The following is a 72,089-nucleotide window of genomic DNA, read 5'->3' as shown; positions in this document are numbered from 1 at the left end:
AATCATTAAAAATTTTATCAAAAGTGTATCAAGCACAGCAGAGGGCTTTAAAAGAGCATCTATAAAAATAACATTCAATAGATGAAAATATGGTTGTCTTACATAACTAGGGATTTTCTCCAAAGTTCACATAAATCAGTTGAAGGATAACATTTTCTGATTTATATAGTAACGTTATCTGAAAGTTACTAAACATTGTTGGCTGGTTTTAAATGATAGAAAATAAATTACTCTCAAGTTTCACTGAACGGTTTATCTTTTTCTCTTTTCATAGCTCAGATTATGAATCATGATTACCACTGAGATACTGGCCATCATAGAAGAAAAACTTTCCAAAATAGAGCTGAACATACCTTTAAGACAAATCAAAGGCCAGGTGTGGTTGCACACTCCTTTAATCTCAGCACTTGGGAAGGAGAGGCAGGCAGATCTCTGGGAGTTCAAGGCCAGGAGGGCTATATGAAAAGTTCCAGGACAACCAGGGCTGCACAGTGAGAATCAAACACAAACAAGAAAAAGAAAAAAAAAAAAAACGAAAAGAAAGAAAGAAAGAAAGAAAGAAAGAAAGAAAGAAAGAAAGAAAGAAAGAAAGACTGAATGCATCATTCTTTTCAGAATCTGTTTACTTGGTGTGACTATGTCAACCTTCAATTCAAAGGTTTTTTTTTTGTAATAATATTTGTTAATTGTCACAAAATTGTAATCAGGGGAATGCGATTACTTAATTTTTCTAACAGTTTGATTCACTTTAAGTTATATTTTAAATAATTTTAAGTCATTTAAAAATGTTGTTTTATTCAGAACTAACATATAATCCAAGTTGTTATTAAAGCGTGAGGGCTATTTTTGTTGGTTTCTGTGACACAAAATAATGTTACCTTATAATTAGCATATCTATTTGTATGATTTTCTAGCATAAAACTCTTTATCTAATATTTTAGGAAAAGGGAATCCACAGAGGAGAATTTTCTACAACTTTAAGCTCATTACTCTAAACCTACATTGGCGTTAAACATTTTTTAAAACTTTTGAAAATATACATTCCCCTGCTTTCTTAGAGAGTCAACAAAATATGTCCACTTGTTGCTGATTGACCGGGGCATGCGTTTCTGCACTCACTACTACTCTGCTCCGTCTGCGTTCCACCCCAGCGGCCCCAGTGAGCTCCAGTGGAACGCACTCAGGGCTGCTGCCTTCTGTGTTGAGGAGAATGCGTTCTAAGTGGCTGTGCTTGTGGGGGTTGTTCCTGAGGTACAGGAGAGAGAAAGTAAGCCTGGGTGTCAGGCAGACTTGGAATCCAACTCCAGAAGCACTGTTACTAACTGTGATACATGGAAAGTTAGTCAACTCTCCAACAACTGTCGCAGGCACGGACCCCAAGCCTTCACCCCCTTCCAGGCATGCTGCCCCTGGGTTTTGCTATTCTCCCCTAGAAGTGGGGGCTCTGGCAAACATTTATGTTTGAATTCAGACCCTCCCACCTTTCATTGTGTGACCGTGGACAAATTATTCACTCTCTCTGTCTCAGTTTTCTTGCATATAAAATGAAGTGAACAGTATTGCCTACCTCAGAAATTTATGTTACTAATTAATTCATGTAATCAGCCTCATAGGTAGCCAACGCACACTGTTAGGATCTATGGAGCTTAGGAATGCATCTCTGTTGCTTCTAGTCTTCTTTGATCTGGGGCTGATAGAACATATGTACCTAAGTAAGTTGAAAATTAAAACTGTCTACTAGGAAATTTTGTGAGCTTTAGTCATATTACTGTTGCTGCTGCTGTATCTCCTCCTTTCCCTCCTCCTCTTTCCCTTCCTCTTCCTCCTCCCTTTTCTTTTCTTATTTATTATTAACAGCTTCAGTTTGCTCTGGCTTGTGGGATCCTGTTTGACCACTGGTCTCTATAGAACTGGATGTAACCTATCCTTTCCGATTTGCCTTTCTTATGTGATTTGGCTCTGTTTTCTCTGTTCCATTTGCAAAAATAGATTTAAAGGTTTTTCTCTAAGCCAACCAGTTTTCCAGCATTATCACCTACAAACGTTTGCCTTTTACTCACAAGGGGCCAATATGCCAACAGCCAAGTCTAAAAACTCACCCTGTTATCAGTAGATAACATGTTTGTAGAGCTTAACACCTTGCTCATTTCAGACGTGGATAATATTGTACAGTATCTGCACTGTGCATTCCATTTCTCTGTGTCCAAATATCATCTGTTTGTCTTTAGCCATTAGCACAAATCTAATCCTCCAACTGAATAACTTATTGGAATTTAGAAATGGAGAGGGAAAAATGAGAGTGAATAGTTATGGCTGAAAGAATGAGTCTCAACAAATTGTCGGAGACAGTGAAATAATCTCATTAAGTGGGATGCATTTGTGGCTGTATTGAACAATTAAATCCAGAAATTGCATCAACAAAGGTTTGGCTGAGCTTCGAGTTATGAAAGGGCTTATTTTATGTCGTATCAGTGCCATTGCTCAATAGCCACAGAACAAGGTTCTTACTGTGCTGGGCTTCTACTTATTTACCAAGACCTACTATGCCTATTGACTCTCACATTAACAGAATCCTAACAGTAATTTCTGTGTCACATATAAAAATAGGCACACATATCACCACTTCTAATTATCTCCTTCCCTCGGGCATTTTCCCTGTAAACTACCTGCGAGGCTGTTTGAGGCACAGACACTTGTTAGGGTGGGGTGGCTAGGATTTAGGTGTGGCCCGATAGAGACTTGAAATTCAAAAGCTTTCCCACAGAGCAGATAAGAGCTCAGGGAAGAGGGTATTCTTGGCAAGATCAGAACATCCCAGAAGGCATTTGGCTTTTTCTCAGTGATTGCAACACAGCAGACATGGTTTTCTGGAGGCGAGAGGCGACAATGACTGCCAGCTAAGGGTCATTCCAAGTCTCAGATCTGACCCTAAATTTACCACTACACAGGCACTCACCCAGCCCTTTGTTACCTTTTGAAGCCATACGCGGGACCTGTCTTCAGGGCAACTCGACACGTTCTGGCTTGACTTTTAGGTGCCACCTACTTGTCCCTAACTCCTGGCCCTCCTGGAATCTGGAACCGAAGAGTACAAAAGTGAGAAGGTAGCTACGGTTGAGACCTGAAGAGCAACAAACTGCTTGCACTTGGTAGAAAATAGTCTCAAAAGCTGTGCATAGCTCAATTCGGACAATGAGATGCAGAAACTGTATAAATGGTAGTTCTGAAATTATGTGTTTTTATTTTACAGCAATCCCACTACTTTAAATAGAACAAGGTTTTTGTTGAATTCCCTTTTATTCTTATTGATTAGTAAAACTATCTGTGATTGGCAGGGCTTTCTTGGATTTCATTTTCTGTGAGGTAGGGATAGCTTCTCACAATATTCTTAAATATTATTAAATATGGCATATTTAGGTGTCTCAGTTAGATAAGTAGCTTTCTTTAGGAGAATATGCTTTTCAGCACCTCTCTCATCTCTTTATCATTAGCTTTTTCACTGTCTCTATATGGTCTTTGGAATTCTCACATAGAGAAAAACAGGCAAGCAAGCAAGCAAAACCACACAGTGAGTACAAAGATCTCCGTAAGAACAGGATATTTGAGAGTATTAGGAAATTACTTGGCTTTTTAAAAATTTTAGATATGATATTATACTTTAAAAAGGCTGCTTCCTTTTAAAGGGTGGAATACACAGATATAAAAGAAATTACACAGCATCTGGAGTTTGTTTTTAAATAACCAGTGGGTGTGGTCAAGGTAGAAACAGAGCTAAACTGACCACTCTTTGGAACTGTTGAAGGTGAGTGAGGGATTCTTAGGTCATTGGTCTATGCTTATACTGTATATGCTAACTTTTTTAATAATGAAAAGGTTTCAAAAGAACACTTTGTGGTATTTTTGTTTTGTTTTGTTTTGTTTTTTATAAGAAATCTCCCACCCGTTGTTAAAGCTCAGGTTGGCTACATCTAGCAAATGGAACTGCCTGTGTGCTAATCTGAGATACTGATTTTATCAGCCTAGGACAGGAGTCCTGGCTGCTAACAGCAGAAGGGGGCGTGTGGTGACTCAGGTTGGTAGGGAGGCTGCGAGCTTTCTACGTGGCACAGTGGGTGGAGTTGTGCAGCAACTTATCTCAGAGGTGACTGTGGAGGCGGCACTAGTAAAGAGAGGCCAGTGAGTGAGGCAGGAAGTGAAACTGCAAGGGAGTCTCCCTGGAGGAAACAGCAGTGCTGGAGATCCAGAAAGCTGGGACGCAGAAGCCAGAGAGGCGTCCAACCTGCAGGAGCTGCCCCTCAGGCCAATGCAGACAGTAAGAAGAAATAAACTAAAGCATTAAAGGAATAGCTTACTAGTTGAATTGCCAAAGGTACAGAACTAGCTGGAGGGATGAAACAGAATCAAATGAAGTGCCACGAATTTATATTCTCTTAACTCATCAAATTTAAGTAAGGTAGTGCCCTAAACTCCCTCCCATCTAGTATTCCTGTCTTAGGTTCCTGCTTTGATGAAACACCTTGAACAAAAACAAGTTAGGCAGGAAAGGGTCTATTCGGTTTATACATCCACAGCTTAGTACACTGTGGAAGGAAGTCAGGACAGGAACTCAAACAGGCGGGACCCTGGAGGCAGGAGTCGATACGGAGCCCGTGGAGGAATGCTGCTTCCTGGCTTGCTCCCTGGACTTGCTCAGTCTGCTCTCTTACAGAACCCAGGACCTCTAGGCCAGGGGGGGCCCCACCCACAACTAGCTGCTCCACACTCCCACCAGTCACTAATTGAGAAAATGCTCTACAGGCTTGCCTACAGCCCAGTCTTAGGGAGACATTTTCTCAGTTGGGATTTCCTCACCTCAAGTGATTCTATCCTGTATCCAGCTGGGATAAAATTAGCCACCACAATTCCCCCTCAGTGTACTAAATATCCCTAGTTTTACTCCAAAGGTGCTAATACATGGCAGAACATACATTTCTCTTTTGCCCAAGCATTATGAAACAGCACTTTCCAAAGTCAGGCATATATTTTGAAGTGTTAGTAAAACATTTTGTAAGAATAAAATAGAAAGATGTAGCAAATTGTTTTACACAGTTTTAAAAAATGAATTACAAATAGTCTTTTCCTTCGGCTAGGGTGTAACACATCATTTCTCAGGAGCTGGGTCCAAGCCCCAGTACCTAGGGGAAAGAGGATCCTGCACCATGACAGTCAGAGCAAACTAAGCTGATATAGACACGCAGAACTATGGTGCAAGTGACAACAGTACGAGCGACATGGAGAAGACACTTCCCAGGGCAAGTTTCTTCTTCTGGCTTCTCCGGGAAGCCAGCGACCTGCAAGAAAGGGTTTGGGGCGGGGACCCGGCTTCTGATGATCCTACGGGGAAAGAAGATGGCCCCTTGCACCTGCAGTTTGGAATCTGTGCTAAATCCTTACAAATAGCTGTGCATTCAGCAAAAGGAGATGGAAAAGAGTCAACTATCAGGTGGGACCAGTAGTGAATAATTTGTTTTCTGTCCTGAATTGTGGGTAGAAAAAAATTCCCCAAGAGCCCTAAACCCAAAGTTCCATAACCACTGAGTATAGGGTCTACATTTACACTACCTTTGTGGCAAGAGAAAATTAGACTAGAGTAAAATATGTATCAATGCATACAGTCACACACACACACACAATTAGGTACGTATCCAGAATATTTAAAGAACTCTCATCATTATAAAAATAAAAATGACAAAACAGACAAAATTTTAACTTAGACCCTTCCTTCAAAGGAAGGATTTCCGAATGGCTAATATTCTTTCCAAAGCTGTCTGGTTTCTTTAATCACATAAATGTGTAAATAAAAATGTTAATATAATTATGATTTTAATAAGTAAAATTATAATAGGAAGATGCATATTCCCTGGAGTAGGACAATGAGAGCGATGTGAAATGATGCAGGCTGTGTTTGTACTGTACTGTCTCACCTGTACTGTTGCGTATATAGAGATCTGCGACTTTTGAGACCAGGGTTCTCAGTGCAGTCCTCTGACTGTCCTGGAACTCACACTGCAGACCAGGCTGGCCTCGAGCTCAGGGAGATCTGCCTGCCTCTGCCTCTGAGTGCTGGGAATAAAGATGTGCGCCACCACAAGCAGCTTCTGTTTCATATTCTTATGCTAGTCACTATACTCAAACACAAGTTTGGACTCCCTCCTCTGCCGGAAATCATTCAACAGATCCTATTGCCAAACTTCTGGGAATGAGATGAGATGCAAAGACTTCTGTGCTCCTAGATTTTTCGGTGTCACCATTCACCTCTAAATGGCCCAGCTCTTTCACCCTTCTGAGCTTCTAATAGCCGGAGTCATGCTAAATCTTGGTATTAGTCACGTATTTGGTCGCACCTGCTTGCTCCCTGGGGTCTGGCAGGGCTGTTACCTTCTCTCTGACATTTTTGCTGCATTCTCAGGTAAAATTGTTTTGTTCTTCGCATTCTTGCTAGTCCCTATTTCTTTAAAGGTGCCCATAAAACATTTTACTTTATTTACCTGATTAAAAGGGTTTGGGGGAGATGAGAATGAACCAGTTTCTATATCCATAGTCTGTAACCATAGTTTATGCAATTAAGAGAGAACGAACAATATGTACATGTATGTATATGTAGGCGAAGGGACATCCCTCCCTCAGTAGTTGTCTGGTTTGCTTATTGTTAATGTACTGAGTGAGCTCCTTTGTTCGTCACAGGAGGAAATGACATTTGTGTTTAAATAAAAAACAGATGTGGAGGTAATGAATGCTTTTACTTGGGAAGAGGAAGCAGGAGGATCAGAGTTCAATAGGAGAGCACTAGGAGAGCCTGGGTTGCATGAGACACTTTCTCAAATAAACAGACAAAAGATTAGTCCATTGGCAAAAAAAAAAAAAAAAAGGTCAACTTTAAGAATGGAAAACCATGTCTTTTCATTATGAGTTTGCCACTTTTCTCATTTCATGGTTTGGTTTGGTGTGTTTCTTGAGGTAGGGTCTAACTACACAGTTTAGCTCTCTGATCCACAACCTTCTTGCCTTTGCCTCCCAAGCACTGGGATTGTGAGTGTGTACCATCAGGCCTGCTACCTTTTGATGCTCTAGAACAACCCCTCATCTACATGTTATTTTCTCTAACGCTGAGACTATCCAGGCTGTATTCCTTTTTGAACAAGAATTTCCTTTTAAAACGTTAAAATCTTAACAAGATTGTCTTTGACATTTTCCAAATATATCTAAAATGTCATAGCCAGTATTTGGGGCCTACAAATCTTTTGAGTGAAAGCCCAAGCCTTCAAATTGTGTGCCATTCACAGGTTTAAAATAGGAGCATGCTCCATGCTGACTGTGTGCTATTTGGAGATTCTGTGGATATTAGGAGAGAACAGTCTTATTTTGGGAAGCAATGTTGGAAGGTTGGAGCGCTGAAAGATAAACTGCTTGTAATTTGAACATCAAAATGAACACAGGCAAAATTATCACTCAGAAGTTCAAGTTCAACAGAATGTAATATATGGTCTAGATCTTCCTGGCCCCAAAAAGAGGAAGTCCCCTTGGAATTCTTTTAAATTGTAAACTTGAGAAGATAGATATGTTCATTTGGAGCAGATGAAAAATAGCCATGAAAGAAGAAAATAAGTTCACAATTATTTCCTCAAGTTGTGAGAAGATTGGTATGCTCAGTTAACCCTGGATTACTTATCAGAAAGTTCTATCCAGTGAGTGTTGTTGTAGAGTGGATGTTTTTTCAGTGTCTCCTCAGGGCCCATGTGGCAAATGCTTGCTCCCCAGAGCGGTGCTGTGGGTGGCAGTGTGACTTTAGGAGGAGGTGCAGCAGCGCTTTCCAGGCTTCACATGGTGATTTGTTGTGCACCACTCTGTGATGCTTCATACAGGCCAAGAAGCAACAGGACACTGAAACCACCAAAACCATGAGCCCAAACGAACCTTTTCTCTTTTCAGATGTCTATCCCGGGCACGTGTTGTCCTTAGAGGAAAGCTGAGTGGCACTGTGTCCACATTAGAAAACTTCTGTTCATATCCTAAACATTGTGTGTTTGTTTGAGAACAGAGCAGAGACAGAGCTTCATTTGAGTCTTACGTAGTCAGATGGCAGAGCAAAAAGCAGAGCAAAAAGGACACATAGACATGAAATTACATTTGGAGACTGAATGGATAAGATTTGGAAGTGCACTTGTTTTCCATGACATAACTGTTATTATTATTATTATTATTATTATTGAGACAGGGTTCCTCTTTGTAGCCCTGACTGTCCTGGAACTCACTTTGTAGACCAGGCTAGCCTTGAATTCACAAAGAGCCACCTACTTCTGCCTCCCAAGTGTTGGGATCAAAGGTCTGCACCACCATGTCCAGCTTAAGGCTTGCCAGTACTGGAGAACTGAAGAGCTGTCTAGAACTATACTGTGAAGTTAAAGACGGAGTTTCAAAAAGGGCTTCAAAGCTCTCCATACATGACACAGGTGATACGGACATCACCTTCATTTCTACACCCATGTTTACCGTACAGCAATTATATAAATTAGGTTGTATCTACTTTATTATTGTGGCTCAGACCAAAGTATTATAGAGTGCTTACTACTTACTGTCTCTATAGCCTAAGGACTATACCAAGCATTTGTGTGTGTTTGATCATTCAGGAAAACTGGATGTGGGCCTGGTGACAGATGCTTACAATCCCAGCATTCAGGAGGCAGAGGCAAGAGGGTAGCAAGTTTGAGACTAGCCTAGGACACACAGACACACTGTGTCTGAACAAAACAAAAACATTACAAAGGAGCCAGAGGAACGCCTCAGCAAGGAAAGGAGCCACCTCTGAAAGCCTGGCGGCTTTGAGTGTGATTTCCAGGACCCGTGTGAAGGTAGAATAAGAGGATCAATTTTACAAAGTTGCCCTTTGGTATCCATGCCTATGCACACACAGAATAATAATAAGGAAGAAAGAAGAGGAAAAAACATACAGGAATAGAGATGATTATCTAAAAGATGAACTTATCACTAAATACATGCACCTTGGAGCGAGGATGAAGTTGCAATGCATGGGCACACCTGAATCCGAGAACATGTTTTATTTCATCAAACTGCTGTTGGCTCATGGCTGCTGCGCAGAGATTGAGCTGTGAAGAACCGGGACCACCTTTAAGCAGGAGAGAGACTTGTCTTCCTCTGAATCTTAAATCAGAGTTCAGAACAGGCTTGGCAGCTCCATGATCATTAAGGACATAGCTTCTGTGTTTCTCCATCCAGGGTTTGCTTGTTTTATGATTAACTTTCATTTTATCTTCACTATCGTGTATTCATACTTGTTTTTCTTCTGACAGCTATTCTGCTTTTCAGAATATGCTCTTCTTCTTACCACAATTCAATCTAAACAATGATTCTGTTCCCTCCTTCAATCCTTGAAGTTATTTACTGCAAAACATTTTACTTCTGTGCAAGTTATAGTCTTATCATTCCGTGTTGTTGTTTCTGCTTCAATTTATCTTAAACTAGTTTCAGTGGAGGGAGATCTTACATGTTCACAATTTTTGGCACTCAGGCTGTTAGTCTAGGGAGCAAGCTGAAATACCCCACTGAGCCATCTCACACATCCTGTGACGGGTTTTGTATATGTGTGCATTTACCCTGGATAGGGTTCATTAAGCTTCTCAAATATGTGGGTTTATAATTTTCACCAAATATTAAAGATTTTCAGATATGTTACTTCAAATAACTTTTATGTCACACTGATGGCCCATCTCTTACCAGGAGCTGCAAATCATACAAATATTAGAATATTTGTTATTATTTCACAAACCACACTCTATTTGAGGGACTTTTTCCTTTAGTATTTGGAGGCTTTTTCTTTGGTGTGTGTATGTGTGCATTTAATGTGCTTTATTTTGGAAAGAGTCTGTCTTCAGGCGTACTATTTTTATTTTCCTTTGACTGCCTTAATTCTCTCAGTGGCTAATCGTCCCTGAGTTCTAGTCCTATCCAACAAACTTTTATTTTAGAAGTTGTAATTTTAGTCTCTAGGTTCTATTTTTTTCTATCTCAAATTTCTCTTTCAGTATATGAAAGATGCTGATCATAGTCGCTTCACTGTTGACTGCTAGTCCTATCATGCAGGTCTTTGCCAGTACTGACGTCACACCTGGTGATAGATTTGATTTTCCTGGCCACCCTCTCCATATATCCCAGTTCTCTTGTTACTTTCCTAGGAATCCCCTCTCTTGATCTGGCTGTCTATGTCTTCAGTGTAGTGTTCTCCAAGGTTCTGTTACTGATTCCTCCTTTTATGCTACACACACCATCGCAGGGAGTTTTCACCCATCACCACAACCTCAGCAGCCAATGATGACGGTTGTTCTACTGTGCCTTCTATGGCCCCAATCTTTTCCAGAGTCATATTCCTAACTCCTCAACGTACCCTCCATCTACGCGTTCCAGAGTCATCTCAAACTCAGTTTATCCAAAGGACACTACACAAACCACTCTCAAAAGCAACTGACTACCTTTTTAAGGAATGGCATCACTAGCCTGTAAAGTTGAAAGCTGGAAATCTGGGAGCTATCCTTGGCTTCTTCCTTTAGTAGATATTGTGATGTCCTTCTCAGCCTCCATGCTGCTTATTTTGGTCAATTAGCACAATTTTATCGAGATAACTTCCTCATCATGGCCTACTCTTGCTCTAGCAGTGAGCATGTGTCTTCATCTGGAGATTACCTCGTGCAATCTACTGGCCACCATTTTTAATTTATGCATGGGCAACAAAATCAATGGCTTGAGGCTCCAGGGAAAGAGTTTTTAGTCCTTTCTAAAAAGAGCTTCCAAAAGAAACTTTCTTCTTATATTTTCCTAGACACAGATGGTAAGACAGCAGTTGTTGGCAACTGTCACTTGACCAGAAAACTAATACTCAGGAAAGAAAAGCAACACAAATAAGAAAGAAGGAGGTCTTTAATGACCTCAGTGAGTTGTTGATTCAATCATTCCTGTAGCCATCTCTTAACTGGATGTTTTTTGTTTGTTTGTTTGTTTGTTTTTTGTTTTGCTTTTTAGCTAGGTGGGTCAAAATCTCTTTTTTATTGCTTAAATCAGTTGAAGCTTGGTTTCTGCTGCTTGCAACCAAAAGCACCACCACTCATAACTTCCTGTCACCCTTTACCTCACAAACACAGGCAATCAAACATCAGAGAATTCTGGTCTCTAAGTAGGGCCTAATTATACTCAGTTTTGTCTCCCTGTACTGCCCATGCCTCACTTCGGTCTCTATCCATCCCTCAATAATACTATAATAGACTCCTGTGGTGGTTTGAATGAAAATGGCTCCTACAGACTCATAAGGAATGGCACTCTAGGAGGTGTGGCCTTGTTAGCGTGGATGTGACTTTGCTGGAGCAAACATGTCACTTAGGGTGAGCTTTGCGGTCCACCAAAAGCTCCAGCTGGACCCAGTGTCTCTCTCTTTTCTTGCTGTTGCTGATGTAGATGGAGAACTCTTGGTTCCTTCTCCAATACCATGCCTGCCTATGTACCACCATGTTCCTCAACATGACTATAAGGGACTAAAGCGCTGAGCCTATAAGCCAGCCCCAATCAAATGTTTTCCTTTAGAAGAGTTGCCCTGGTCCCTTTATACACACTATGTCTGACAGACTGATTTTTCTAAAGCATGTATCTTATCAAAATTTCATCTGTTTGTTATCTACTCTTCCAGGAAAAAAATGACATATTTTAGTATATTATCCAAAATCTTCATGGGCTTAGCTTTCTCATTTAGTTTTTTGAAGTTTCCTTTTGCCTCTGCCCAGTGCTATTCTACCTCTGCTGGCAAAAATGCTCATTAGCCTATGTGTCTTTGCATTTTATCCTCTCCTTCACTTCTGTCTTTCCCCATTGCTACTAAAATACACATACATAAAAATTGTGAGTCATCCCCACATTCAAATGATCTTTGAAGCATTTCCTAACCCTGCCCAAGTCTGAGGTACTATGAATTTTCCTATGACAGCATAGATCACACTGAGTCCATTTATCTGTCTCTTCCTTGGCAGGGAAAGGACTTTGAATACAAAGCGTGCTTCTTTTCTCTTTTTATAGCTCTGTCTTTTTAGTTCCAATAAAGTGCCTGGCACATAGTTAACATGCTTACTTGCTCTTTAGCATTTTACTTAAATACAGACATTAAATATTTCAAATGTAGGTGTTTTGCCTGCATATACGTCTGTGTAACAATGAGGCTAGAAGACGGTGCTCAGTTCCCTGGAACTGAAGTTACAGATGGTTGTAAATCTCCTTGTGGGTGCTGGGAATTGAACCTGGCTCCTTTGGAAGAGCAGCCAGTGCTCTTAACTGCTGACCACTCTCCTGGCTCTGTGCACATGTTTCTTGAATGAGCAAATAATTCTGTGGCCTGTGGGCACCCACACTTTCTGATCCTGAGATTTTTGAAAATCCTTAGTTTTCCTTTTTGAAATATATGTCTGATTCCCTGGCATGAATTTTTGTCTTCCAGAGTGTAGGGTTCTAGGTAGTCTATTGAGAGAAATGGAGGCAGGTTACCTCCAAGACTGAGTCCTGGCTTTCTCCACACTTCTCACTACCTATGCTTACCTGGGTACCTACAATGGGTGTAGACTTAGCTGAGAAGCTCAACAGCATATCCATACCTTGGCTCAGGTTTCTCATTACCAAATTAAAATTGGCTAATATATACCCTGAACAGTTCTGAACTCTCCACTTCCTTTTGAACTGATATTGATAGAATTTGGCTGTCTGAAGAATTATAGGCTTTCAGATGGACAAATTGCTGTACATTGATTCAACAATGCTATTAATACTGAACTTTTGCTTGTACTGAAGTTAAACGTAACTAATCGAGCAAAGAAAGTATGGGATTCTGCCAATGGTAATGCTCCTAACAGTTTTATAAACTAACTGTTAAAATACTAAGAACAACCAGATGTTTAGAACCTTGGAGGCAAAGGAAGGAAGTATTTATGATTTGCAGAAGAAATCTAAGCAGCCAGGGAGAGTGCCAGTCGGGAGGAAGTGAGATTTCACTGGGCACTTTAAAGTTGTTGGGGGTGGGGTGAAGCAGGAGAGACTGACTATGGGCCGGAACCCAGTGGCACCAAAGACACAAGACCAGCCTTGTTTAGTCAACTGCAGTCCTGAATCTTCAGGCTTAGTGAATCTGTGACCATGGCAACAGTCCCCGCCCCAACCCCCTCGCGCAAGCACAACGCGGAGTGAGCAGTAGGCTCCTCCACAACAGAGACTTTTTTTTTCTCAGTCAGAGAACTACAGTTCCCAAGAGTCCCCTCGGCACCGCCTCCCGATGTGGCCCAGCCCAGAACCCCTCAGGCCCCGCCCTCCCGCTAGTCCCTTCTCCTCCCTCCCAGTGTGTGTCAGTGACCCAAAGGCGGTTCGAGGCGGAGGGACCGTCGGGGGCGCCGCCGCCTCTCCAGCGCCAGCAGCAGCAGCAGCAGCGGGAGCAGCGGGAGCAGCAGCAGCAGCAGCGGCCGCGCGGCGCCACCGGATCTGCCCGCAGCCCGCGGAGCTCCCCACGAAGCGGGCCCGCGCCTCCCTCGCCCGCGCTCGGCTCCGCGATCCCCTCGGCCTCGCAGGGCTCGGCGGCCGGCGGGAAGGCGGCGGAGCCCGCCGCTGCCTGCGTTGCCCCGGCGTCCGCGCCCGGCCTCGCGCCGGGCCGAGCCGGCGTTCCGGCCCCCCGCGGTCGTCCGGTGAGTGCGGCGCGGGGCGGGGGGCGCGGGGCGGCCGCGCGGAACTTCCTCCGGGGCCGCGTGCGCGCCCGCCCGGCCGGCCGCCCGCGGGGAGGCGGCGGGAGGCGGCGGGAGGCGGCGGGGGCCGGGCTCGCGGCGCCGCGTCCCGCGCGGCGGGAGGAAGCGCCTTTGTGAGGAGCTGCCCCGAGCGCCCTCCCCCACGGCGGAGCGGGCGCGGGCCGCCGGGCTCGCGGGCCGGCCGGGCGGAAGGGGAACAAAGGGGCGGTGGGCTTTCCTTTTGTCTGCGTGAATCCGAGAACTTCGCCGCCGCCTTACATAACGCAGACTTCCCTGTTAGTCATTCTTTTTACTGTTGGGGCTGTTGTCATCCTCTCTGCGTGCCTCTCACGTCTCCTTTCATCTTTGGATCTCAGGGCTTTTTAAAAACACTAATTAATTTCACCTCCCGGCCCTGGCCCAGCCCGTTTCCGTAAGTGGGTAAACTGAGGTCCAGAAAGCCCTCAAATTGATGGATACGCTTGATGTACCGCGCCTGCTGTCTGAGGCTCCGAAAGCGTTTATGAGTAATAACTCGTTCACCAAATGCCCTGTGGAAAAGTTAAAGATGCTCATACTACACACAGGTTAAGGGAAGTCTGGGTAATTGCTAGGTACTTGAAACAATACTTTTTTAAAAAATAGTGTTTGAATCTTAAAACCTCGAAGGACTTTCCGAAAAGTGTCCTAGTGGGTAGGCTACTGTAAGCCATAAACCCAGTTTGCCATATATTATATTTTTATATTTTGAGTCTTAACGAAGTCAGAAGGATGAAGGAAGGGGCTAGTTTCTGCTTAGCCTGCATTTAACGCATTTATTCACTACACACAATATGCATTGTGGGTTGAGCCCCAATATTCTTGCCCTCAACAAATACTCTCGAGGGTCTCATCCCTAGGACTCTTGGTTATACAAGAGTTGAAGCTTTTGTGTGTCAAAGGTTTTGATTCAAAGGCTCTTTAAAAGGCTACTTTGTCTTCTTAGCAGGTGATCTTTTGTGTCAGAACACTGTCTTATGCACATTGACTGAGTTTGCCTAGTTGTATGAATTTAAAGTTTTTGAATTATGGAAAGGGTGCAGTTCCTCAGTTTCTTCTGTTTCGGTTTATGATACGTTTTCACAGATGAAAGCCTGTTTTCTCAGAGTACCGAGACACAAGTACTTGAAACATTCCCCTCGTTGTCTATATGCAATTAAATTAGATGTGTAAATACAGATTCTTAGGACTTTCTTCACAGTTAACATAGTAGTAAATACTTCGAGAGCCGTTAATCTCGATACTTTAAAAAGAAATTTAGTACCAAGTGGAAGGTGTGAAAAGTTTAAATCAGTTGTTATTTCTACAAGTTCTTTTCCTGAGTTGTCTGAGATTCAGAACGGGAATAGTAGCATTTTCACTTCCACACTTAATTTAATTTTGTAATGTATAGCTGCCCCCAGAGTTTACATCTAGTGGGTGTGTCAGAAATGAAGGTGAGAGTAGGTATTTTACCCTGCCCCCAGCCTATCTCCTTTCCGAAGTTTGTTAACAGGTTGCACGTTTAACAGTTTGAAAACAGAACAGTTTAAGTGTGTGGAAGATTGCATGGTATCCTTAGAGTGCCGCATGTGATAAATGTAAGGCTTTTTAGGGAAACCGACGACCTAGGTATTAGTGTAGTAGAACTGAAGCACTGTTTATTTGCTCGAAAAACTGGAAATCTGCATTAGTTGCAGATCGGGGGTTATTTATGTGCTCCTTAAAATTGGCATTTAAATAACCTCATGTTGACCTTTTCCAAAGTACTCATCAACCAGATTTTCCAGGGCCATTTGTACTTTTAAGGAAACCACTAACAGTGCCTCTCCTTAGTGGGATCCCGGGAACCCAGAGGCAGAAGTTAGTGACTCTGGGTTTGCAGCTTTTCTGAGTGCAGAAAAATACTGGGCAGGAAATGGTGCTACTGAGGCGAGTTTCAGGGGGAAGCCTCAGAATGTTTCCGTTTGCCTTAGTTTCAACTTCCTTTTCACTTGTCAAAATGTCGATGTCAGTTGTATTTTGAGTCCCTTGCGCAGTAGGTAGGTGTAAAGGGCTATAAAGTTCTGTTTTGTGGACAGTTTTTTAGATTCAGGCTTCTGTAGGTGGTAGAGGTTTTAAGCCAAGACTTAGAATTGGAAACTGTCCACCATGTATTATACATTTTCCCATGTAAGAGTAAACTAGGCCTGCCACTTCAGTCACACTCACAGAGCGCTCTGTCTCTGTCTCTCTGTCACACACACAGTTAAAATGTTAAAATGGCTAATATATGATGACACTTGAAGTGGTTTGGGGAGTCATTTTGGAAAAAAAAATTCCAGCTAAGAATTTTAATTGAGAAATGTAAAGCAGATTTAAAAACCCATTGAAAGAACAAACATTAATAGATAAGGAAACTGACAAAGATTTTAGGAAATGCAATATTCAGTATTCTTGGACACATTTACAAATAAGGAACAAAATTCTAGTTGAAGTCCCAGACAGTGAACTCCACTAGCGCTTTCAGTTGATAGATTTGTAGCCATCTTTCTCAGAGCCCCTCTACATATATTATGGAAAAGTAAGTAAAAGATGCTTTTTCAAATGACTTCAGGTTGTTCTAGAGTTTCTTATTATACTTTGTGGTAGAGTGTTTACTTTTTTTTTTTTTTTTGTTAAAGTCTGACCTCTGCTAGAGAAAGTTTCCCTACACTAATGTATGGGACCTTAAAACAAGAAATACAGGTTACTCAAAGATCTGGATATGATTTCAAGTTATCTATTAGCTTTTTCTATGTTGTTTTAAGTAGATCAGTGGTTGAAAATACTGGCCACCATGTTATACTTAGTAAATTCTAAGTTGTTTTTTGTTTTTTGTTTTTTTTTTGTTTTTGTTTTTGTTTTTGTTCTGATGAAATGAGTTTATGGTAAAGAAAACCATGAAATTTCTTGGGGGAATTTACAGGTTTTGTTTTGTTCAAGAGTTTTTTGTTTTTGTTTTATTTTTTGTTTTCAGGTCAGATTTTGCCATGTAGTATTTCTCACTTTAGCTTTGAACTGAAAATACTTCTTCCTTAGCCTCCCCAGGGATGTACCATACCTGAAGATTTGAATATTTCGATGAAATAGGTAGCTAATTTCAGAGTAGGTTTAGAGAGAAAGAACTCCATTAGATGATTTAGGAGAAATGAATTTCACATGATTCCCAGAACATTTTCACCCCAGAACGTTAAACAGGATATTTTTGATGATGGTGGTGATGATGGTGGTGATGGTGATTTTGCCACAGTAAACTTCACTTGAGACAAACAGGGTTTTGCATTTTACTTATTTTTGTGTGTGAGTAAAGGGCATGTTCGTTATTCACTTACAGAAGCTTTTCTTACACGTAGGTGCCAGTTGTGGAGTTGGTTCTCTTCCGCGGTGTGGGTCCAGAGGTTGACCTAAGATCATCAGGCTTGGCTGAGCCTCATGTACTTTTTACTCTTGTATCCTGTAATATCACACCTCAATATACCACTTACAGAAAAACAGTTACTGATGCTTATAAATGAGAAAATCCTGACATCTGCCAGTTAATCTTGACTATTCATATAGTTAACAATTCAGCACTCACAGAATTTACTTCTTTTCAGAGCATTTGTTGTTTTTATTTTATAGTGAACCTCTTGGGATGTGACTAACTGTAAAAATATGTACGATCCCTAGTTTTCCTAATTCTCTGCTTTCTCTTTTTGGAGGGCGGTGGGTGTGGGTACAGTTTGCTCTCCTTTGCCCCAGCTAGCTAGAAGAGGCAAAGACACACCTTAACACAGTTAAACCTTTAAGTTATTAGACTAACCTGCAGCAGAATCTCCACACACAAAACTCTGCTCAGCTGCATTTCGGAAGTGGAAGTATACTTCTGAGGACACTAAAGCGAGCAGTAGCAAATAAATACCATGTTGTGTGCTAAATTCTGGCTGCATAGTAGTGGCTGCTTGATGTACTGTGATTGGAAAGCCAGGGTTCTAGGTTGCACTTACTACTGCTAGACTTCAGCGTAAATGCCACATCATCCATCTAATTGTTGACATTACACGAAATGCTTCCTGCCATTTTACATTCTAATCACAATATTTTACTGTTTGGCTACACAATAAAATGAATGAGCACACTGAGGGTGTTGCTTAGTAGTTGCTAGCATCAATGAGGCCGTGGGTTCAAACCCCAGCAGCACCAAAATTAAAAATTTTTAAATATTTTACATTTCAAGAGAGAATGACCAGGGTTCTTTCAAACATATATAGCAAAAAGTAAGAGAGGAAGAAGAAACTGTAAGATTTAAAATCGTCTTAGGAAGGAAAATTGAATAGTACTTTGAAAAACAAGTTAACAATAAAAGGATATAGTGACAGTTGAGACTCTGGATAGTTAATGAAGAGGAACTGTCAGTTTGTCTTTTAAGGTATGATAATATAAATCTTTACTTTGTAGAGATAGTTAATAAAATATAATCTCTAGTCATAGGCATAGAATGCTTCTTGCAAAAATGTGAGAACCTGAGTTTGATCCCTGCATTCGTATAAAAAGCTTGGCATGGTGTCACATATCTGTAATTCCAGCACTGGGTAGGTATAAACAGGATGATTCCTGGGGTTTGCTAGCCAGCCAGTCTAGCTGAATCAAAGAGCCTATCTAAAAAGATTAGGTGGAACCAAAAAACAAAACAAACACAAACAAGAAAGTTGAGGTGGAGAGCCTTTGAGGAAGGCACCCAATGTAAGTCAGCCTCTGGCCTTCTAGCATAGGTCAACACGCAAATAAGATGTCTGGAATTTTTCTGGTTTTAAATGATTTGAAAAGGAGAAAACATTGATGGTATGTAATTGACCTAGATTTAAAATGGTTTGGGATAGATGTCATACAGAAACTTCATATATTCTTTTACTTTTGTGTAATACTTACAAAAAATTTGCACACAAACGGAAATATATCAGAGAAGTAGTAAAGGGACTCTGAGAGGAAGATAAAGGGTCTTCAGGAAAGACTTCATTTAGGGAGGTATCCTGCATTGGTAAGTAATGCTCCTTCCAGAAGGAGCATTATTCAATAAAAATTCCAGTTCCAGCTGTAGGATGCCCCCTTATGAGTTACTTAGGAGGTCCTGAAGGCCACAAACAGTACAGGCTGTAGTGAGTTGCTCTTGGTTGCCCACCAGCACTGGATAAAACTGTATTAACTGAAATCATTACACACCGTGGTTGCAGGACATGCAGAGGTAATGCTGGAACTGAGCTCAGAACTTTCACCCCTGCTGACCAGGTTTCACAGTCCTAGAAGTTGCTGTGTATGCTTCTGGTAAAGAAAAGTCATCAGTGATCTTAAAGCAACTGTGAACCGTATGATCTGCAATTTCCAACTGCCAGGCAGGATGTGCCTGCTGATAAAATAGTGGCATGGTTGCAGTGGTAACCAGCCACTTTCAGGTTGTGTGATTAAGCCTATTAACAGAGGAATAGTTCAGGTACTCTTAACCTGGTCCAAAGCCCTGGATAAGGAGGCTGTAGGCCCTAGGGGAGGATGTACTTTATTGTTAAATGGCCACACTGTCAAATTGCCTTCTAAATTCTTTATACCCATAGATTACTACAGCAGTCAGCCTAGGCCAGAGAAGCATTTGCAGTGGGCTAGTTAATGTAATAAAACTGGTTAAAGTGCATCAAAATAAGTGATTTTAAGTGCTCAGCCCTAAATAGGACATCTGTATCACTCCCTGTAAGGTTGGGGAACATAATTAAACGGTGCAGAGGATGTGAGTGCTGGGAGATGGAGAGCAGCACTCTTAGAAGCTGTCTTCTGGACATGGCTGCACCATGAACTCAGCGTCAGTGGCTCTCCACACCAGGTTGGGCCACTCAGCGTTCTGTCAGGGTTGGGATGACACGCAGAAGCCCCTCCTCGAGCTGTGCAGACAGTTCAGGCTTGCTGGGAGAGGGAGGAATCAGTTCTTGATGCTGTAGCCATGAAAGGTTGGTTTAGTAAATAATTACCCCACACCCATGTTTACTCTAAGTAATTTAATTAAATATAGTACACCCCCCAAAAAAAAACCCAAAGACATGAAAGTAGAAGAGGTTTTTCTTGAGCAAAAGGGATTAATGGGAGGGGAGAATGGGGAATCTGATCAAAGTTTATACACATGCAACACACACAGAATTATGAAAGAATAAGTAATGTTAAAGATTATTGATAAGATGATTATTGATACATATTTGAGTGAAGGCCTGAGGGAGGTAAGAGAGCAAGCCTGGTAGTAAATTTTAGAGCAGTAGATACAGTAACAGGTGTAGTGGCCCTAGAATACAAGGAAAACAGCTTGCATGCATCTGAATATGAGAGTAAGCCTGCAGTGGGCTCAGTGGTTTTGGTGCTTACTTTGCAAATACGAAGCCTGGAGTTAAGCTCTCTAGCACCCATGTCATTGCGAGCCAAACATGTTGGCCTGTCTTTAATCTTAGCATTTGCGAGGCAGAGACTGGATCTCCAGAGCAAGCTGGTTAGTTAGACTGGTTGAGTCAACAAGCTCTGGGTTCGAGTAGAAGACTCCTCCCTTAGTGTATAAGGTGGGAGAGAGTAATAGAGGGAGACACCTGATGTCAGTCTCTGGCTTCCACATATACCTGCACGTATGTGAATATGAATATGTGCCCGCACACGTGCGCGCGCACACACACACACACTATCAGGAGATAATGTCAGAATGGTAAAGAGGGTATTGAATAAATAGGACTCACTGTCCATCCTTGTTTTAATATCATCCTTGTTTTAATTCATATATATGTGTGTGTATATACGTATAAAATGTCTTTAAAGTAGCCATTATGAAAACCATGTATTCCCCCCCCAACAGCTGATATTTTATTCAGATAGCAAGCGGTCTCATTACACATGGTCCAAGAACATTCAAGTAACAACTCAAATAAAATCAGATCTTAAAGACTGGTCTTCCAGCATTATAGTCGATGATGCCACATTTGTCTATGATCTCTCCAATATAAAACCACATCCACATCTCAGAGGCCACCAAGCCATTCAGTACAGCTTTCTTAACTGTAAGCTGTTTGAAGCTACCAGATTTAGCAGTTGGAATTTTTTCAACACTCTGAAATAGCTATAGGGATTTCAGCAGGGTTGGGGGACCAGCTCAATCTTGGCATACTGCCAAAGCATGGCCAATCGAAGCTTCAAGTAAGTTATGGTCAGTCACCAGCTCTGGAGCCTTCTCCATGAAGTTAAGGATGAACTTGACCATGGTCTAAGGTGGAAGGTCCATCTCCCCAAACCTCTGGCTGAATGTCTCCCCTGGAAGGACCCACAGCAAGAACCTCAAAACCATATATTTTTCAACATTGAGATTGATAAAATAGTTTTAGGTTTTTTTTAATTGCCTTAAAGGCCAGTCTAACAGCCACACGTGAAAATAGATCATTACTTTGTATTTATTCTTTGTGATGTCTTGTTTTTAAGGAAAAAAGCTATTAGATACAGGTTAGTTTATCCTATTTTTTAGGTATGAATTTTTATAGGAGAAAAATAGGAAATCACCTGAGGCTATTTCTAAAAGTATCCACTCTGAGAAGGCAGTTACTATTTCTAAAAATTAGATCCACCATGATCCGAGAAGGAGTTTTAATAATGTTCTAGACAGTTACAGTATTTGGAATGAGGAATGAATGTGACTGTGTGAGAAGTAATAAACTTGTTTGGATATTTAATTTCTAAATATCAAAAGAGGTGTATGTGACCACGTGCATTTCTTAAGTTTCATTATATATATAATGTATTTAGGGCTAACGTAGTACTTTAATGGTGACCAGTTAGTAGAACTTTATTATTGATGCAGCATATATTTGGGGAACTGGAACACTAACAAGTGAAACGTCAAGAGTCTGGGGCTTGGGAGATGGCTCAGTCAGATGTAAGCATGTACAGCTGAGTGTGGCTTGCTGGCACTCATGTAACAAGAGCAGAGCTTGGTGGCATGTACCTGTAATCCCAGCAATGCAGAGTTGAGAAAGGGAGGATCTCTATAGCTCACTGGCTAGCTGGCTTTGCTGAAATGCTGAGCTCCAGGTTCTTGAAGAGATTGTGTCTCAGAAATAAGGAGAGCAATTGAGGAAGGCATCTCCATTAGTCTCTGTCCTGCACACATGATGAGTCTGACTTACAAATTGTATATCCATGCTTAATTTCTCATATCAGTAGTTAGTAAAGTTAAGTCTTCATTATTAGAACTATAGAAAGTTAGATCCTTTAATGTTTTTATTAATTGCTTGAGAATTTTCATACAGTGTGTTTTGGTCATTATCCACTCTCACTTCTCCCATATCTACCTCACCCCATTTCCAACTTGTCTTAAGAAATAATAATAACTCATCCAGTCCAACTTGTGCTGCCCATATCTTCCCAAGTGTGGGGTCATTCACTGGAGCCTTGGTGACCCACCAGGGTCCACACTCTTAAAGAGAACTTTCTCTCCTAGAAGCCATCAACTGTCAATAGCCCCTCAGGTCTAGGGTTTTATGAGTCTCTATTCCCTCCCTGTTAGAATGTTGGCTGGCTTGCTCTTGAGAAGACAGCTGTAGCTGCTGTGAGTTCATGAATGCATCTGTCAAGTCTAGAAGGTAGTTTCACTCCAGTCCTTTCTGACTTCTGGCTCTTACAGTCTTTCTGCCCCTCTTCCACAATGATCCTTGGAGCCTATAGAAAATGTATGACATAGATGCCATATTTGTGTTGAGCAAATTTATTCTGTATATTTATTCTATATATTATCAGTAATATAAGTATTACTGATATTTATTCTTTGCACTTTGACAAGTTGTGAGTTTCTGCACTAACGGCCATATACTGTACAAAGAAGCTTCTCTGATGAGGTCTGAGAGCTGCTCTAATCTGTGGGTATAGAGACAAGAATTTAGACTACTATGTTCAGCACTGTGCCATCTTAGCAGAATAATAGTAGTGGGTTCACCCTGGACCCTAGGAGCTCCCTAACCATGGGTTGGAGAAAAGAAAGAATCTTATCCAAATGTTAAAACACCCAGCAACGCTTCGTTAGAGAGATTTTAAAGTTTGTTCATGGGACAGTGTGTTTGTGGCACTACTAATTTTGGAAAGCTAGTGCTACTTCGCACTTTTCCACAGCTAACGTTTCCAACCAGAGAAACGAAACTTAGATGCTTTTTAAAAGGTCACACTTTTCTAGTTATGTGTAATAAGGGGGAAATACAACTTTTTCATCTTCATTTTTAGAGTTTAATGGCAGTAATCCGAATTCGTGAACTTCATATGATAAATTATGTAGTAGTCATTTATAGTCTTAAAGACTATAATGCATATCTGTATTAAGAATACTGATGGGTTCAAGGAGACGAACCTTAGACCAGGTCCCTTCATAGGAGAAGGTCCTGGTGCTGGTGAACGCTGCCATGACTGGCCATCGATTGCCCTTCCATACCCCCCAACCCCTGCTGAATTCCCACCAACTATTTTGAAAGTGAAAGAAATAATTCAAAGTGCTGAAACTGGTAGTTTCACACTGCTTACAGTTAAGGAAGCTGTACTGAATGCTTTGGTGGCCACTGAGGTGTGGATGCGGTTTTATATCAGAAAGATCATAGGCAAATGAGGTGTTGTTGGCTATGATGTTTGAAGACCAGTCTTCAACATCCGATTTTTTTTTTTTTGAGTTCTTATTTGCTTGTTCTTGGACCACACACAATGAGACTGTTATCTGAATAAAATACTGTCAGATTAAAAAAAAAATACCTAATTGGTTTTTTGTTCATATGTTGGTTGGTTGGTTGGTTGAGACAGGGTCTCCCCATATAGCCCTGGCTGTTCTAGAACTCAATATATAGAGCAGACTGGCTTTGAACTCACAGAGATCTGCCTGTCTCTTCCCTTGCCTCTAGAATGCTTGGATTAAAGGCATGCATCACCATGCCCAGGTATATTAAGAATACTTTAGCAAAACTCTGTCTTAAAATATTTTCTGTAAATTATTAGAAATGTAGTTATATATGTATATGTGTGCGTTTGTGTGTAAGTACTCAGGCTTAGTCCTTATGTAAACACAATGAGGTACTAAACTGGATTACTTAATATATTTGAAACACTATTTTGGTAGCATGAACTATAGACCAGTCTATGCTTAATTTTTAGGCTGCTTGTTAATTCTGAAAGTTTTAAAAGCTGTATTTGATTCACCTGTAAAAACAAACAAACAACAAAACAGCAGTTTTTTAAAAGTCTACGATAACCAAACACGTTTTAGGAATCCCTCTTTTGAAGAGAGAAAGAGTGTGTTGGCTATTGATTTGGTGACAGGATTAGAAATCTTCATTCTCCTTTTTGTGGAATAAATAATGTACACAAGAAGTAGAATGAATGGCTATAGAGCAAAAGAAGCAAAACAGAAAAAGAGACAACATGGCCAGGAAAAGCTCTTGTACCTTGGTGCTGTTTTAGGTGCCCATGACCTAGAGAACTAAGGTATAAATTTATAAACTAAGTAAAAAATACAAAAAACATAGTTTCTATTCAAAGAAAACCATTGCTGTGAAAAAAAAAAAAGAAAGAAAGAAAAACAGAACCATGTGGGTTCTGTTTTGTTTGTTTGTTTTTGTTTTTTTCTTAAGTGATATATATATATATATATATATCACTTTAACACTCTATCCATAGTAGAACCTGTACTTAATTTTGGAAATAATGTAGTAATTAAGAACGTTTAAAAATTAAATATAGAGATGCCTGGATGGCACAGCTGGTAAAAATGCCTGCTGTGGACGCCTGGAGACTGAATTTGGCCGTTGAAACCTACATAAAGGTGAAAGAAGAGAACTGACTTCACAGAGCTGGCCTCCACACATGCACCCTTCCCCAGGGCACCACGCACATGCATAAACCCAGTAATGATGCAGTTCTTGAAATTCAGTCTATTACTGAAGCTGTGTAAAGTGCCACAGCAACAGATTCTAGAGTGTTAGTCTCGGCTTGTGTGTTGCAGGTACTTCTAATTTCACATTTCTACCTTTCATTTTTCTCTTCCCATTACTTGGCCACTGGCATTCTTTCCTTTTTCTTAAGATTTATTTATGTATATGTTTTGACTGTACGTATGTGTGTGTACCCTGTGAGTGCCTGGTACTCACGAAAACCAGAAGAGTGGGCCAATCCTCTGGACTTGTAGACAGTCGTGAGCCACCCTGTAAATGCTGGGAACTGAACACAGGTCCTCTGCAGGAGCAGCAACTGCTCTTACGCCCTAGACTGTCTCCCAGCTTACTTGCTTTATCTGTGCTCCTTCGCCAGCTTCAGTTATGCCTGTTGCTGTTGCATAGATCTTCAACCCAGTCTACCGCTGGTGTTTGATAAAATGAACTTGAGATTAGTGAAGGACCTAAGAAATAAAGGATAATGCATGTAGCAATTTCCTGTTTCTGCTTACCTGCTTTTTATTTTTAACTTTGTTTATTTAATGTGTATTTTGTGATGGTGTATCCTGTCAGTTAGACTCAAAGATACAACTATCTGATGTGGGATATATATTTTTAGATTAATGTAAGAAGCAGAAATAGGCATTAAAACTACAATCATGTGGAACTATATGTAGTTAGAGCAATATTTGATACCTGAATTAATAGCTGAGTGAAATTTCAAAGGGTATTTTCAACTCTTGGTACTTGTTGTCTTTTCCAAAAATGTGAAAAAATTGGAGGCTTACTAGGCACTATAATAATGTAATTGAATATGACCTTAGGGGGGAAATGACTGGGTTTCCGTTGAGCTTTTTTTCCATATTCAAGCAGAAGAGAGAAGAAGATGGGTATTGTGATGACAAGTTTATACCTTCCTTCCACAAGAACGAAATACAAAGTGATTGCCTTGATTTTTCCTAGTTGCTTGTTGTAGTTTTCAGCATATCAATGGGATTAATTTTTTGAAGGCTTGGTCAAGTTCAATTTTATTTTTTAACTGTAAGTGGAACATTAGGAGGTGTTTTGTTGGTTCTTCAAAGCTTCAATGCTGTATCCTGATTCCTAGCAGGTCCTGCCCTTAGTACTTCAGTCCATGTGGGCTTGTGCCAGATACTGTGAGTACGGGAAGTTGTTCTCCTTCATTTCAGGCTGTGGTTAACATGACAGGTTTTCTTCAGACTGTTGTTACCATTCTGTACATTTACCATAAAAGGACAAGAACATCCAAATTACAAACCTAATTAAGTTTCGTATTCCTGAGAAAATGTGTTAGGATCTGTGTCTTTGTAAGGTAGTAGCTGTTTTTAGTTGGGAACCACAGTCTTGTCTACATGTAGAATGAATGCATCAGAACACTCTACATGTACTTACTGCTTTACTGTAATTTTCACATAAGGTAGGATGATTCAGTCTCTGAACTAGTTCTCACAGTTTACCCAAGAGCTATGACAGATGTTGAGGAGGCTCTTAAATTGTTGAACATAGGGCATACACTGATTTCAGTGATACCAAAATAAAAAAAATATATATCACTGACATTCTAAAAGAAAGTTTCTGCTGAAGTTTCCTAGTTGTGTGTCTTTAAATAAATAAGAGGTTGATTTTCTTGTACGTAGATTACCTCTTAACAGACCAGTTTTTAAATAAAGGTTTCACCAGAATTTGCCTCCTAAAGCTGCCTTGAAAATGGTTTCCAAAAAGGGTTTGCTGGGTTTCATAACTGTGTGGGCTGTTAATGAATCAGTAGGCCCACTCATTCTCCTCCTACCCCTTATATTGAAAGCTCCTTCATAGCATTGAGGTGCCCTGAGTCATAATGGCTAAACTCTAAAGAAGAATTGTCATATGGAAAAATTCACCATGAAGTGAAATTGTCAGAAAACAGTTTGAGTCAGAGATCTATTGATCACAATGATAGAACCTAAAGGTTGTAGGCTTCATTTAAATCTTTGAATGTATTTACATGAACATGTCTTCATTATAGGATTGAAAACCCTGTAATAACCTAATAAAACCTTGAAAGGTGTGTATTCCTTCCCTGTTAAATTTTAATTGGTTTGGTTTTTATTATCTGTTACCTAAAAAGAATGTTTTATTGTATAAATACATCAGAGACAAGAAGTGATACATTGCAGGATAAAAATCCCAGTCCCTAAAGTTGAGGGACCTAGAGTTCTGATTTGTTTATTTATTTTGTGGCTGTTTGTATTTCATTTAACCCACCTTAGCCTTAGTTACCTCATCTTTACAAAGTCACATGCTTTGTAGAACTTATGTTGGAACACCTCATGAAAGTTACAACTAATTGTTGATCACAAACCAACTTCAGTAGGCTTTTGGCCTTTTAAGTCTGCATCTTCTTTGTGATGCCTGGGCTGGCTTTATCACCCTGCCCAAGCTTCCTGAGTGCTGTGCTGTGCTGCCATTATAGATGTGCATAGCAGCACTCAGGCAGATTAATTTCTTGATACATTTAATATATAGTTGGCATTTTAGATGAAGTCTACTTGTCATCTCAGCCTTAAAGTCTCTTCCAGCTTCAAGATTCCATGACTTCAAATTGTTTGCCTTTAGGAAGTCTCACTTCTATACTGACTTGCTTCTGTAGAGACAGTCTGTGTTAATGTCTCTTTATGTTCATGTTTCACTTGTGATACCATGTGAATTTAATGATTCTTTATACTCAGGGATAGCATTTTAATGTTTCATAAAAGGGTATTGAAGGATTGAAGAAAATTTACAGGGATACTTCAAATTCCAAAAGGGATAGAAACAAAATACTTAGCAGTAACCTGATGTAAATTCATTTCAAGTACTAAAGATTCTCTAGCATAAATCTTACGTAAATGAAGTTCAGAATGGTGCTTGTAGACAAACCGTGAAACCAGAGGTTAAAAGCCTGTGTTCTAGTTCTGTGGACTGGCTTTTGATGTGGTTGTCTTCTTTATCTTCTTGATGGAACCGCACCATTACATTCTCATTCACTGTGTCTGAGTAGAGTTGAAGTTCTTAATTGTTTACTTAGGCTATGTGAAACATGTTCTTATTATGTAGTATCTCAGGCTGGCCCTAAACTCTTTATGTAGTCCAACTGGCTTTGAGCTCATCTTCCTCCTGCCTCAGCCGTCCAAGTGTTGACATTGTAGGTGTGCTGCTACCTTGAGCCATGCACCAATATTACTTATAAAACAAGTAGTGATTCCAAGGCTATTTTGATTGAGGGGGGTGTTAAAGGTACTGTTTCTTTCCAGTTCTTGTATCACCACTAAACTGTTCTTTGGAAGCCCTTTATTTCTGGACTCCCCATTTTTCAATCTAATAGCTCTCTTCATTTTGTTGTTTTTCTCAGTCTGGGTAATATGGTAAAGATGAGGTAGAACAATTGAAAGAAGCTTTGATTAGAAGAAAACTGGGCTCAGATCCCTCCTTCATGGGGTTAGCTCTGTTGCCTTGAGCAGTTGACTTGGTTTTCTTAACCTTTCAGGGCTCTTAAATATCTTTTTACCAGCATGGAAAAGGATAAAAAACACTCTATTCAGTCTACAGCACTCAGCAAACACAGAGTAGATACCCAGAAATTAGAAAGGAGTTTTATTGTGTTTGTCAGCATCCTGCATGGTTACTTCTGTCTGATGTCACAGGTTCTAGTAGCCACATGTTTCTCATGCATCTTGCTTATTGCTGTCAGTTATTTTCCTGTGTATCAAGAAAATGCTATGCAAGCATTGGGGATATAGTAAAAGAACAAATGAAGGCTTTTCTTTCTGAATGAAAACCACAGAATAGGGAGGGATATATATATATATATATATATATATATATATAGCAATTAAATGTACAAATCAGTCCAGCACAAGGTGCTGTGAGAGAACAGCAGAAGGGACCGATGAGAGAGCTTTCTGAGGAATTTAATCTGTAAACAACAAGAAGGCATCAATTAGTTAAAGAGCTAGAGCAGTATATTTTTCAGGTTTAGAGTGTGGAATCAGCAAAGATTGGTAGTGTGTGCTGAGACTGCCTCAGAAGTCAAACGAGGGCATAGTGATAGGATTGGATCTGAAGATTGTGGAAAGGAAGTAGTGAGGACTTTCAGTTTTCTGATGTGAGACATTACTGGGTTACTATTGGAAATGGTGCCTTTTACTGAGCTGAAGACTCTGAGGTGGGCCAGGGGATGGAAGCCCTTGAGCTTGCCAGGTTGAGATTTTGACCAGATGAACTCAGTTCTCTCAGTCTCTGCACTGTGTTCCTATTTCCTGGCATGTCTGCTCAAAGGCATCGTCTTGGCTTACAAAGTCTTTGAGTAGTCTGCTCTAGCCTGGCTTTCTGGCTTTGCTGTCATCTCACTGCCGTGCTTGGATTAACTTCCTTTCTGCGGCCATGCTGAAACCCTGACAAGAGCAACTTAGAGAAGGAGGGCTTTACTGTTCGAGAGGAGCAGAGTCCATCCTGGTGCGGACAGCATGTGGCTTCAGCCAGAGCCGGGAGCTGGCTGCTTACAGTTTATCAGCACACAGGAAGCAGAGAGAACAGGAAGTCGCATGAAGCTGTAAACCCCCACAGCCTGCTCCCAGTGATATACTTCCTCAGCAAAGCCACCTCCTAAAATTGCCTGACCTCCTCAAACAATTCCATCGATGGGGGACCAAGTGTTCAGTTATATGAGCCACTCTTTGCGAAGTAGTTTTGGACCTCTGCATAGGTTCATGCCTTTGTTTGGAATAAATGCCTTTGCCTGGGGCCTTTCTGTTAGTTGGAGCATTTCGGATATTTACAGAGAATCTGCTTCAAGTTTAGGGTCTCAGGCCTCTTTACTGTTTGGTTACTGTCTTTGTGATAGTTCTTATATAAAACCTCCCTCCCTTTCTTTCTCTTCTCCCCTTTCTTCTTCTTTCTCCTCCCCATATTTTTTTCCTTTGTAGCCCAGGCTGGCCTCCTGAACTTCTGCAGCCTAGGATGATCTTGAACTTTTGATCATTCTTCCACTTCCCAAGTGCTACAAGCACAGCCAGCACCACCAGGACCTAGTGCATGCTAGGCTAGTACTCACCAGTCGAGCTACGTGCCCAGCCCTGGGAATTTCTCTTTTAACACATCTGCATTCACTTTAGACGGCATGAACTGTATGTATAGAGATCTAAATTTATTGTGTTTGGTTCTTGTGGTCTACAGATGTAGGAAGAAATTTCAGTGAGTGAGTTTCATCATTATCGTTGTTGTTATTAACCAAGCAAACGTGAGTGTTCTTTGCTCCCATGAAGCCCAAGCACTATTTTACCACATAAGTTTTCTTGTTTTCCTGGTGCCTAATACATCATTTTTCAGGTTTTTGTTGTTGTTGTTTTGTTTTAGTAAGGTGTCTTACTATTTGACCCAGTCTGGCCTTAAACTTTCAAACTTCTTGACTCAGCCTCCTGAGTTCTGCCATTATACATAGGTGCTTAACTTGCAGTTGGGAAAATTACATTAGATCATAGTTTGACTGTTGAATGCTTAGCCACAGTGTCTTTAGTAGATAGGTAATATTGATGGCTAGCAGGGGGACAAAGGTTGAATTAATTACCAATGTGTCTCAAGTGTTTACAAGATTTGCTTATTTTATATGTGTGAGTGTTTGTCTGCATGCATGTGTGGGTACCACGTATGTGCCTGTTGCCTACAGAAGCCAGAAGAGGGTGTTGGATCCCCTGGAACTGAAGCCACAGATGATTGTGAGCCTCCATGTAGGTTCTAGGATCTGAACCCAAGTCCTCTGCAAAAGCAGCAAGCTCTCTGACCACTGAGCCATCACTCTAGTTCCTCAAAAGCATGTGTTTAAGGTATATAAGTTGCTGACAATACTGAAATAGCTGTGAAAGTCACTTCATCACCTCCATGTTGCTAAATCTATTAGTGTATGTTGTTTCATTTTCTTACCGACTGCAGTCACCTTAGTTTTAGCTCCTCTCCCTTTCTCTCCTGTCCTCTGTGTACTCTTTCTCTAGGCAAGGTAATTCTGTCTGTATTGTAAAGATTTTAGGTTTATATTCTAATGCATATCTCTCCTCTAAGCACCTGAGTTTCTAACTCTTTATGGGTGTTTCAAAAGTTAAATTTCTTTGCTTACGACCTATAAGAATTTCCAGTATCTTCCCCCTCTTCAAGTAATTCTTTTCAGCAGAAAACACTTTCTATGTTAATTATTTTTAAGTAACTGGTAGTATAAAGATTCTAGTAACTAGAAACTATCAAAAGAACACTAACCATTAACATCTCTTGTGCCTCTACTATATTCTAGGTGTTTAATATCATGTAGTAATACTTGGAAATTAAGTAATATTGTAGGATGTAATGGTTGCATATATAGGATCTCAGCCAAATCTCTCATGGTCTAGTCTTAAATGTCACTTTAAAAAATCTATGTATATGAGTGTTTTTCCTGCATGTATTTCTGTGTGCCGTGGGCACTTGTTTACCCACAGAAGTCAGAAGAGGGCATCAGATCTTGAGGAGCTAGAGTTCTAGACAGTTGTGAGCCACCATATGGCTACTAGGGTCCTGGAAGAGCAACCAGCGTTCTTAACCACTGAACTATCTTTCCAATGCTTACGTGTCACATTTTTAAATTTTATTTTTATTTTTTTTAGTTTTGTAAAGACTAAATTGAGGTGACTTGGGCCTTGATTTCTTCCTCTACAAAGTAATTTATTATTCATCTGCTAAGAACATTATTAAGAATGAAGGAATTAACATGTAAGATTCTGATACTTGGCATTTATGATACAGGCTGCAATGCATCGGTTATTTTTATTATTATCTCAAATTTACAAGTAAGGAAATTGATCAGTGGAAGCTAGTCCAAGTCTCACAGAAACTAAATGTTGGTGTCAACAGTCAGACATAGGCAGTCTGGGCCTAGACTGCCTTAATATCACATTATTTTACTTACTCTCAAGTAATAACTTGTCTCATCAGCTTGCTTGCCAATTCCATATTAGTGTCTCACTGTGATAAGAGTTGTGATTTAAGAACACACACCTAGGGCTTTAATATGTAGACGCTCTGAAACGTACGTGTGAGACCTCGCCTTGCCATGCTCTGGGAAGCTCAGTATGACCGTAATTCTTCCTTATTCAGTGTGCATTGTTCGCTTTTCTCTAAGTTTAACATCACCAAAGCCCTGGAACATGCAGCTGCTGTAGCTTCATAGTATTATTCTTAGTGACTTCAGTTGTGATTTACCTTGTTGAGCCTTTTGCTAACCATTTTCAGGACATATTGGGCACGCAATAATATGTACTAATCACTGTGTGCATAGAATCTAGGCTTTTTATTTCACAGTTAACTCTTTTCTTTTGAATTTATGTAATGATTTGCCTGGTTTTTAGTTGTTGTTGTTGTTTTTTTTTTTTCTTTTTCTGATATTTTAATTTTTGAAGTTTTGTGAATCCCATCTTTTTTAACTTCTTAATTGATTTTTTTCTTTTAAGTTTCACATCATGTACTCCAGTCCCACTTACCTGCCTGTCCCTTGCTATCTGCCCTCCACCTTCGCAACTTTACCCCTAAATAAAAAACACACAACAAACAAAAATAAAACAAAGTATAGAAAACATCTCCATGAAAACTGTAGTAAGTCACAGTGTGTCCCACAGAATACCTCTCTGTCCATACTTCTTCACTTGCAAACGTTCATTGCAATGAGTCATGGGTCTGGTTCAAGGCCTCTGACTTCTGCTACACTGTTAATACTGAAACTTTACTGGGGCTCCTCTCAAATTCCCTGTTGTTGCCCTGTGTCATGGAGAGCCTGCAGCTTTGGGTCAGCCGGACTGGCCCTTTGGAGTGTCTCAACTGTTCACAGATGATATGGATGTCAGGGTGGGCCAGCTGAGAAGCCCTGGATCTGGGCCTGAGTGGCAGCTGAGCTGGTCGGCCCACTGGCTCTCCCTTATTTGCACCACTTGGCTGAGGTCTCCATCACTGCTTGGCGAGGCCACCTAATGCCTCCATCTTTAGGAGGCAAGGTCAGATCTCCTGCTTTCATGCCCTCAGACCAGCTTACCTGCACCCAGACCTCCAGAGTCAGCTCCACTGTGCTACCCAGTCAAGGTGAGAGGCCCATTTTCCCAAGTGCTGCAGCTGGCAAGGGGTTGGGCCAGCCCTCCCACTCTTATAACCTTAGGGCTGGCTTTTGCCATCAGGGCCAGCCCCACGTTTTTGCCCAGGGGAGGTGCAGGGCCCATTCTCCATGCCAATGCGAGATAGGGCCAGCTCTCCCACTCTCATGACCTGGGGAGGGGGGAGAGACAGCTCTCCCAAATACTTCAGGTGGTGAGGTGGGGGAACATAGCCCCCTGCACCCATATACCACCTCAGCCACCTCATTGCAGAGCCAGCTATTCCTCGCTCCCACCCTCAGGGCTGGCTCACCCAAGCCCTCCACTAGGCCCAGCTCCACTGTGTTGCCCAGGCGAGGGGCAGGGCCTGCTCTCCCAAGTGCTGCAGCCAGTGAGGGGCAGGGACAGTTCACCCACTCTTAGGACCCTGTGAAGCCCAGTTTTTACCAGCCGCTTTTTAAAATGGAACTTTGACATCTTTGTATTAAGATTTGTATATCATTAAAATTGACTTTATTTTAAAGTGTTAGTCACTGGCTCCTCTAAACAGTAAGTAAAAGCATACCTGTTTTTCTATTTACAACATAGTGAAATGGTTTCGCCCCTGTCTTCTCCTCCTATTAGTTGTTACTCTTTTTTCCATTGTCAGTTTTTTTATCCTCTATAGGAAAAAAATTCTTTTTATTGATAATATGAGGCAGAAAATACAAAGCCCAATGGCCTGGAGAGGAGAACAGACATAGAAAACCCAGAATCATCTGTGAGGAAAATGTTTTTATCTTTTCTTGGAACTGAATTCTGTGACCTACTACATTTAAGGGGAAAAAAGTTTGAAATAGTTTTTGTATTAGTTAAGACCATTGTAATAGAAGACTCAGAAGAATTAAGGGGGATGGGAATTTATTGATTTGTATAGATTGGAGTGATCTCATTCTGCTCCGCCCAAGGTTCAACACTGTTTCTATTCAGTAAAAATTTTAATATGATGTGTTTGAATAAAATATACCTTCTATTCCCTTTCACCTACTTTTATCTACCAACTTCACATGGTTTCTCTGTGTCTCTTTCTCTGTCTCTCTCTTTAAACCTCACTTAGTTCATTTAATGCTGCATTATAGGCATGGGTATGAGACCATTTACAGGAGCGTGCCTGAATCCCTGAAGAAAACTGCCTCTCCCTGCATTAGCCGTCATCCATCACCAATAGCCCCTCAGACAGGGGTGAGAATTCCTGAGCCTCTGCCGTTCTGTGTGGGACATTAGCTGGCATGGTCTTGTGCAGGTCTTAAGCGTGAGTCATAGGTACTAGAAGTTCATGTTTACAGTGGTCTTGTCCTGTCTGGAAAATACTGCTTACAGACACGTCTCTTACAGTCTTTCTACTCTCTTTTCTATGAACCTTGGCAGGAAAAGGTGTGATATAGATGTCCTACATAGAGCTGAGCACTGCCCAGTTCCTTATTAACTGTTAGTGGGTTTCTGTATCAATTGTCATCTACTCCAAAAAGAAAATGCCTCTGTAGGCATTTTATTTGACATTATAGGTTGTCAAATAAAAACTCAGTGGGGTCCTATATAACATCCTTAGATGTAACAGACTATTGCTGTTGCTCTGTTACTCTCCAGAAGTTGATGGTGAGACACTGTTGCTGAAAATGTGAGGCAGAACATGCAGAAAACAACCCGAAATTTTCAGTACCAACCTGAAATTTTCATCCCCACTGGCTAGCTTTTCTGGTGCTAGAAGGTTTCTGTGCATGTTATCAAGGGGGAAAGTCTTCTGTGAGCTACAGCTGACCTGGCAAGTAAGTAAGTAATTGACCTGGCAAAATAGACCCATTAATGAATTAGTGGCACAGATGTTAGGAATAACCAACCACTTTTTGATTGGATTTAAAGTCTGTTCCTTGAGCTAGGCATGGTAGCCCATGCCTTTAATCTCAGCATTTGGTAGGCAGATCTCTGTGAGTTTGAGGCCACAGCAGAGACCCTGTCTTGAAAAAAACAAAACAAAATAACAACAACAAAAAAGCCTGTTCCACGGATGGATCCCATTCCTGGCATTGTTAAATAGGCCCAAAACCCATGTTGATAACTACCCCCAAGAGTTCATGGATTAGAAGGAGATTCAATAATCAAATAGACAACCTGCTCAATGAAATTATAGCTGAGAATTTTCTAACAATTTCTGAAAGGGCCTAAATAGACTTCTGCCATTTTGTACTTTGCTTTTGCAAAGAGGTATTCTCAGAATTGACGATTTATAAAACATGTCAGTCAACTCTGGGAATATTGGAGCTGGTTGATATCCTCAGTCAGATATTTAGCCAACAATTAATTCTCTGTGTAAATATAAGCACAACCAACTTATTTTCTTGCCTTAAAATTATTTTGTAACTTCATATTAGTGTGATTTGTATACCGCTTTATCTGCACATGAACCTGGGTCATGTAAAAATTTCTCAGATAAAGTGATTATACATGTATGATAAGTTGAAACTGATTCAGATAGTTCCACACTCATGAAATTCCTTCTAATGTGTGTGTGGATCAGACCACTGTCTGTTCTCTCTCTTCAGGGATCAGCAGTTTATGTGTTTAATGTTTGTACAGGTCTTGTGTTTTTACAAAATTTGGATGGTTTGAAGTGAGCTTTCTGAGATAGTTCTTATAGATACTTAAGTGCTTAGTGTTAGAAATTTTATAGATATTTGATGAAGAGCACTTTTACTGCCATAAAAATATATTTCATAAGCTGTTAAAAATTCAAGACTCCAAATACAACCATTTTATAGTTATTAAAAACAGACAAAAATGGTTTAAATATGTTTCAGATGTAGCTTATTGAGTTGGAAAAGAGCCAAATTGATTTAAACAAATAAGATCTCCACATTTCAGGGTGTATAAAAGTTCTTCCATTTATGTTTCTTTGCAGAAGATTGTTCTGACTGTAAGTTAATGATTTTTACAATTTATTGCTTTCTAAAAATTTCCTTTGACTTCACATTTTGTTCTGGATGTCTTGGTTTCTTTCCTCCACCCACACAAGTGAAGCAAGAGTTGTGAAGTGATATTGAATTTGAGAACCCTGGCTTTTTTTCAAAACAAACTAACTTTTTAAAAAAACATGACTGCTTTTTATTGAAACCAAAAAAGGGAAGGCTTTGGCAAGTGTTCACTAAATGTGTGAATAACCTGATTGATTTCATTGGAATGAATAGGAAGCCTTCCTGTGTGTCCTTGTAGACACTTGGCTCAGTAAGCACACATCAGTGAGAGACCTACTAATCTGTGATGAAAAGTTTTAAAAATGCTTACAGATGCAGACTTATCACTTTTGTGCAATTATATATCTGTGTGTCTTTCCTTCAGAGAGGAAGGGCAATATGTCAGTTAGGGTCTTGTATTCTGTTGTGAAAATAATCCTGTAAACTTATTTAAGATTATTGTTTGGGTGAGTTTTAGTATGTGAAAATATTAAGAGCCTTGATGAGGATTGTAAAGTGCATGAAATTTAAATTTTAAAAATACTGTAAAATTTACAGTTTAAACATACCATTATATATTCTGCAGTAAAGCTCTAGTAAAAAGGCCAAGAAGCATAATTAATGCAAAAAAGTAGATAAACATAAAATTTTAAGAAAGAATTTGAGAGCCAGTAAGAATAAAGAACTGCCTGTGGCGCTAGAATAAGGAGAAACAAATATTGGTGGGCAACTAACACCATCACACTTCTAACACGTCTTCAGATCTGACCACTTAAAGACTACTCACTTTCAAGACCATTATTATATAGCTAAAAACAGAAAATCACGGAAAAATTGTGGGAGGGGAACTGTTTTACCTAGTTTTAGTAGCTCATACAAGGTAAGAACATTTCACATTAATCTGTCAAAAAAGTGTGGGAACCATAGTAGGCACTCTGCAGATATTTACTGACGTAACCCGAACCTTACGGTAGCATGGCTTTTCTGGGCTTTAAATACCACTTTCCCAACCTCCTTTTATCTCATTATGATGTAAATATATTCTCTGATTTGAGAGTGAAAAAACCTGGTTTGATTGATTGATTGAGTGAGTGAGTGAGTGAGTGAGTGAGTGAGTGAATCTTGGTCTGAACAAAAATTACTTAAGAGGGAACTTAATTTAGAGGTTATTCTCTTTTTATATCTAGACTGTAAAATAGTGACTATAAATTATATGAATGAATGAATGAAATTCATGTAATTCATGTCTGAATTGTAAAATAAGGTGGAGAACTTGTTTGAAACAAGAACTAGCTATTCCTAACAGTATAGTTAAAGGAAAGCTAAATTTCATCTTTCAGATATTACCTGAAGCAAGTCTAGGTCTCCTAGGTTAATGACATTTTCAAGTACAGTAACCTTTTTACAAGAAGAAAAAGAACCATTATAAGCAAAAATACAGTGACTCAGTCATTGATTTTGGGAAGTATTGGGGAGGGGTAGTTAAAAGGACATTTAGTGAAAAATATACATAAAGTATGGGTTTTTTTAAAAAAAAAATACCTTCTCTTGCTCCCAAATAATGATATTGAGACCTATAACATTTATTAATAAGGTTTAAAGAACTATAGCTGAGCAGATCCTCGTCTATTCTAACCTGTCTAGGCTGGTCTGGACTATTTATTTCTCAGCCATGTATCCTGTTATCTGCCATCTAGTCTTGCCCTGGCTGCCCCTGTCCCATGTTTGTCCTCATGGTGACTTCCTCACAGCAGCTTCCTTATCAACCCTCTTCTTTTCCATCCTGGACCCTTTAACTGAGATTAGAAGTCCCACCTCAACTCTCCTCTCCTGCCCAGCTATTGTCTGTTCAGCTCTTTGTTAACTAATCAGAGATGATTGGAGAACAATTTTTACAACATTGAGACAAGAGATTGTTCAGTAATAATGACAATGCCCACATCTGGACTGCAGCCAGATCTCTGGGCACAGAAATCAGCATCTGAATACACAGTACACAAGACCATCCCTCAGTGTTTGTATGTATGTATGTGCATATGCATTTCTGTTTGTATGTGTGTATGTGCACGAGGTTGAGAAGATGAGGTTTCTTTCTGTAGCCCTGGCTGACCTGGAACTTACTTTGTTGACCAGGCTGCCCTTGAACTCAAGAGATTCACCTATCTCTGTCTTCGAACCTTGCCACTGCTGGGATTTAAGGCTTGTGCCATCACACTGGGCTTAATGAATATAATTTTTAAAACAACAATATTTTCTAGAAGACATTTCATTTTTAAGTCACATTCATTGGTATTAAGACCCTGAGTCATAATTGTTTATAAATACTGCTGTGAACTACTGACATAGAACAGTCCAGTCAATTTTGTGTAGAACCATGCCTCTGAAATTTTCAAATAAGGTCTTAATGGTTTAGGATTTAGTGGATTTGGCGCCTTCTCCCCATCCCCTTTTGTTATTTAATAAATAACATCAAAATATTTAAAGAAGCTAGGCTTTCAAGAATTAATATACTTTTATATCTATTCATTATTGAAAGAGTCAGATTTTCTTCATTGTCAGGATATAAAGGAGAATCAGTAATTGTCATACTTGTTTGTGTTTGAATTTTTTTAAATAAGGTTTTATATTTTGTTTTGCAGATTTTAAAACTGATTAATTGTTGATGAATAATTGTTTAGTTTTGTTCCAAATTACTTCATTCTCCCCATCTTTGGAAATAAGCTCACGCTTGATCAGTTTCTCCTAATTCTCAGTACCAAAGGTTTTGAGCTGCCTTTTGTGACCTTTAGTTTATAGCTCCTATCATGCATTCTGTCTAAGTGCACATGCTTTTCTCTCCATCTTGAGTTCTCTGAGCCAGTTTGAGTTTTCAGATGCTTGCTCTCAAAACCTGCAAAAAACAAAAACTAACTTACCACAATCAGTAACAAAAAGACTAAAAGTTTTAATTATGTTATGTTTTATTCTGAGACATTGTTACTGTACATCATTTTTTGGTCTTGTTAGCTTGATGACTTTGTTAATTGATTCATACACTTTTTACCTTCCAGGTGTATCTCAGTCTCTTACTACGCATTATGTGTATGTGTGCTTTTTGATAGTCTCAGAGAATAGCATAACATGGCCCCTGATTTCTACTTGGTTTTTGTTGATCTTCTAACCAGTTTTTTTTACTCCAGGAAACCTAGGACTTACTGTTGCTGAACACACAAAATGGTCCTTTCTAAACTCTTTTCTTTTCTGTGAGGAGGTGGAGCCAGAGAGGCAGATCCTGAGGGCTTGCTGGCAAGCCAGTTTACAGAAACAGCTAGCCCCAGGTCAGTCAAAGACCCTGTCTAAAGAGTAAGGTCAGGGGCTGGAGAGATGGCTCAGAGATTAAGAACCTTGGCTGTTTTTCCAAAGGTCCTGAGTTCAGTTCCCAGCATCACATGGTGGCTCATAACCATCTGGTGCCCTCTTCTGGTGTACAGGCACACATGGAGGCAGAATGCCAAATCAGTCAATCAGTCTTAATAAAGAAAGGAAAAAAGATCGGAAGCTGTAGAGGATGACATCTGATGTTGATCTCTGCAGGCACATACAACTCACCCAACCTCCATGTGCACATGTAAAGGGAAAAAGTCTCCATGATGCCTGTCATCAAGTTTTTGTCTAATATTCTATTTTCTCTTTATGATATAAATTAAAATAACTTAGACTGGAAAGGTAACTTACCAGCCATGAGTATTTGATGCTCTTGCAGAAGACTGTGTTTGGTTCCCAGCACCCATTTGGTGGCAACAACAGTCTATCACTCCAGTTGCAGGCGATCTCATACACCCTTCTGACCTCCTTAGGCACCAGGCATGTACATAGTGTATGCATGTACATACATAAATGCAGACAGACATAAAATAAAAGTTAATCTTTCAAAACTTTTAACAAATAAAGTGTAGTACAAAGGGTTTCACAAACCTGTTTATTACTACATAGTAAATTATGGTTGCTGGTTGTCTGGTGGCTCTATTTTTCTGTTTGGGATGTTGCCTTCAAGTAAGTTCTGACATGGGGATCATGGGTTCCAATGGTTAGATTCAGTACTTCTCCAGACTTCCTGAGATAGCTTGATCTCATACATGCAGACTTGTCTCTTCCATAAAAGAGCAGACTTGAAAGGAACAAATTGAACAGTATATTTATTAAAGTTCTTTTCAGCTTCAAAATATAGTTTTGCTAGTGACTTTTTTCTACTTATTGCTCTTATCCAGGAAGAATTATGCTTTGTTAACAAAACTTGGACCTAATGAACAATTTCTCAGCAATTGGAGTTACATTGATTTGCAAGTAAAAGAACTGGGTCTATCCGTATACTAAAAATAAACAATAACAACAACTTACTGTAGAATGGCAGATGCCATCTAAATGAATTGTATTGTGGCTAGCTGAACATGACCAAAACATCACCAGGAATGTAGAACTAAAGGAAGAAATAATTTACACACCTGCTTAGGGTGTGGCTAAAGGTACAGGTACTATAAGGAATGAGTCCTTGACTGTAACCTTGCAAGTATGCATCCATCATTAGAGAAGCAAGTTCTCAAAGGACAGCTGTGTCCAAAGGTGAAGCAGAACCCTAGGCTACAGCACACACACACACACACACACACACACACACACACACACACAAAAGGACAATTAAGGAAAGAAACACCTGAAACTGGCCTAGAGATTGTGAGGTAAGTGTACCTTGTTTTGGTTAACTTGTGAAAAAGTATGATTTTAAAGGTCTTGGGGGACAAGTTTATCATTGGTCCTTGAGCTCGACTAAAACAATTGCATAGTCATATTGATGAGTTAGGCAAGGAATTAGAAGCTTCCATAGTCCACGCCAGATATTTAAGGGCAGAAGAAAGGTTGTTGAGATCCAGGTCCATTCGCCAATGCTTAGTAACCAATTCCCACCAGCCAAGAAAGCTACTGTAAAGGTTTGGTTGTGTTTTGTTTTTATGTTTGGCTGGCTTCCATGACAGTATTAATCACATATAAAAGCACAATAAAAGCACATGTCAAAAAACAAAACAAATGTTTTGTTAAGTAGTCAGAACTGAGACTAGGGAAGAAATATCTAGAAATTTAATTCTAACCATTCTCTGTTATGGATAGGTCTTTGCCCTACATTCAGCTTATATTCAGTTAGAACACAGGGAAGTTTTATTTTTAGTATTTTCTCAGAGCTCTTTAAGAAAAATGTATTGCCTAGGATCACTTGGAATAAACATAGCCTGAAATATGTAAGGAACTATCATACTTGTAATTCTGTTTCTATTCAGGAATGATGTCATACTATATGGGCTATTTGATAAGTTGGTTGCCCTGGGAATGAACAAGAAATACACTTCCAGACATTGAGATAGTTGGTATGTTGGTTCAAAGAGTGGCAGGCAGGTCCTCGGGTTTTGTTATAGCATTAGGCATAGGTAGCTACAACTACATTCTTTTTGGTTTCTTGAGCAGTCCGTGGCCTAGAATAACACGACAGATAGGGTCCTCAGATAGAAAGGTCCTTGAAGGTATTCAGATTGTCTTCAGTGAGTTTTAGGGCCGAGGTGTGTCTGTACTGGACGTAACAGGGTGCCTGAGCAGGTTTATTTCACTGTGTCTAAGGGGTCTCGCTGCCAGCAGAGGGGCAGAAGCAGTGGTATGAAGATTCACTGAAAGGCAGTCTGGGGACATGCTGACACAGTTACGGAATGCTGGCAAGAGAGGGTACAAACAAGAGCTAAGGAGGGCTGTTCATTTTGTGCCAAGGCATGATTATGACAATATTGTCTTAAGTATGATAGACATGCTATGAATCAGAGCTGTTGTCCTGTGAGCACATTGTGAGGGAAGGCGTCTCAGATACATTTAGGACCAGCAAAATTTTTTTTTAATGACTTCAAGAAAGATAAATTATTTCCGGCCAACACATTGATTCTAATTAAAATCAGCAAGGGCACTTACTGACTTTGGAATCAAGTGTCCCTAGTAATGATACTATTCAGTATAGCATAATTTAATTAAGTCTTAAACTGTCAAATTTGGGAACGGTTTCCATAATAGCTGTTAAACATGAGCATCAGCATTAATTTTGGAGCAAGTTGAATGTTTGCTAGGGCTGGACACTTGAGGACTATTATGTGTGTAGGGTATCCCCCCAAGTATGTTTGTACCATGTGTGTCCTTGGTGCCCTCAGAGACCTGAAGAGGTCATCAGATCCACTGGAATCAGAGTTAGGGTTCCAAGTGCTGAAAAGCAAACCCAGGTCTTCTGGGAGCATCCAGCACTCTTAACCTCTGAACCATCTCTCTAGCCCTAACTAGAGAACTTCAGTAAGAGAATACCAGTGTAGGTTCCCGTGGAGCTTTAGTTTAACGGTTGGGGTGTGCAGAGGACTTGCATGTGCAGCTTGGTGAGCGTGTATAAATCAGCATTTACTCTTGGGATTTAATTTCACCAAATTTAAAAAAAAAGCAAATGTAATTAAGCATGTTTGGCTATATAGAGAAATAGACTTGTTCAGTGTACTCCTATTCCTGGTAAATGAAAGGCTTTTCTGAAAGGGAAATGGTGGAGTGATTTGCAAGTGGGGTGATCTGAGACCAGCAAAACGTCTTACATAGTATGCCTGGGGGGGGGGGTTATAAAGCTCAGGGGATATAAAGCCCAGTTCCACTACCTACTTCTAAGTAGTGCTGTAATTTTTCCATGATCACAAACATCAAACAATTCTTATTTATTTAGTCTGTTATTCTTGCTGTCCTGCGAATTGAACCTTTTACCTTCTAGTCAAGCATTCCACCAACAGAACTAGACCCTTGCCTTAAGTTATTATAAGATATAAAGCTAGAAATTAATAAGTATTATCAATTGAGAATATGATTAAATGTTCACCTGATTTTATGTTCAGAGTAATATAGTATTTTGTGACCAGATCAAGGGAAAAATAAAATTGATTTTATACTACTAAATAGCTATTTTGTACATGTGAATTTTATTGATTTTGTTTTCTTAAATGGAGTGTTTAACTGATTATTATGCTAAATCTGTTAAAAACAGGCTATTTTAATATTATGAGCTAATCTTAGTTATTTTTTCAGCATTTACAGAGCAGGTACACAGTTAATCTGCATGGCTTTTTAAGAAGTAGGATACTTTTCTTTTGAAGTGCTTTATTCTATAATTTGCTCCTAAGCCTGTGTTAAAAATTGTTCCTGCTTCCTCTTCCGTTTCTTCCCCTTTTGGGCCACACACTCTCTTAGGGAAGAGGTAAAGGAGAAGCGGAGTCTCGCTCAGCCAATGCGAGCTCAGTAGGTAGTGTTTACCTACTTTGCGTAACGCAGGCCACCCACGCACATTCTGAGGCTCTTCTGTAAAAACACGGAGCAGACGGCGCTGTGCGGTGTGCTTCCCGGTGCCCGCAGATGCCTCATACTATCTTCGATTTTACCCTCCGGGGAGAAGGTGGGTTAGCGTGTGGTGATAGCGACAGAGGAAAAAGGTGGGTGCTCCCCGGCTTGGCTTTTAAGGATCATTGTGAGGCTACGGGTAAACGTGAACTTGCCACAGGAAATTTGCGGAAGCCCATCAGGCTGCTTTTATTTGGCATTTTTTCATACTTGGCTTTAGAATTATGCTGCATATGATTACATTTCCTTCTCTCTTAGGAGAAAGGTTGGATAAATCTCAAATCCAAAGTTTCTGTGGTCTTAGGTGACGAAAGCCTGAGAAATATAATAACTACAGGTGTTATGGCCTGTTGATGATACAAAAAATGGAAAACTGTTCTCATTTTAAGTGCATGTAGCCTAACCTACAGTACTTAGTTTTTTACATGTTTTAGAGCCTAATATTATTAATCTGACTTTTTCTTTCAAATTTGAGAATTATGTTGCTCTCTGAAGAAAATTGCTGAGTAGCTAGAATGGTGTTGCTGTTACCATACATTGGTTAGCTCCACTTTAGAGGGATTTTAAGTAGTATTTCTTCCATGCTTTAATTGGTATTAATATGGTAAAGAGAGAGACTGAATAATGTTAGAGCTGATTATTAACTACAGGGACTATTTCCACTGTGAGAGTCATCATTTCCCAGCAGTGTTCTGTTTTCACTGAAAGAAAAAAAAAATGTACCTGAAAAAAAGTTTTTGTAAAAAATTAAGAAGAAATGAGGTTTCATCAAGATATTGGTATATGTGATCATTTTTCCAGTTTTCTAGTCTGTGAAGAAGTAATTTATTGTACATTAAAAGATACATATGACAGAAAATGGAAAATTAGCCGTAATTTAGTCATTTGGAATATTTGTAATGTGATAATGTAACAATAACCAGATGGAAGATAGAAATTTATAGAAGTAACCCAGCTATATGCATTTATTTTCTTAAAGAAGGGGTTGGGGGGGGTTCTTGTTTGTTTGGTTTTTTTGGTTTTTTGTTTGTTTAGTTTTTCCTTAAATGCTCTTAACTTCCCACACACAGTGCCTCTAAATCCTGTTAGAAAGTTTCTGGAGAACACAGTGGTTAGGCCAGACAGAGAGCACCTGTTATTCCTGAGAACTCTACAAGGACCAAGAAAAAAAAATGAGTCTAGGGTTAAACTGTCATTATTTATTGAGAGTAGCAGTAATCGTTATTTTTAAGGTAATGGCTTTTCTTTATTGAAAGCTACCTTACTTTATTTGTATTAGAAATCAAACTGAAAGTCAGGAGTCATTTGCACACCTGCAATCCCAGCACTCAGAAGGCAGAGCGGGGTGGATTACTGAGTTGGAGGCCAGCCTGGTCTACAGAGGGAGTCCAGTACAGCCAAGGCTACACAGAGAAACCCTGTCTTGAAAAAAAATAAAATAAAATAACAAAAAGAAAGAAAATAAATCCAGTTAAAATTTTCTTCTCTTGAAGCGTATTAAGACAGTCTGAACAGAAAATACCTTAAAAGTTAACTTCTGTAAGAGTAGTAAAAACATGTTCAAACTCATCTGATTTTCTTCTATTGAAAAAACATCTTAACATTTTATATATATACCTGTGTGTGTATGTGTGTGTGTATGTATATTACCATTCAATGTTAAAAGTCATTGTAGAGATTTTGACATGTTTTTAAAATTATGTATTAGCTATAGCTATTATGGTTTTTACCATTTTTCAATATTAAGAGTATTTGAAAACTAGAACTTTCTACATGCTATCAAACTTGTCCACAAAGCATGAATGATAAACCTTAGCTTAGGTACCACAAAACACAGTTAAATCTGAGAAAATGCTTACATCTTAAGTTACGAGACAACACTACCATAAATCCACAAAGTGTATAGTAATCCCTACTTTACATTCTTAATTAAATGCTTAGTAGGTATTTAATATGTACTTGATTGTTTATATTACATTATCATTAGAAATCATTGTTTTATAGTTGAAATTTTTTATTTAATGTATTTTTTTAATAGAGTGCATTTTGATCATGGTTTTTTTCTTTCCCCTAAGTTCTCCGGTATCCTTCCCACCTCCTTATCCATCCTGGCTAATGGGGCTGCCCTGAAGCATGATTGCCATACCCAGTGAAACTCCATTGGAAAAAAACTCATTTTCCCCTTTGCCAGCAGCTATCAGTTACAGATAGCTTCTTGGGTCCTGCAGACAGGTTTAAGTCCTCATGTCTGTGTTCTCCTTTTACTTCTGAGGCCCTGTATGGCTTGAACCTATACAGATGTTGTGTGTGAATTCATTTTTCATTGGTCCTATTGTGTCTGGGAGACATTTGTTTTCTTGGAATCATTTATGGCTTTGGTTCTTACAGTCTTTCTGTATCCTTCTTTGCATAGATCCCTGAGCCTTCAGAGGAGGGCTTAATTGAAGATATCCTATTTAGGCCTAAGAGCTCCAACGTCTCCCTCTCTCTCTGCACAGTAGCTAGTTATGGGTGTCTGTGTCATCTACTTCAAGAAGAAGCTCCCCTGGTGAGGGTTGAGCAAGGCACTGATCTATGGGTATAGCAATATGTCATATGGAGTCATTTTATTGCTATGTTCCTATAGCAGAATAATAGTAGTGGGTTTTCCACTTAGCTTGCGGCCTGTCTAATCTCAGGTTCTTGGCTACTTTAGCAGTGCCAGGCGTGAGTTCTACCTCAGGCGTGGGTCTTAAATGCAATCAAAAAGTGATTGGTTACTCCCGTGACACCGCTGCACCAGTGTGACTTGCAGGCAGGTCTCTGTTGTAGGACACAGGGTTTGAGGCTGGGTAACAAAGAGATTCCTTTTCTCTTCTGGTAGCGTGCAGAGTGCCTTCCAGCACCAGGAGGGATAGTCATCAGTAAGAGCAAAATGTCTCATTGGACACCAACTCAGCTTCTGTGTTCAGAGACGTAAGAAAGTGTTGTTTATCATCAGGTTGCGGACAGCAACCAATAGAGGTGGCAATAGCCTGTGATGTTTTGGGGAGTCCAGAGGACTCTTTTGCCTAATGAGTCAACAAGATGTAACCCATTCCTGGCCCTGGAAGTTTTACTTGGTAGTATAAGATGTGTAGTTAGAACATTGTCTCCCCTGTCATTTGGTGACTCCATTTAGATTACTTTCATATATGTATATGTTTTAGAAAACTTTGGGGGCTGGAGAGGTGCTCAGTGCTTAAGAGCACTGTCTGCTCTTCCTAAAGGACCCGGGTTCAATTCCCAGCACCCGCATGGCAGCTCACAACTGTCTATAACGCCCATTCCAAGGGATCTGACACTGTTACAATAATGCACATAAAATAAAGTTAAATAAATAAAAATATTTTTAAAAAAATAAAACTTCTAAAGTGTGATTTCGCCCCCCGTAGGCTTTTAGTGTTATTTGCCCCTCCATATATGCCCTCCTTTTCCCTCTTCTACCATTCCCATCCCTATCTTGTATTTTCTCCTTTGTCGCTCTGTAACACCATATTCTATTTCCTCTTCCTTGGAAGGTCCTCTCCTCCTGCCCAATCCCTTACTAGGTACCTGGTCTCTGTGGTTATTTGGATTGTAGCACGCATCTAAAGCTTACAAGGTAACATCCACATATAAGAAAAGATATGCAACACTTGTCTTTTGGGATCTGAGTTACCTCAGTCAGGATGATTTATCTGCAAATACCGTTTTTCTTAACAGCTGAATAAAACAGTTGGAATAATTTTATGATTCCCCAAACTCTATGGCTTCTAGTTATTGGTAATTTTACTGAGGCACACATTTGAACCCTGTCCTATATAAGGTTGATTTATAAAAGGAGGGAAGTGTATTTGAGTGAACCCAGCACGTGACCCAGTACTGTAGAAAATAAAAATGGCTATTAAAATTTATTATTAAACACCTATAATTATTTTGGTGGGTATTATTAACCCAATATCATATCAATAAAAGACACAGTCACCTGATAAAATTTTAGATAAGCCTTATTTCACCTGGGGCTGAGTAGATGTAAGCCCCCTAAGCTACCTTGTTATTCCCCAGCCCCACATCCCATATGCCACTGGTTTAAATCATTCCTCTCTGGGCTACTTCCCATCCATAATTCCATAAATACTTGTACATGCTTTTCATCTGGTCTGCTTCTCTCCAACACCGCCTCAGAATAAATTCCTCCTGACCATGTTGTTCTCTTCATGCTAGGAGAGGTCCTGCTTCCTTCTCCTCTCACACCTGTCTCTACTACCCCCCGAGCCTTCCGTCCTCCCCACCTGCAAATCTTGGCCACGCCTACCTCATTTCTGCCCTGCCCAAGAATTTTATTGGTCAAACAGGGAGTATTTGGAGGTAAGGTTACGCAGCAGTATTTGGATTGCATGGTGGTCTGCTCATAATAGAAAGCAGACCTCGGAGAGCAAATGATTAAGTCAAGGCGCCATACCATGCTGTCAGAGCCCAGCACTGGAGTCTTACTGCAAAGTTGTTTTCTTCTGGTCCTGTGGCAAGTCCTTTTAACATGTGATAAGTGATGTTTACTGCCTTTGTAAGATTTGGAAACCACATGCTGCAGACCTGGCTGGTAAATTTGGAAATTCATAGAGAATTCATACAAGAACTGGGTAGAGCTCTTCTTCAAGGACCCAGGTTTTTAGGGCTCGTCTCAGGCAGTGGCAGCTCCATTTTACAAAGGCTCTCTGAAGGAAACACTGTGGTAACGAGATAATTATTGATAACTCAGAGACAGTTTTAAGTTTTAAGATTTGTACTTAAAAGCTTTTAAAAATTAAATGTGTCAATTACCTCAGGGCTTCTGCTTACACTTCATGCTTCCTCCTTTCAGGGAGTCTCTTCCTAGTCCATCTTAAATTCTTGCTTTAAGAGATTTAAGATTCACAGGGATTCGATAGCGGAACTGAAATAAATGCAGATATTTTAAATGTTTCGCTGAGTGACATTCAATCAGAAACTTTGATAATAGAATTTAAATGCTTTCTAAGACCACCTACAGCTTAATAATACTGCCTTTATTCTACTAATAATACTTCTACTACTTCTAATACTGCCTTTATACTACTCTATAATACTTCCCCCCCCCCTTTTTTTTTAAGGAAAACTTCTACTTGTGGGTAGATTAGTTGGACATCTGTGCCATGCCAGTGTGTGACACATTAGCAGCTCCCTGCTTAAAGACTTCATCAGAGAGAAGACATGGAGCTAGAGAGATGCTTAGTGGTTAGGAGTGCTGCTCTTGCGAAGGACCAGAATTGAGAGGTTCATAAGCACCTTGTTACTCCAGCTCAGCATTCTCCACTGTGTGGGTACAGGGACCTGGAGTCAGGTCCCCTGTTGAACATCTCTCCCACCCAAAACAAAATAACTCTTTAGAAAAAAAAAGAAAGGACATGAGACCTGGAAAGCACTGTGATATGGCAAAAGTATACAACATAGAACTTTAGCTTTTAAACTGTGTGCAGTCTTGAAGGCAAACTTTGAATCTTGAATTTATTTTTTAAATTACGTTTATTTATGTTGTGTGTGTTGAGGGTGGGCACGTGCATGCCATAGCAGATGTGTGAAGATCAGACCAAACTGTCCAGAGTCAGTTCTCTCCCACCGTGTGAGTCCCAGAAATTGAGCTCAGGCTTGGCTAAATGCCTTTACTTGCTAAACCATCTTGCTGGCCCTTGAATTATTTTTAAATCCCTTATATTTAAGAAACCTACTTTGCTTTTATTTTCTTTTTGTTTTTTATTTTTAAATAGTTTAGAAAACAAATACAAGCTCATTCATGTGCCCTTCGCTCAACCCTCTAGTGATAGCAGCTCTTAAAACTAGGAACTTGGAGACTTTGGTGCAGTAGTGTTTGCTTAACTGAACCATAGTGTCTTTCACCAGTCTTTCTACCAGTATGTCTCTTCTGGCACAGGGTCCAATTCATGATCCCATGTTGCCTGTCACTTGCATCTTAATAATCTTGAATCTGACAATTCTGTTTCTTTCCTTTTGTGACTGGGTACTTTTAACAATTTTTCAGAGTTATTTTGTAGCCCTGCCAGTTTGGGTTTGGTCAGCGGGTTCTTGGAGTTAGGTTCGGTTCTTGGAGTTAGGTTCGGTTCTTGGAGTTAGGTTAGGTTCTTGGATTAAGGTTCTTTACAACATACCTCATTGCATCATCAAGATAATTGAAGACAAATGTCTTTTTACAGCCGATGTTAAACTTGACCCGTTGGTTAATGAAGTAACTACCTGATTTCTCCCACTGTGTATTTAGTATTTCCCCTGTGTAATGAGTAGATATCCTCAGGGAGATATTTTGGCACTGCTATTGCTGTGTGTGTGTGTGTGTGTGTGTGTGTGTCCCCGTAATATATATGTGTCCTTTAATACAAAATATTTCAGCAGTTCAGAGTGGCAGAGTCTGAGCCGTCATGTCAATGCTCTTTACCTATTAATTGAATGTGGTAATAGGCACTGTCTCCTAAGATTGTCGTGAGTTTTAAATTGCACGTGTAAAATGCTTATAACAGTTTTTGGCACAGAAACAACCCAGCATTAGCCATTATGAAGGGTGGAGGTGGAGGGCTAATGTTGTATGTTCACTTAGGAGCTAGAATTCCCTGAACTTTTCCTGTGCTTTATTCTGAGTGTCTGCTAAGTCCCACCAAACTTGCCGCTTTCTGTAAAAAAAAAAAAATATGTTACTTTAACAGTCAGTAGGACAATTTCCATCTTACTTTTTGAGAAATATATAATCACTTCAGCAATTTAATCTAAAATTGTTGAATACAGGCTAGAAATGGACAAAGGGCAATAAACATTTGAGTTCCTGGTTGTTTTAAATATATATTTTCCAGTAACACGATGAATAAAATGATTTCGGGGCAGAGTGATGAACATTTAAGCAAACCCTGCTTCCCCCAATCAGGAAGACTGCCTTGCAGTTTTCTTCTTGACTCAAATTCTGAGCTGTCTGGACTCATTTTTCTAATATATATTTTCTTTTCTGATGGTCCCAAGAATTTGCTTTTGTATGAAACCATGCTTTTCCCCTTGGGTTCCTTTCTTCCCTCCATTGTTTAAATAAGTATACAAAGTCCATTTCGTTTACTAAAGATTTTACTGTTGGTCGCTGTCAGGAAATAGGATTGGCAAATACACTGAACATTGAGGAAGTGACAAAGGTTCAGATGATTTCAAAAAACACTAGTCATGGCTGTATTTCTGTTACTAGTTTATACTGGGTTGTAATTGTTTTATACAATTAGACCTTCTATTTCCCTATATGATACCATAATAGGGTATCTTGGTTCTTGTATGGAAACTGGCCCATTCAGCCTTATCTCTGTGTCAACAATGTGTTAGAAAACTTTCTAAGACTGCTTTCCCTCTGGGAGCCTCACTTTCTCTTTTTATGAAATGGGAATGACTACATTTGAATAGTTATGATAGAAAGTAGACAGGTTGATGTATCTTGAATTAATGTTTAGATTTTAGTCTCTGTTCTTCCAGAGCTCTTTGGCCATAAATGACTCACCTTCTTGACCCACTCGGTTTCTTTGTCTAGAAAATGGAAATTAGTAAGATTTTCATATTTAATTTAGTTAGTTTTAAGAGTCAAGTAAAATGTTATGTGAAAGCATTTTGTTAATTAGTATTCTATACAGGTGCCAGACAGCCCCTAACCCATGAATTGATTCAAATTGAGATTCCTTTTTACTTAAAAGGATTTTCTCATTTTAAACAAAGCTTGTTTCCACGTTTTACAAATGTGAGTCTAGATCCAGAAGATTCCTTCTTATCTGCCTGCAGCACAGGCTGGGAACTCATTTTGTGATCACCCCACTCCAGTTTCTTTGCTTTCAAAATTTGAAGAGACCCTGTCAAAATACTTTAAATGCATAGAAATGATTATTAATGTCTATCAAGACAAGAAGTTCTCCTTTTATCATTCATAGTATTAGTAAAAAGCACTGAAACTGCTGCTACCTTCAGATCCATTCCCTTTATTAGCACAAGGCTTAATATACAAACTTTAAAGGCAGTAGTTATCTCAGTGTGAATAAGCATATTTTGAGTACCTTTCTATGTTCTAAAAAATACACTAAAATAGGGGAAATGTCCTCTATTAGAACAAATTCTCTTATTCCCAGTTCAGAATTAGAGAGGTGGTTCTCACATAGATTAAATGGAGTGATGACATTTATGGTTGGTTGGGTGGATGATTGGTTATGTCTTTTGAGACACCTGGCTGGTTTGGCACTCACCCTGTGCCCCTAACTCTCATGTACTGAAATTGTGTGGCCTGTGCCACCATGCGCAGCATCATTGAGATGTTCTTTATTATGACAATTGTGTGTGTTACTCACTCCTAGGGAGTGCAGAGAGCAGGGATGCTCCTGAAATTCTTAAGATGTAATTTTTGGTGGTACCCAGGCTGAAAAACCCTAGTTGAGAAAAACAAGTTCTGTCTTTTTGGAAAATGTTAATTGCTGTCAGGCTGAGATAAGTTTTTCTTATGAGTGATAAGACTCTCCTCGTGTCACTTGGCTGATCTAGAAGGGGGTGGAAGCGCACACAGTATCCATTATTTATTTTGGGAAGGGGACTGTGGAGTCACCCCTACTGCTGCATTAAGCTGAAAACAAAGAAGTACTAACTTCCAGCTTCGCCTCTGACACCATTGTTCTCCTTTTGTGTAAAAAGCTGCTTATTAATCCTACTGATGATAAAAAAAACAAAGGGGATTGGTCGTGAGCTGCACTGCTTTCATTGGATGGCTGCGCCACACATACACCTAAGCAGATCTTTTTGAGTCATCCTGTTAAAATGATGCAGTTGAACTCTAATGTAGAATAGAAACCTTTCGATCAGAGATTATATATACAACCCACAGTTTTTCACTGTAAAGAATTACAATGGGGCTGGAGAGATGGCTCAGTGGTTAAGAGCACTAACAGCTTTTCTAGAGGACCACAGTTCAATTCCCAGCACCCACATGGCAGCTCACAACTGTCTGTAACAGAGGATCCGACACTCTCACCTAGTCATGTAGGCAGAACACCAGTGCACATAAAAATGAATAAATCTTAAAAAAAAAAACAAAAAACAATTGCACTATTTTTACATTTTAACCCATTTGTTTTGTCTCAGCACCACTTTCATGCCTACCCATTTGCCTGCTAAAATAGAAGTGATCAAAAGACTGTGTAAACACCTACACTTGTTTTGTTCCTGTCTTAGTATTTGTCCTACTTCTCTTTACTTCAGAATAGTAATAAACAAAGGGTTGTTATCCCCCTGATCTGGGAGCAGCCTTACCAAGCCACAGAAAAAGACAATGCAACTAGTCCTGATGAGACCTGAAAGGCTAGGGTCCTCCCCTATCAGCGGACTTGGGGAGAGGCACGGGGGGAGATGAGGGAGGGAAGGTTGGATTGGGAGGGGATGAGGAAGGGGGCTACAGTTGGGATACAAAGTGAATAATTTATTAATTTGTTAAAAAATTTAAAAAGGATTGTTAGCAATTACTGAAAGAAACCTGTAATATTAAAGAACAAAGATCAGTTTTCCTTCTTGAGATACTCAACAGCTTCGTATTACAAAAAGTCTGTCTTTCGGGAAACTTAATATGAAAACAGATGTCCTTTACTGCATTCTGTAGAACAAATGGCCACAGACTTAGCAGTCAAACTAAAACTTAATGTATTCTATGGCTTTATTTCCATTTTCTCCCAACCCCACCCCAAAGTGGTATCGTTCTAGAGTATTTTGGAGAGAGGGGACTTGTTTTCATAACAGTAACAAAATTACAATTATTCACTAGCAACAAAAGTAATTTTGTTTGTGGGTCACCACAACATGAGGAGTTGTAGTAAGTGGTCGTGGCATTAAGCAGGCTGAGAGCCAGTGCAGGAGACCTGGCTGGAATAATGCGCAGGGCACACTTTACTGTGAGTTCTCAGCCCCGTGCCAGGGGGCTGCTTGCTTTTCCCAGCTCCAGAATCCCTCGTTCTCTACTTGAGTCCTTTCACTTTAAAGATAGAGAAAAGCAGATTGCTTTCTTTAAAGAGCTGCAACTAAAACACAGGCTATTGCTAGCTCTTTGATACACTAATGTCAGTCAAATGTGGGCATTCATACAACACTTTCAGACTTGCCATACTTTGCTGAATTATAATTTGAAAAAGTAAAAGGTTTTGATATTTTCTTATATTTTTGCTACCCTGCTAGCTGTTCTTTCTGTTGAAAATCCCCTCCACTCATTTCTTTATGATGTGCTACTAGCAAGTTCTTTTTTAAATTTTTCTATACCTGAAAATGTCTTCATTCCTTCCCTCTGATTTTATTAGAAACAGATTTTTCTGTTGACATTTCTTACTATACATACAAACAACATTAAATAGAATGAACAGGTTGTAGTTACATATTTAGGAATATACACATATGTCTGTAGATACATCTGTATATGTATCTATACACATGTATCAAGAATTAGAAAAATAGAGGTCATGAATTTGATAGCTACAAGGGGGTATGTGGGAAGAATTGGAGGGAGGAAAGGGGAAGGGGAAATAGTGTGTTACATTTTAATTCCAACACATAAATTTTAAAACATATTAAGCCATTACTTATAGATTTTGTGGTTTCTGGTGAGACATGCTGTCATTCTAATAGCTTCATTGTAGATAGGATTCTGTTTATTTGTTTTAAGGATGTTTCTTTGATTTCAGTTTTTAGAACTTTTATCTTGATGCTATATCTTTGGATTATCTTGAGACAATGTTGTTTAGTTTCTAAATGAATCTATAGTTTTATTTCTCATCCAGAGTTGTTGTGTCTTTAGACATTATTTTTTTTTATTATTTTAGCTCTTCACTTTTCTTGAGGCTCCAGTGATGCAAATGTTAGGACTGTTTGCTAACCCAGAAGGCTCTGTCCTACTCTGTTGCCCAGCCTACCTAGTAAACTTTCTATTGTGTTTTAATACGTTTCTTAATTCCGAGATTCCACCTTGTGTCTTCTGTTTGTTTGCTGAGGCTTTGTAGTTTGTTGCCACTGTCCCAAATGTGTTTGGCATTTTATTATGGCTGCATCTAACTCTTTGGTGGGTAGTCTTAGATTTGTCATCTCAGTCTTGTTGACTGTTAGTTACCATTTCTGTTGTTTTAAATCTTTTTAGTTCTTGGTAGGTTGGGATGATACGTTGAATCCTGGACATTTTCAAGTTCTGTTTTTAGATTGTATATTATCTAAGCCTTCTGTTCACACTGCCATTTCCTGACACTGCTTTGTCAGGGCCATGGTGTCTTTCTGTTAGATAGCAGATAAAGTCTAGATTTCCTATTCAGCCTCTGATGGCAAGTTGGAGGAAAGATCCTTATTACTGCCGAATGCATGTGGAAATGAGAGTCATCCGTGTAGTCCCCACTGATGACACTGGGATTGAGGGACAGTGTGCTTGCCCACCAAAGCATGCATTGACACTCTTCTGCTGTGATTTTCAGTCTCTCTTGTGGTTACAGTGGTTTTCAGGGCTTCACACTCAGCTGCAGCTGTTGAGAATGGGTCAGTTTCTGTAATATTTGCTATAGTAGAACAGTTACGGTCAAAGCCTTCTATCTACCAAGCTGTCACTTTATTGTTTAAACAGAAAGCAAGTTTTTATTTATTTTTGTCTGTACTAGTTCATATTTCCAGGCTGTGGCTTCCTTGGCTCCACATCTGGCACACGTTAGCCAAAGAGAGCACAGGGCATTCACTAGCATGCTGTTCCTTGGACCCCGAGGTTCCTACCATTCTGCCTCTCTCAGCCTTTCATATCTCCCTTTATCTATTTTTTCATGTGTATTTATCATGTGCCTGCATGTGCCGTGGTGTGCTGTGGTGTACATGTGGAGATCAAAGGACAGTTTGCAGCAATTGGTTCTTTCCCTTCACCACGTGGGGTCCCATCAAACTCAGGTCATTCAGGCTTACTGGTGAGCACCTTTACCAGCTGAGCCTTGTGTATCTTCTAACGTTGTTATATCCAGGGTCTTTAATTATACTTTGTAGAAATAATAGAGAAATGTACAAGTACATTCTGTAAAGTGGCAGACAGCCAGATACATTTGATCTGTTTGTGTCAAATACAGAACCATTATCAGGCAGAACATCACATACTGTGTATTTCATGTGATTTGCATAATGTGCTCATGAAAACTAAAAAAATACTGTCTTTATTTAAATTGGAATCATTGTTATTAACAAAACATTTTTCTCCCTAGGAAATTATGCAAAAGGTGTCTCAAGGCTCCTGACCAGTGAATAGAGATTTGAGAAAGACAGCCAAGCTCATGTTTTCTCCTGATCAAGAAAATCATCCTTCCAAAGCCCCAGTAAAATATGGTGAACTCATTGTCTTAGGGTAAGATTTCTGCATGATGAAACATAAAACCGAGTATGCTGTGGTAATTTTCTCTGGGTTAGAATAGTTACTATTTTGTTTTTAAAGAATCTGTGTCTTTCTACTTCAGAAGAACTAAATGCTAATAGTGTTAGTTTATGAACATCTAAGGCCCATATTTAGGCCATTCTTGTAGGTGTTGAAATACTGAATAAGGGCTGGAGAGATGGCTCAGGGCTAACATTAATGGTGCTTGCTGCTCTTAACTTCCAGTGGACCTGAGTTCTGCTCCCAGCACCCACATCAGGAAGCTCAGATTAGCCTGTTACTCAGATCCAAAAGATGTTAGCACCCTCTCCTAGCCTGCCAGCAACCACACACATAAATAAAATCTTACTGAATAAGCTTTACCTTGTTCTCAACTTTAGAAAAAGACTGCATTTTTTGTCCTATCCTTTTGAAATTTTTTCTTTAGCTACATGGCCAACTTTACCAAAAGCCCCTTTCCTTTTCCCTTTCCCTTTCCCTTTCCCTTCTCTTTCCTGCTTCAGGTCATTTTGTACCCCTTAATGTTCTTTTGCTTTTTGAGGTAATGTTAATTTGTGCATAAGGACCAGTTTTGTTTAAATTTCCTGGTAAACGTGTGGGTAGACCTAAGGGAACAGTAATTGATTCTCAAGCACAGCACATAGGTATCTGTTTGCTTTAACAGTTACCTTAGTCATTTATACCCCCACAAAAGCAATCTGCAGAGTGAAGGAGAGGTGATTCCACTATTTCAGTTATTTTAATCCACACCTAGAATAACTATATAGTATAGTCTTGTTAGCTAAGAAGTCTAGAAACTAAAAATTATGAATGTCCTGTTCACCTGGTGTTTGTTTGTTTGTTTGTTCATTCATTCATTCATTTTGCCTAAATGTCTGGCACTCTAACTTTGTAAAGCTTTGAGAATCAGACTGGTACAGTTTCTTGTTTATTTATGACTTTTTAAATTGAAGTTAATGTGTATGGGTATCTTGCCGGCATGTATATGTGCTGCCTGCACTGGCCAGAAGGCAGCTTTGGATTCTCTGGGACAGGAATTACAGAAGGTTGTGAGTCACCATGTGTGTGATGGGAAGAACCAGTGCTCTCTGGAAGAGTAACCAGTGCTCTTCACTGCTGAACCGCCTCACCAACTCCTAATAACAACTTCTTGACTGGAGGTCAGAGATCCCAGGTTCCATTGTTTCTTCCATCAGTGCTAGTGCTGTCGCCATGGACAAGTCAGCCATACTGGCCAAACTTATGTTAGGTGTGATAGCATATGCCTATAACCCCTGTAAACTTTATATAGTAACCACAGTATTACAACTTTGGGATACATAGGTTATAATCATGTTAAATGATAAACAGCCTTTAATGACCAAGAAGAAGAAGAAGAAGAAGAAGAAGAAGAAGAAGAAGAAGAAGAAGAAGAAGAAAAACTACTATGGGTTGAAATCTTTTAGCAGAAAACTTGTGAACTATTTAAAAGTGTGATTTAAAACTTAGCATACGGTTTTAAGGTGCCCCTTAATTTAGAAATTTCTCACTTAAGCTTTAGCAGTAGTAATTACCTCTGCATTTAGTACTCAGTACCTTAAAATGCAATTGTGATTCTAGAGGTGACACTGGACATGGTTCTCTAGAGGAGTTTGGGGGGGACGTGGTGTAGCGTCAGAAGAGGAGTGAGTTGTGAACCTTCTGAGGACAGTGTGAGGGACAGGAAGAGCCCACAGTAGGGCTGATGACTCTTACAGCAAGACTTTCTCTGAGTACAAAGTTCATGCCCTCTGCCTCCCTTCTCTCTCCCTGCATTGATGGTGCTGGGGCCCAAACTCAGCCTGGCCCATGGTAAGCAGTGTTCAACTTTATGTAATTTTTATATATGGCAGCCACTGTATGAACTCATCAGCTTTGAAATAGGATTCTTTTTCCTATTTAATTACTATTCCAGACCATTTTATAATCACCTCCATTATCCTCAAATTTATACTTGTTTTCTGCTTTATTTCTGCTGAGATCAACCAGCTGTATCTGAGAGAGCAAAGATTTTGTCAGGGTGGAGAAATGGTGAACAAGGAAGAGTATTGTTGAATTACTCTGCTTATATCTCAGGGAAGCAGTAAGGAATGGTACACATACAGCCCAAAAACAGGCATGGTGTTGTAGGTAACCTCCTGTTGCTCTGGTAAAACACTGGCCAAAACTCTCCTGAGGCAGAAAGGGTTTGTCCAGCTTATCCTTTATAACCCATTACTTAGAGGAAGCCAGGGCAGGGACTCCAGGCAGGAACTGAAGCAGAGACCAGGGAGGAACTCTGCTTACTGGCCTGCTCAGCTGCTTTCTTACATAGCCTAGGACCACCTGCCCAGGGGTGGGGTCACCTGCAGTGGGCTGGACCCTGCTGTATCGTTCATTAATCAAGAAATGGTCACAGGTCAGTCTGCTTGGGGCTGGGGGTCAGTGTTCCCAGGAGACTCTAGTTTATTTCACAGATAGCAAACATATTTGGATTCATACTGTTTTACCAGTGTCACTTCTGTGACTTTAGAGAAATAATTGCTCTGTGCCTATTTACCCTACCAGGCTTTTCTCTGTTTTTGAGTGTAGGATTAATTGATGGATGACATAGACTCCAGTAGTGCCTGGTTGTGGACATAACCAGATATGTTTAAGTTTGTTTTTCACTTTTTCCCAGTTGTTTTAGTTATATTTCTTATTTGCTTGCCATTGAGGTTTACATGTACTCTAGAGAAATTATTGAAAGATTTAAGGAGCAGAAGTAGGTTTAACCACTAATTGAGAAAGAACTCAGTTGGACAGGAGCTGGGAACACGTCAGTGTTCTATTCAAGTAGCTAGCGTTTAACAAGTCTAGACACTGCTTATTTCAGAAGTTCAGCTTTGAGAGTGTTGGATTCACAATTAAAGTAGATTCTGCTTCAATTAATTCTGCAGAAAATTAACCGTAAAAAGTATAGTCACAAGGAATCCAATATCCTATTACTGAGTTCTTGTTTACATAGGTAACTTAAAGCTGTCTATGACACTTTTCTGTGGCTTGAAACATAGCCAGAGAGAATCTCATTTTGATTCATACCCAAGCGGCTGGTCTGGAGATCGGCAGTTGCTGGAAGTAATATGAGGTAATTAGGTGAGAATTGAATATACATGTAAGGCAAAGTGTAACCTTTGTTTTATAATTGTGTAACCCTTTTGAGAGATCAGCTAAACTTTCTTTCATTCTATTAGGTATAATGGGTCCCTCCCAAATGGCGATAGAGGAAGGAGGAAAAGTAGGTTTGCTTTGTTTAAAAGACCTAAGGCAAATGGGGTGAAGCCCAGCACCGTGCATATTGCATGTACTCCTCAGGCTGCCAAGGTAAGAGAAAGTCTAAAGAGTTGACTTGGAAGATTGAAACACTCTTGTGTGGTCCATGTTCTAGAGCTTCATGTTCCTATCTCAAAGTTTTCTTTTGTTTGGCTTGAAGAAGCCACTTTGGAAACATGATATTTGAAACGCTGCCTCTCTCCCCTTAATAACAGACCAGAGGCAGGTAGGAATTAAAAGGAAAGAATCCCCCTCCTTATGGCTCTATGAGGCCTCTGATTTTTGTTTTGTTCTTAGCTTATGACATTCATAGATTTTGCCCTGGTACCTTAGCAATCATTGTGTTGACTGTAAACAGTAAAGGGGGTTCTCAGCTGTACCTACAATGTAACTTCTCACCCTCCAAGCCTTATCAGAGGCATCTGAAAATATTTAAATGCTCTCAGCTATCACAGTGATGTTAGTGATAAATGACCCCTTTTATTTCCTCACCAAGTTTTAGGAATTGGACTTTTTAGGCACTTGTGCCTTTTTTCTATGATGAAAGTAGAGAAAGTTTTGAATCTTCATTTTGCCTTGGAATTCCTCTCTTTCCAGTTTATGGCACAAACTGAATTCAGTATGTGGTAACTAGTTAAGAACAGTTACAGATTTCCTTGACTTCTAGAGGTAGAAAGAGCTAAGTAGCCATAGGTCATACATGACCATTACAGCATCAGTGTTATGTCCTCGTTAGGTTAAACATGTTAAAGTTGGTACATGCTACTTATTTTAGGTTCCTAGTGCTTGAAGTTGATTAGATTTCAGCTTGGCTATCTGCCTTGATTTGGTCTCTCCTTGATTACTATTTGAGAGCAACTGAGTGTGTGGGGAGAGCTGTTCTTTCTAAGGTATTGCTCCTTTGTGGAAAAGGGTTGTGTGGGATGGTGGCAGCTCCATCTGAGGTGTTCTTTGTAGTATTTGCCCACAGACGTGTTCTTGGCATGTTGCAGAGCAGTCCCACATTTTACAGAGCATTCAAATCCTTGGTTCCCTATGCGGTGAAAGCCATTTATCACTAACATCATTGTGACAGCCAAAAGCATTTAAATATTTCAGATACCTCTTAGCTGTATAGTACCTCTGCTTGAAGACCACCGTCAAGGGAGAGATTTATAATATAATCTACCTCTAAGATACTTTGTTTTGTGTGTGTGCATGCATGTATGTGCATTCAATGCACGTTTGTGTGTGCCTGTGAAAGCCAGAGGTCAACATCTGGTACCTTCCATTTTTGAGTCAGGGTCTTCCTGAGCCTAGGTCTTTGATCAAGATGGACTGGCTGTCCAGTGAGCTCCAGGTACCCTGCTGTCCCTGCATGCCTAGCACTAGGACTCCTCCCTAACCCTGCTGCCTCAAATTTTGATATTTTCTGTCCTTGAGGTTTTCATTGTTAGCTTCTTTTAGTTTTTACTAAGCCAAACAAAACAAAACCCTCAGGAATTGAAAATTGATGAGTATCAACTTTTAAAATTTTTGCCCAGGTGGTGGTGGCTGCCAGCAACTCGGGAGGGAGAGGCAGGAGGATCTCGAGTTCAAGGCTAGCCTGGTGTACAGAGTGAGTTCCAGGACAGCCAGTGCTACAAAGAGAAACCATGTCTCGAACCCCCCCCCCGCCAAAAAAATAATAATAATAGTTGAAGCGTCAGAAATTTTGTTTATAGACGCCTGGCAATCATCTATGGTAGATTAAAACCCTAGCTTTCAGTGAGAGTCAGATTTACGTGGTGTAGCTCTTACTCTTGATTTGGTTTAGTTTGGTTTGGTTTAGGGGTTTTCAAGACAGGGTTTCTCTGTGTGGCCCTGGCTATCCCGTACTCACTTTGTAGACAGGCTGGCCTCCAACTCAACAGAGATTCACCTGCGTCTGCCTCCCAGAGTGCAGAGATTACAGGCTTGCACCACCACATCTAGCTAGTTCTTATTCTTAATCTAAGAAAAGGTATAACAGGTAAAAAAGCAGTTACAGCCTCAACAGCCACAGCCTTGGCATGTGACATACACCTGTAACCTCAGTGCTCCAGAGGCTAAAGAAGAACCAGAAGTTATGCAACATGGGCAACACCTTGAGACCCTGTCTCCTTCCCTTGCTCTACTGGGAGAAAAAAAATTCCAGTAATTATTTGAAAATTTATTCTCTTAATACAGAATTGGTGTAGATTTTAAAATGTGAAACAATTATAAATACTTATGAATACGTAAACAACTACGTAGTAAAACATTAATACCGTGCTTTTAAATTATCCCCCATTCTTGAGGATTGGTACCTCCAGAAAAAGGAGCATAGAAGGGGACATGTGGATAGCCTCAGTTATATTTTAGAGTTTAAGAAAAACAGCAACCAAAAGAGGACCACCGAGATAGCTCAGTGGTTAATGCACTTCCAACTAAATCTGATAGCCTGAGTTGGAGCTCTTGAACCTACATGATAGAAGGAAAGAATTGGCTCCCACAAGTTGTTCTCTGATTCCTACTTGTGCATGTAAATACGCACGTGCGCGCACACATAAATAAATAAATAGATACATGGATAAATAAATAAATGTAACTTTAGAAAGTGTCTGTTTGATTGCCCGCACCTGTGTGATTCTAGCACGTGAAAAGTGAATGTGGGAGGAGCAGCGTTTAAAGCCAGTCTGCATTACATAGTGAGGTGTGGGTCATCCTGAGGTACACAAGACACAATTTAAAAATCAAGTAGGTGAAAATGAGTGTCAAGTATGGTGGCACATGCCTGTAATCCCAATACTTTATAGAAGTTGAAACAGAAGATCTTAAGTTTAGATCAGCCTGGGCATATATATAGCCAGACTCCCAAAACAAACAAACAAAAACATAGAAGCCCAGTGTGGTGGCTCATGCTTTCAATCCCAGAAATCAGAAGGTAGAGGCAGGAGGTTTTCTGTAAATTAGAGGCTAGCCTGGTTTACATACCAGGGCCATCCAGGGATGTGTACCAGAGATCCTGTTTAAAAAACTGTCTACAAATAAGTGAGATGATAAACTAGCCCTTGTAAGGTTCGTTAAAACTAAGTAGTTTACCGTTTAGGTGTTTATTATTTTTAGATATTTGAAAATTAAAACTTCAAAAGGCCTTACCTATTACAGATTAGGTAAAAAGGAAACCAAACGTTTCCCCCTTTTGCTGTGTGTAATCACTCTTATGTCTTTTTATACAACCTGTTTCTGCATCCTTTGTGCAGTGACTAGGTTTTTTCCCCTTCCGATACTATCTTCAACTCATTAACATAGAAACTCCTAAGAATAAAACTGAGAAGTTCTTTTTCACAGTGGACTTCAGTTTCAGATGAGTCAAAACTGTGGCCATCAGAATTGCAACTATTTTCTCTTGTGATGTTTAACTGTGCAAATTTTTCTGTATCTGGTCCAGCATAAGGTAAAACTTGTCATCTGTAGGGTTAGAAAATAAGCTAATAATTTCAGTTTAACTGTATATATAATTTTTCATATCACTATTAAAATAAGATACATTGGGTATTGGCTTCAGTTTCCCCATGGTATTCGATTTTAATGCCCTTATAATTTAAAGTACTTTTAAGAGAAACACAGATTTTTAAGAATTTAAGATTTATATTTTTGTTCTATGACTATTAAAAAGTATTCTATAACCATTCAACCTAATGAAGCCACAGTCACAATTGAAGTTAGAGTTCCCCACCTCTGCCCTAAATTCTAGGAGGGAGATATATATGTGTGACAAATATTTTCCCTTTCGTTAGTGAAGAGCCTTTCTGATTTGATTGACGGCTAATCTGTACTGTTACCCTTTTCATTCATAGGCCATAAGCAACAAGGACCAGCATAGCATATCGTACACTTTATCTCGAGCTCAGACAGTGGTGGTTGAATACACTCATGACAGCAACACTGACATGTTTCAGGTACTATAACTGTTGGTTTTCTTTAAAAGTGAGAAAGTTAAAAATCTGTTGTTGGTGACATTGCCTGATCAGATTAGATATGCTTTCAGGATGCATCTATTTAAAATATGTATTGATTTTTAGACCTTAGGGTCTGTGTTGTTGTAGTCTAGTTTAAAGGTAGCTCTGAAGCTAGAGTTGGCGTGGGGGTTAAGAGTACTTGCTGCTCTTGCAGAGGACCCAGGTCTGCTTCTCACCTCCCACGGAAGATGGCTCACAACTGCCTATAACCCCAGTTCCAGGGGGTCTGACTCCTCTGGCCTCCAGCGGCAGTAGGCACTTACTTGTGCACGCGCACGCATGCAGGCACTCACACACGCACATGAAATAAAATAGAAAAGAGAGAGGGAGGGACCCCGGGATCCAAATTCCCGGTAAACATTTCTTAGTCACTGTGTGTCTCCATATCCTCCTCCTCTGCACAGAGCAGAGGATAGTCTTTCCCTCAGGACCTGAGCATGTGCATGTGGCATACGCAGATCTGAGCCAGCTGTCTAGTAAACTCTTAGTAAATTTTAGTTGTTGTTATTCCAAATGAAACCTTCTGCATGTAGTTAGGACTTTTTTGCCATCACCTTCCTCTCTTAAGTAACAAAAAGTACAGGCAATTTCTAACTCTGTACCTCATCTACAGGGATTTGATTTTCAGCACAGATCTGGTCAGAGCTGGTATAATAAAAGTCTCCCTCTAACTGCCATTCTCTGTAACAATCTGGTGCTGGTATTTAATTTTATATGCAAATAGATTATAGAGCAGTGAAGCCCAAAGACAAAAAATTTGTAGTATTTTCTCTCTTGATAGTAGATTTTTTCAAAGAAACCTAACTAGAATTGACTATCAATCAATTAAAATTGTTGTCTTTACTCATCTTTCATTATAATATTAAGTGAAAAGGTCTAGAGACGTATTTAATTTGACAGCTAAATAACATTCTTAGTGATAAAAGATTGGATCATGATAAAGTGACATAATAGTATTTTTCCACATCTTTATCAACAAGCAGTTAAAATGAATGTGGTTAGCTTTTTAAAAACTCAAGGGCTGGAGAGATGGCTCAGAAGTTAAGAACACTCACTGCTCTTCCAGAGGTCCTGAGTCCAAATCCCAGCAACCACATGGTGGCTCACAGCCATCTATAGTAAGATCTGGTGTGCAGGCAGAATGCTGTGTAAACAATAAATGAACAAATCTTAAGAATCGATGATAGATGGCTGTTTGCTCACAGATTGGAAATTTAAAGTCAAAAATACCTTGCAACTGGGCGCACATCCTTGTGATCCCAGCACCCGGGTAGACAGAGGCAGGAGGATCTCTGCGAGGTCAGGGCCAGCCTGGTCTACAGAGCAAGTCCAAGACAGCCAGGGCCACACAGAGAAACCCTGTCTTGAAAAACCAAACAAACAAACAAAAAGTGCCTTTGTAGTTGCCTCCTTGTTTTCCTAGGTTAATTTTCCAGTATCAGAAATTATTTTCTCCAGGTATCATCCCTATGGAAAACTGAACATGTCTGCACTATACAGCCTAAGAAAAATCAGAAAATAGGTCATCTTTGAGAAATGAATTATCTGCCTTCCGAATTGAGTAAGAAATTCCTGTTGAGTCTGTCAGGTAGAAGTCCAGGGTCCAGTCCAGTTAGGTATATAGGTGCTGCCCCAGTGTGTGGAGTACAGGCTTCTGTTGGGGAGGAATGGCACGTTTAAAAAAATGACTTCAGTCTTTGTAATCTGTACCTTCTGACCAGATTTAACGGGACTTGTGACAACAGCCAGTGCAGAGGCCTCGGGGCGGGGTGTCAGATAAGTCGTTGGAGTGTGGCAGACGGATGGCTGCAGCTAGAGCAGCGCGCAGAGAACATCAGAAATCAGTCTGGGTTGACTTGTGTCTCCTGTGGAAGATGAGAACATGCCCTGTGGCACAGTTATTATTCCAGCCACGTGGGAGACTAGGGCAGAAAGAGGTAGAGTTCTAGGGCATCCTATAGAGCTAGACCCTGCCTCCGCCTCACACACACACGCACACAACATACAGGCACACACACGGCATCATGTCTGTAGAGAGTTGGTATTTTCTGAGTGCAATCGTTAAATTCAATAGTTATAAATGTTTCCACTAAAACCAGTGACACGTCACTTTTGTTGTCTGTTCCATTCTTTTTTCCCCCTTCAACTTTCAAGATGCAGGTAACTTGCTTATAAGCTCATACTTTAAAAGTGGCTTACCCAGACACCTGCTTCACCCAGGACTCCAGCTAGAAACCTTACTGCTCAGAAATACAGCTTACGCAGAGAATTCTTTTTCTGTGCTTCTTTGGGGGACCTTGGAACAAAGTACTTTTGAGGCACTGTTGTTGAAGTTTAGTTATTTGATGTCTCAGTCCTTATCAGCATCAGTGGTTGGAGGAGAGCTTGTTACTACAAGCAAGCGCAACCGAAAGCAAGAGCTGACAGCTGGTAAGCCATGGAATGCTGGTACAGGCTCAGAGCAAGGCTGTATGTGCAGCCGTTGACTCGGGTCAGCGTCTGTGCACAGCTCCTGAACACGCCAGCAGTTTAGCTTTATTTCATTGCTGTCCATAGTGAGATGTTTTAGTCATAAAAGATATGCTTGTGGTTCGTGTATTCTGTTAAGGTGGGGTAATATATGGTAGAAATAGGATATATTTCACCCTTAAAAGGGTCAAAGCCTACAGCCATCTAAGAATCTCAGCCACATTGTATTCTTTGTTGCCTGAGGGTTTTGGAAATTTTATATGTTCCATCGTAATTCTATGCTCCAAGTGACTGTTACATTAGAGTGTGACAGATTAGTTTTTAAAGGTGTAGATGTCCCCGTAGTTAAGTATTATAAGTTTGCACTTTAGAAATTTCAGGGACTTAATGTTTTTATATTATCCATTTCTTAATGGAATCCACTGTGTTCTTTAAATTAAGTTTGTATTATATTCTTTTTTTTTCCTTTAGATTGGTCGATCAACTGAAAGTCCTATTGATTTTGTAGTAACTGACACAGTTCCTGGAAGTCAGAGTAATTCTGACACACAGTCAGTACAAAGCACTATATCAAGGTTTGCCTGTAGGATCATATGTGAGCGTAACCCACCCTTTACAGCTCGGATTTATGCGGCAGGATTTGATTCATCAAAAAACATCTTTCTTGGGGTAAAAAGCTTTTTTCCCCCCCCCTAATGCATTCTTTTATACCATTTTCCATTTCCAAATTATACATAAATAGAAACGCACTACTTTTTTTGTAGGAAAAGGCTGCCAAATGGAAAACATCTGATGGGCAGATGGATGGCTTGACCACTAATGGTGTTCTTGTAATGCATCCACGCAATGGGTTCACAGAAGACTCCAAGCCTGGAATATGGAGAGAAATATCAGTATGTGGGAATGTGTTCAGTCTGCGTGAGACCAGATCAGCCCAGCAGAGAGGAAAGATGGTAAACACGTGTAGCTTTTCACTACAGTAAACATAGGATATGCTGTGCTGACTACAGTGCGTGTGTGCATGCTGGTTTTTGACAGCGAACCTCTTGGGCAAGTTGCTGGCACAATAAAACTAAGACCTTTAAATACTGACTTCCAAATACTCCAGCCAGGAAAGCTGAGGTGTTTGTTCTTTGTGTATATCTTTGACTATACTTAACTAATTAAAAGTAACCAGGTTTGTTGATTAGCCAGATGATTAAATCATAAGTTTTCTTTGGCTAGAAAGAGAGAAGTTACTATTCAATGTGTTATTGTTGATTTTCAAGTTTAACATCTTTTATAACTGCTACTAAAGGTTCTACTTCCAAAGTTCGCACAAATGGGAACTTTCTTGAGTTTAGCGCGCGACCCTGGGAAGTCCCCTGTCTCACGGGGACGTACTGAAGATCGGTTGTAGACACAGTGGTAACTGAGGTTTGGTTCTCTTCTCCTTCAGGTGGAGATCGAAACTAATCAGCTACAAGATGGCTCCTTAATTGACCTTTGTGGTGCAACCTTGCTGTGGCGTACTGCAGAAGGCCTTTCCCACACTCCTACTGTGAAGCACTTAGAAGCTTTAAGACAGGAAATCAATGCAGCCCGACCTCAGTGCCCTGTAGGGTTCAACACACTAGCCTTTCCCAGTATGAAGAGGAAAGATGTTGTAGATGAAAAACAACCGTGGGTGTATCTGAACTGTGGCCATGTTCACGGTTATCATAACTGGGGAAACAAAGAAGAACGTGATGGAAAAGATCGTGAATGTCCTATGTGTAGGTCTGTTGGTCCCTATGTCCCTCTGTGGCTTGGATGTGAAGCTGGATTTTATGTGGACGCCGGCCCTCCTACCCATGCCTTTAGCCCTTGTGGGCACGTGTGTTCAGAAAAGACAACGGCTTATTGGTCCCAGATCCCACTTCCTCATGGTACCCACACTTTTCATGCAGCCTGTCCCTTTTGTGCACATCAGTTGGCTGGTGAACAAGGCTATATCAGACTTATTTTCCAAGGACCTCTAGACTAACAGCTGTCCTCTAGGACTACATTATAAGTTTATAAGCTAAGTGAGTTGGGTTTCTGACCCCTTGTCCTTGTAAGTTTCTCTGCTCTGGTCATTTGCATTAAGATGAAGAATTTTTAAAAATATTTATAATAGCAATTTCTGAGACAAATCTGGGAACCTCAAGCAAAGGAATTTTTGAAAGTTCCAGACTTCTGAATTCTGAGTTTTGAAAATATATTTTGAGGAGAAAAAGACATAGTCTAATTTGATGCCTTCGTTTTAGTGTTTTTGAATCACCACCCATCCTCAGTATTGAGAAGTTGTTCTGTGTAACTGAGGGGCCTGTTGGTTCAAACTATGTTAGTTTACAATTTGTTGCAAACATTGTAAAATACAGCAACATGTATATTAATTTTTTTCTATTTATCTTTATCATAGACAATACCTTAGACTGTTGTGATAGAGTAGCATGTTAATGATGGTGTCACACACTTTTGGTGTGAATGGTAGTTTAGGGGGCACATAGCTCAAGGATTTGCAGAGTTAAGGAGATAAGCAGGAGAGTTTCCCTCCCCCAGCCCCATATAGGTAGGGAATTTGATGAACTAGAATGTTCATGAAACAGATTCACATTAATTACCATTGTCTAAGATGTGTTTGTTTTTAACCACATTGAAGTTAATCAGAAAATGTTTTTTTAATGTTTCTCTCAAGTGTAGTACTATAACTAAAGTTAATGCTAAGAAACGTTTTATATGCTCCTTTGAATATGCAATTTAATCTAGATGATCTATTTTTCTCCCATGATAACTGATCTGTTTTTAGTGCCAGCAACATTTGGCAAGTTTATTTTTTTGGATATAAACTGTGGTTCATCTGTTCACTGTTTCTAAAAAAAAAAAAAAGAAAAAAGAAAAAGAAAAAAATCCTATGAGAAAGTGAATAAATTAACAAGAAAATTACTTGATTTGTTTTTAGAAAAATGAAATAAAAGGTGTTTTGTTAATTATTCCGTATTGGATTATTCCAGGCATTAGAAAATCTAGAGCTATCGAGGGTTGAATGACAATAGTACCTCCCTTTTTTAACCCAGCAGACCAGCCTTAACTGTGGGCTTGACTCCTAAGGAGAGTGGCCTCGTGTGACTCATGAAGAGTTTGGTTAGCGGATGACGCACGTGGACGGCAGAGAGGACACACCGCAGGGTCTGTAGCTCTCCCGTTCCAGGATGTGCTTTGCAAGACAGTTTACCCTCACCCGAGCCTTTTTTGAAATGCACCACAAGTACAGACAGCTGCACTACACCAAACCCTTTTAAAACTTGTAGACATCGGTAGACTTTAGATTAGACAGGATTATCTTTCGGTCTTCTGACTTCTTTTAGTTTGAAAACTATATAATACTTAATTGACTGTTGTCAAATTTTTGTATGTGGTAGTATAGCTTTAATTTATCTTACTACATCAATGTTTTGATTAAAAAAAACTAAAACAAAAAAGTCACTTAGAAGCCATGAACTATTTTATTTTATTTGATTGTCAATTTTTTTTGTTTTGAAAATGATCATTTGGGTTCACTCAGGAAATGCATGTCAAGAAATTTGTATTATAAGTTAGCTGTGATGTATCAGTAACTGCTGGTTATTACCCTTTTTTCAAAGAAATTTAATTGATTTTGAAGTTTTCTAGTCACATATTTTGTGACTGATGCAAGGAAATCGAGTCCTGTGTTGTGTTTGTTCTTGTCATTTCTGTTGAGGCTATATATTGTAGCTTAATTTTTATTTGCAATTAATTTATTCAAACTAAGTAAATACTTTTCAAAATAGATATGTGAGTTTGTGTCTGTGGGTTCCTTTTTGCACAGTTGAGAATGGGAGCCAGAAGTGGTAAGTCCACCCCAGACGGGCCCTCCCCCACGTCCTCTGACATAATCGTGTGCTGTGCGATACACGGAAGTTCATGTAGTGTAACACGAGATGTCCACTTCTCATCAGAGGCCAGCGCAGCCCGTGCAACGGCTGTTAGGAGGTTAAGCCCTTCAGAGTTGGCCACTGAGCTACATGAATTGCACTCATGATGAGAAAGGTTTCATGTTCTTCCCAAAAGCCCTGAATTTTCTCACCTATCAACTAAGAAAAGAAAAGATGGGTCACTTTGAATGAAACTCGAGTTTTTAAAACTCAGGAAATAAAAATTATTAATTTGCCGATTTTGTTCATGTCCTATGAATAGTAGCTGTGTTTTACTGGCAGTGCTGTTCGTACTCCTCTGTATTAAAGAAACTTAAGGGACTGGGCAGGTGGCTCGGTAGTTAAGAGTACTCTGCTCTAACAGAGGTTGGGAGTTTCCTCCAGCACCAGCATCCTGTGGCTTACACTTCATTGGCTGCCTCCAGGGAATCCAGTGCCCTCTTCTGGCCTCTGTGAGTGCAGCGCCTCCACACACATGCAGACACATGCACATGAAGTAAATATGTAAAGAAGTAAAGACATGTCCATATTTTGGCCAAGGGATAAAAGGTTGTATGTACGTTTCCTAAATGAACTCTCAAGGAGGTAATCCTTAAGGTTGCTTGTGTCAAAGTGATTTTCATGTTTAGGTCCTTAATTTGACAAGAATTCAAGTTCTACTTGTGTAGCATGGTTTAGATCATGAAGGTCAGTCAGCTAGGCAGAAGTCTCTTTGCCAGGCCACCCTAGACTATCCCATCAGGTGGTACTAGAGACCAGAAGTTAGGTTAGGCATGCCTAGCAAGGGATCTCCCATCAGTTGTGTCTTACCAACTCATTTTGAAACTAATTGTTTGCTTTGCTCTTACAAAAATCTTTGGAACAGGATAATGATAGATAATTATGTGAATAAATAATTACATCTAACATTTGCGTATTCCCTCTTGGGATGTCTTAAGACCCATGAGTGATAATGACTTTCTGACACAGACTGAAGGCACCAGTAGGTATCTGTCCAATTTCCCTTTAAATTTATAAACAACTCTAAAACTGTGGCTCTTCAGCTCAGTACATCTTGTGCAGCCAACTTTAGAGACAACTGGTTACTTTCCATTGCCTTTTCATTAGCACTGTAGCGAGTCAGATCTGCAGAGCTCTATACTTCTGCCCCCTTCACTGGCCCTCACACTCCTTCCTTTCCACTTCCAGCACTCATGCCTATAGAGGTATACTTGAATGCCAGTGTGCACAAGCTGTATTCTACATATTGAGTGAGGTAGCAAGCAAAAAGTAGTCTCGCTTGATGGTAAGTCTAGTTTGGAAGAGATGTGAGCAAGACCATAGGGGACCATAGCTGACAGGACAAAGAAGCAGAAAAGGGAGGAGGAGAGTGTTGTATGTTGGACCAGGATTACAGGAAGGCTTTCTAGGAAGGTGCTGTTTGAAGAAGCAGAAGGCTGTTGGTAAGAAATTAAAAAAAAAAAAAAAAAAGCTGCCAATGGCCCTGAAATGGAAGCATGCCTATAAACACAAAGGTGGTGAATTCTACCTTCATGCCCTCTGAAGAAATGAAAAGCTCTTCAATGGCTACATGGAATGAAATGGGGAGAGTGGTAGGTCAGAAAACAAAGACGCGTTTGGGGTGGATGTTGAGAGCGAGACTGAACGGCCTGAACTCGGGGCTCTTAAGCCTGTGTGGGAGAGCCTGGAGGTTGGTGTAATCCTAGAGAGACGGGGGCCCTGGGTCCAGGTGGTGGTAGCGAAGATGGTTTGAAACGTGGCCAGGCGTGGGATGTGCTTTTGAAGGTATGGCGGACAGATGAGGTGTGAAGGGGTATGAAGAACAGCTGCTACAGAGTGATAGAGCAGCATGTTGCTCAGTCCGCAGCGTGTGTGACATGCATGGGAGCACGTGTGCATGGAACGACTCACTTCAGCCTCAGCGCCTGGAGGGATGGAATTGTCATTTCTCGAAGTAAGATGTTACGCAGAAATGGTTTAGGGAGACGGACTGACAATAAATTTGGACTAACATGGATGTTAAATCAAGACTAGACAAGATTTTTGTCAAAGATGGATGTTTCCACTTTATTCATGATGCTAGGAGTTGAATGTGCAGCCTCCACAATGCTAGGCAAGTGCTCTTCTGTGTAGCCATGTACCCGATTCTGTGTTTTCATCAGGCTCTCACTCTGTAGCCCAGGCTGTCCTTGAACTCATGACCCTCCTACCTCTCCCTCATAAGGGTTGGGATTACAGACATGTGCCACCACACCGAGCTTTCCACCCTTTTTTTAAAAGACGTCCTTAACCATTATAATCAGTGTTGTCTGTACAACCTCGTGCTAGCTTAGAAACAAGTTGAGAGGAAAAGTTGATGGACTTCGTTTTATTGAAGTAGGAGTTGGCTTAGCTCTTGGTGTGTGTCTGTCTTGGCTACCCTCCGAGGAAATGAGGGGTTTTTTTTCCAATGGCAGTGACTTCCTATTCTGATGAATTTATCTACCCACTCATCTATGTATGTCTGTATTTTAACTTGGCTCTTTAAGGTCCTCGCAGGCCAACAGGAAGGATCAGTGAGTAAAGATAT

General features: G+C 40.0%; 1 protein-coding gene and 1 pseudogene across 3 annotated transcripts; one reads left to right on the top strand and one right to left on the bottom strand.

The window, feature by feature from the left end:
- The first annotated feature begins 13,417 nt into the window (after positions 1 to 13,417).
- On the top strand, positions 13,418 to 69,377 carry Peli1 (pellino E3 ubiquitin protein ligase 1). 3 transcript variants are annotated; one of them, XM_021650885.2, is made up of 7 exons: positions 13,420 to 13,754; positions 55,619 to 55,758; positions 59,016 to 59,145; positions 62,934 to 63,035; positions 66,036 to 66,233; positions 66,329 to 66,517; positions 67,003 to 69,377. In XM_021650885.2, exons 2-7 carry the CDS (start codon positions 55,688 to 55,690, stop codon positions 67,567 to 67,569), a joined length of 1,257 nt encoding a protein of 418 aa, XP_021506560.1. In that variant the 5' UTR covers positions 13,420 to 13,754; positions 55,619 to 55,687; the 3' UTR covers positions 67,570 to 69,377. The 3 variants fall into 3 exon arrangements, with proteins under 3 accessions (XP_021506565.1, XP_021506560.1, XP_021506562.1); XM_021650887.2 differs by lacking the exon at positions 13,420 to 13,754 and adding an exon at positions 43,285 to 43,423; XM_021650890.2 differs by lacking the exon at positions 62,934 to 63,035 and having other exon boundaries at positions 13,418 to 13,754.
- LOC110556892 (ATP synthase subunit g, mitochondrial-like) lies at positions 20,758 to 21,084 on the bottom strand (annotated as a pseudogene).
- Positions 69,378 to 72,089: the final 2,712 nt, after the last annotated feature.

Source organism: Meriones unguiculatus, chromosome 12, assembly GCF_030254825.1.
Source record: "Meriones unguiculatus strain TT.TT164.6M chromosome 12, Bangor_MerUng_6.1, whole genome shotgun sequence".
Taxonomy (NCBI): Eukaryota; Metazoa; Chordata; class Mammalia; order Rodentia; family Muridae; genus Meriones; species Meriones unguiculatus.
Note: the sequence above shows the minus strand (reverse complement) of the source record. Positions and strands in the feature narration are given on the sequence as shown.

Excerpts from the sequence above, each read along its gene's own strand:
- Peli1 (XM_021650885.2), top strand. The coding sequence starts at position 55,688 with ATGTTTTCTCCTGATCAAGAAAATCATCCTTCCAAAGCCCCAGTAAAA. Across the intron at positions 63,036-66,035 it reads GCAACACTGACATGTTTCAG|ATTGGTCGATCAACTGAAAG; the intron begins GTACTATAACTG and ends TTTTTCCTTTAG. Across the intron at positions 66,234-66,328 it reads CAAAAAACATCTTTCTTGGG|GAAAAGGCTGCCAAATGGAA; the intron begins GTAAAAAGCTTT and ends CTTTTTTTGTAG.